This window comes from Tenrec ecaudatus, chromosome 14 (assembly GCF_050624435.1).
Source record: "Tenrec ecaudatus isolate mTenEca1 chromosome 14, mTenEca1.hap1, whole genome shotgun sequence".
Classification (NCBI taxonomy): Eukaryota; Metazoa; Chordata; class Mammalia; order Afrosoricida; family Tenrecidae; genus Tenrec; species Tenrec ecaudatus.
Genome location: NC_134543.1, coordinates 17,129,482 through 17,201,570, shown reverse-complemented (window position 1 = coordinate 17,201,570; position 72,089 = coordinate 17,129,482).

The window sequence follows — 72,089 nt, the reverse complement described above, 5'->3', positions numbered from 1 at the left end:
TGTTGAGCTGGTTTTGATCCAGAACGAGTCTATCTACAACAGAATTTAACACTGCCCAGTCCTGTGCGGCCCTCGCTCTCAGGTTTCAGTTCCTAGTGGTCCTACTCTCTCAATCCATCTCTTTGAGGGTCTCTCTCTTTTTCACTGAACTTCAACTTTCCCAAGCATGCCCTGCTCCAGGGATGGTCCCTCCTGAGCTTGTGCGAAGTAAGGGAGACAAAGTCTGGCCATCCTCACTGTTATGGGGAATTCTGGCAGTATTTCCTCAAGCACACTGTGGTTTGTTCTTCTTGAGGTCCAGCATACATCCAGTAGTCTTCCCCAACACCTTAACATGTAGATCAGAGAGATGGAAACTCCTCCTTTAGAAATGTATAGTCTTAGATGGCGGATATGTTTTTATACAATAGCTCCGTATTTTGATAGTTCATTTTATAAAGGTTTCCCTGGTTTCACAGCACTTTTAATTTATTTATAATTAACCTCACATAACACTACATAAGTCTGACCTTTCAAGAATTGTTGGAATTACATCTCTTCTGAAACATCATCCCAAATTATTGAATCGTGACTCCTTAATTCTGTAATGTTTGTGAAGCCAGAGACAGTAGCCATGGAGTCTTTTTAAACAGAAAGCATCATGAGCTGCTCCAGCCAAAAGGATGCTTAATTATACCATGCAGAGTACTTAAGACTGCCAAATCTTTTTCTCACAGAGAAATACAATAACACAGTGAAGTCAATAGACACAGCTGCCCATGGAAAAAATAAAATGCTGGGAAAGTTAAGAAAAATCTGGATAGATATCAGCCTTCAAACAATTCTTTCAATGTCTTTGGATCAGGGTTTTCACACCTTCCTGGTGAAGAGAATTTAAATGTTCTTTTCCAGCCCTTCTGAATACACTGCATCATTTTACTTCAGTTAAAGCACAATAGAAGCTGTTTTATATTCATTGTGTAGTTTGGATTAAGCTACCAGCAAATTACTGTATGATTTTATCTTCGTAAATATAAACTTTAAAATGTCTTTGATCAGTTGCTGAGAAAGCTCTGTTTTACTTTGAACCCCCGGGACACTGCAATGATCATGGTACCTGGTTAAGGAAGTCACTGGTTCCTGAATGTCACAGGCATGGATAATCACAGAACTTCCTGATGACACCATTGCATGACAATTACATGAGGACCTAGGAAATTCTCTAAGAGGAATAGTATGTATCTTTACATGCAAAGTACATGGAAATATCAGAGAATTTTAAAAGTGTGTAAGTATTCTACAAAATTGTGAATGCATTGATACATGACTACATGAAAGAATTAATTAAAATATGAAAGTAAGTTGTGAGGAAACAAGAATGCTCACATGAAATCAATGGATCACAAGAGAAGATTGAGTGTGAGCAAGGGTAAGAGTGGATTAAAAGGAAGGATCAGGTTTTGCAGAACATAAAAGAACAGGGTATGTTTTGGTATCACAGGATAAGAAGCACTGAAAACAGACTGTCATTTTCAGTGATGAAATTAGCATAAATAGCAGAGTCTTCTATGAAAGCATAGGACATCAGCTTAATAGCAAAGGCATAATGCAATATTTGTCATAGAGGTGTACTGAGATGTTATTTTTCGAAGGGAAAGAGCTAAAAGGTACAAACAATGGTGAAGATGATGGCATTTTGAAGAGCAGAATCAGAAATGGAAGATATGTCTTGAGCTATAACTTTGTTGCCTTCTGAGATAAATTAATGGCCTAATAGAGTGGTTAATTTAAAGTAGAGAAAAGCACTAGAAAGATGAAGTCACAACAATCGAATGTTTTCATTAATATCTGTCCCAGGATCTCTCCCTTATTATAAAGCATGCCTTAAACGTTGCTAATTATGAATAGTCTCCAAGTTTATGGGAAACTCTATGAGCTGGAATTGACTAGATGGCACTGAGTTTGGTTTTGGCTTTTATTTCTTGGACTCCGACCATGGAGTTCCTGGTTGAGGCAAATGGTTAATACAGTCAACTGCTCACTGTTGTTGGTTTGAATTTACCCAGAGGCACCTCAGAAGAAAGAACAGCTAATCTACTTTCCAAAACATAGCTACTGAAATCACTGTGACACAAAATTCTCCTCTGACACACACAAGGTCACGAGGAATCAGCATGGACTCAGTAGTAACTGCTATAATTTTTGGTATTACTTCTTAGTCTGGGAATAACTCATATTTTTTACCATAGGTTCCTCCTATATCTGTAACCATATATAGCAGATATTAATTTGACATGATGTTCAAATTCAGTTCTTTCAATGAATAGGAAAGGGCACCTGACTGTAAGGAAATGCAAAGTGGTAACCATACCTTATCACTGGTGAACTCCTGCAGGGGTTGATGTGTTAATTTGACAAACGAGCCCTGTAATCCTGAAGTGTAGTCAATAGAGAAAATAAAGAAATTACAAGTATTTCCTGTTTCACTTAAAAATTCTAAATTCTAATCTGACAGTTGATGTTAACTTTGTTTTGTTTTTGGAAGTCTCTCTGCCTTGAGCAGGAATAATTAAATAATTAAGCAGAGGTGTAGAAAGAAGCCAAGTGAAAGGATAGGACAAAAACTTAGTGGAGCTCTTCCTAAGGGACATAGCCCTTCTTTGCATTTCATGAGAATACCCCTAATCCTTTTAAGCTCTTCAATGACTTGTAACCATATGATTCCTAAATCATACATCGAGAAACTGAGAGTTGTGTGCAACTAGACATGAACCAAATACAATACACTGACACTGAGTTGACTCTCCCTCAGGGCAACCCCAAGTTAGGCAGCCCTGTTCAGTGTGACAGAGCAGAATTGCTCCGCAGGGTTTTCTTGGATATAATTCTTGCTAAAGTGGACCTTTTGTTCACGGCACAATTATGTGGGTTTGAACCACCAACCTTTAAATGATCAGCCATTTTTACTACCCAGTGCGTTGGGTAACGGGTTGGGCTGCTAACCACACACCTGCTCTCCAAAGGAAACACATGAAAGTTCATGCTGCCTCCACGATACATGCACCCTTAAACACCCACACGGTCAGTTGGATTAGGGTCATGGTGAGTGGAAATCGATTCAACGGCAGTTCATTTGACTTTTTTGAGGGGAAGACGCAACCTTTGAAATGTGGTCTGTTGTCACTGACAGGTAACTATTGGGCAACTAACCTCATGTTTTGCATTTCAAATTTACCAGTGACACCAAAGGAAAAATATGCGGGTATCTGTTCCCATAAAATTTTATAAAGCTCCAAAAACTTATATATATGGTTGCTATGAGTTGCAAGAAACTTGATAGCAACAGTTAATACAATCTGAGAAGCCACATGGACCTCCCTGATGCAGCTCTGGGTGCTGGAGCAACCGTGTGGAGACCCCTGACATTGTATATGTTTTGTGAGATGCAGCAGGACATTGTGGATTGGTATCGGACATATGGGTTAATGTTGGACTTGTGGGCTTGGGCAGCACTAGGTTGGGGTATTTACTTGATGTGCACTTAACCGTTATATAAAGTTATCTCTTATACATGAGTTTCTTTGGATTTGTTTCTCTAAAGTTCCCAGACTGACACAGAGACATAGAGTAAATAGGAGGGTATGTAGAACCTCTTCTGTATAAATCAGGAGAAACTGTCCGTGATTCCATATTTAACATATATGCTCACCCCCCAAAAAAAGAAGTCCAAGCAGATCAGAGATTTGACCCTGTTAAAATACAATTCTAACAATTTCAGTAATCTTGCACTTACTTCAATTACTAGCCTGTTTGTTTTTTGTTTTGTGTTTTTATTTTTTACTGTGCAATATACCAAAACAGACTGGTTTGAGAGTACATTATAGGGACACAGTATAGAAATCTTCCTTTAGACTAAACAAGTTACTTGTGCTCATTAGTAATAAGACATTTTGAAGATGATTTCTAGTAAGGGAATGGTATGATGCTCAGAACAAGTTAACTCACTAAAATTTAACTTCAAATCTTTACTTTTTAATGGTGTTTCTGCTTAGTTTTGTGTATTGACCTGAGAACCTTTTAAAGACTAGCAGAGTGTAAGGATACACAGTCCTTGGCCCAGCTTTTGAACTGGTGGGATTTCAGACTATGAGTGAGTCTCAATTAAAATGTCGCTTTAGCCCAGCCAGACCATGAAGTTAAAGTGACACTGGACACAGTGAAGACTACAATGAGTCACTGACCCCAGGTGATATTTGATGGTGGGCTGCCAGTTACGAAACGACACACAACTGAGCAGTGTGTCCTATGCTGTTGTACGCAGCGTTGTTATGAATCAGAACCACATCAAAGGCAACTAACGGCAATAATCCGAGAGACAGCATAGCTGATTATTCTTTATGAAAATCTGGTACTGAGAAGGATGTAAACCTTTATTCCAACAGCAGGCCTGTCTAATTTTAACATGTTTATATCCTTCCTTGTCAGCATTAATTCTCAATGAAAACATAATTTACTTTTTTATGTCTAAAACCTGGACACAATGAAGGTGTTTAATTACCAGCCAGTTCATCCTCATTTGATTATCATGTTTTGCTTTGAAAGAGACAATTTAACTTAATCTAAGTTGTTTAGCCAAAATGTTGGCATCTTAAGTATATGGGGTTTAGATTTCCAATCACTTCACAACTTTATGGGAACCATGAAGGCCTGCCTAATGACTACTTTTTAGAGGGATATTTAATGCAAACAAAAGGAGTGATATGAAGACAATTAAAATATGAATGGTGAGAAGATCACTTCTATTTGAATATAAAAATATTTCCATCTGGTAGTCTTGCCTGTGACCACTTTAGAGGTTGTTAGAGAAAATAAAATGATAAAATAGGAATTTACACAAGTCAACCCTAGGGATACTGTAAACTTTTTAACTTAGATAAATGGAAGAATGGAACTAATGTGTGTCAGTATAGTTGTTGGTAGATGCCCTGTAATCATTTCTGATTTTTAAATCAGACTCACTGCACGCTAGTGGATTCTGACTTATTGTGAGCCTATTTGGTACAGTAGACTTGCTCTTGGAGGCTTCTGAGATTATACTTGATCGGAGTAGAAAGCCTCATCTTTATCTTGCAGAGCAGCTAGTGGTTTGGAAAGGAGTATCTATAGATTAGCAGCCCAACACACAACTTACTATCCTATACCACCGGGGTTCCCTTTTCAACTTATGTCAACGCTATATACAACATAATGAAACCCTGCCTTGTCCGGAGCCCTCTTCACAATCTTTGCTGTGATCGAGCTCATTTGTCTTTCTGTTGTCTCAATCTATCTCACTGAGGACCTTCCTCTAAAATGCCCAAACCACCCTTCCTTCTGAGGAACATTTTGGCTGAATTACCATGAGTTTTGGTTTGGGCTGCTCATCACAAGGTCAGTAGTTCAATTGTGAGATGATCCACTGGCGAATCAGGAGGCTTTCTGCCCCCATAGACGTTTACAGTCTGGGAGGCCACAGGTCATTAGTTCTATTCTGTCTTATGGAGCCATTATGAATCAGAATTGACTTGAGTCATTTCTGGGTTTTGCTTGCTTGTTTGTTTTTGTCTTCGAGTAAGTACAAATAAAATCAATTTGATAACAACTCCAATCTCTCCTGCATTTATCATGATGTTGCCCCATCAATCTCAATGCCGTGGTCTTCATACAGTCCCGTTTCTGAGATGACTACCTTAGCATACAGGTTAATAAATGTGGTAAAAGGATACGATCCTGACTCACACCTTTCCTGTATTTAGACCACGCCATTTTATCGTATTCTGTTTGAACAACTGCCTCTTGCTGTACTTATAGGATCTGCATGAAGGAGTGTATGTAATTGTATGGGACTCCCCAGATTTGCCACATTATTGTAATATGCTATTTTCTATAAGTGCATTCCATGCAAGACCATAGACGACTTGATGCACGTGAATTGTGGTGCTGGAGAAGAATATTGAAAGTACCATGGACTGCAAAAAGGACAAACTGACTTGTATTTGAAGAAGTAAGGCCAGACGTTCCTTAGAGGGAAGTCTAGTAAGATTTCATCTTACTTACTTTGGACATGTTGTCAGGAGAGACCAGTCCCCGAAGAATGACATCATGTTTGGTAAAATGATGGGGCGGTGAAAAAGAGGAAAGCCCTCTAAGATGTGATTGACACGCGGCTGCATCAATGGCCTCAGGCACAGCAACAATTGTGAGGAAGGGGCAGGACTGCAGTGTTTAGTTCTGTTGTGAATACGGTCACTCTGGGTTGGAGCTGACTCGATGACTCCTAAGAACAGCAACAATAATTGTCACAGTCTTAAGAGCCTTATGCTTTGAATAGTCACTAAGACTTATAGGAATGTCTCTGGTAGGCCTCGTTTTCAGTCAAAATTCATTTCATATCAGTGGTGGTATCCCTTATTCCAAATTCTCTTCTGAAACTAATTCAACTTTTTGCACTTCCCTGTCTATGTACTGCTGCAACAATTTTTTGTACTAGCTTCAGCAAAATTTACTTGTGTGTGACCTTAATGGTCTTGAGCCATGTTTTTCCCATTCTGCTGGATCCCCTTTCTTTGGAATGTGCATGGATATGTCCAAATTAAAGCACATTTCATGAGAAGTTCACTCCAGAACTAGCGGCTTGTGAATCTTTTATTTTTCAGGCGATTGTCCGTCTCAGTCCTCTGATATGTTAGTGCCGGAATAATTCAATTTTCAATGAACAAAATGTTTTTATTCCATTCTTACTATGTATATAAATAACAGCTATGCGGGGAGATTACTTAATATCCTGACTGTTTTATTAAATAGACAGAAGCAGTAGAGGAAAATTATACTGAGGAAATATGTTCTCAACATAAGCAAATAAGATAAATTAGGGGAAGGATTTGTAGAACTGTTTTTGATTAAAATTGTCATATATTCAAGTATGTAATGTTTCTGCCTGGGAATTATTTGTGGGGCAAATTACTTTTCTTTATAAAAGTATTATTTCATTTTTATTGATAATCCTCAACCTGCTAATATATCATCCACAACAATGGCCTTAAATGGATTACAGATCACAGAGATGGCATGAGACTAGACAGCATTATCGTCTAGTCTACATCAGCCGCATAAGTTGCCAGTTCTATGGCAGCTAATCACCACCACAGAATGGCACCACATTTCCTAAAGATGATAACAAGAAATGCATATAATTTAAAACACAATTGGAAAAAAGAGGACAAATGAGTATTTTTTTTAAATGAAGAAATTTGAAATAACAGAAAGATAAGAAAATGGTAGGGTGGGAAGCAAATGAGAAAACAGGAAAAAAAGGTAAATTTCCAATAACCATCCAAGAATAAAGGAAATAAACAAACAATAAATAATGCTTTAAAAATTATTGGGTATGTCCTTTAGCTGTGAAAATTCAAGTGCTCTTTATGTTATAACTTTTTTCTTTCTTTTAAATTCATACAACGAACAAACCATTAAGAATTGAAAATCCATAAAAGGATATGTAATTATTTTTGTAAATTATATAAATATATATTAATATATTTGTTTATTCCTAAATTTCATCCTATTTCAAAATGTCTCGAGCATCACAGAGGTCTATTTCTAACATGTGGCATTTCAATATAGTTATGAAACTCACTCTGGGCCCCTTCTGTGAGGCTTTTACTGATCTGTTTATTCTTGTCTCCAGAATCCTGACTACAATTGTCATTACCGTCTGTCTGGCACAGTGGAAGCACTGACAATTGAAACTATTGAGAAAACCATGAAAAAGACTGAATCAACACGATGGAATGAACCATATGCAAGTTATTAAGTTAGTAACCTAAACACATATTTCAGTTTCAACAAACCATAATCAACAGACCTGTCTACCTACAATATGAATAAAAATTTCTAAGCAGAAATAGATCTGTTGTTTGCTTAATTTCTCAAACGTATTAATTTTTATGTTCTTTTAATTTCTATCTTACCCCACCCCCAAATATATATTGGATTTGTTCAAAATTTGGAATTTCAAGTGTTTAAATTCAGAGTTTCCCAATTTGGTTTTATTGTGAATTTTCTATTTCTCAAATTCATGTTTAATAACAGTGTAAGCCTGCTAGATATTGCCAATGCTTACTCTTAAATATGCAAATGGAGCTCTGAAGAGTATTTGGAAGTTCCATTGTTCTGTTATCCACTTGAGTGGAAAATATGTCTGGGAATAAAATTTTAGAATTTGGAATACATAAAACTCTACTTTGAATGTTTATTTTCTCGCATAGATAATAATTTCAAGGTTATCTAAGTTCATTTTATTTGTCAGGATAGGAAATAATGTAGAGATTACTTTTGTTTCTGTTTTTCATTTATTATGGAATACCTATGCTCAAATGGCTTTGATCTTTTTGAGCAATACACACACACACACTATACAAGCATACATCTTTCTGCTAATTTCTGCTTTCAACCAAGACACATCTGACAGCAGCAATGGTAAACCTCATCCCAAGTCCTCCTTTGAATCTGGCTTGAATTTCCATTAGTTCCCTTTTGAGGTACTGGTTTAACCATTGTCATTTTTAAATAATGTGTAGCAAACTATATAAGAATGTGATATTAAAAATAATGTCTGATAATAACTGCATTTTGTTGGATCGCCTTTCTTTGAGAGGACACAAATTCTTTGAATGCTTACCAGTTGGTTGGGTAGGTAGCTGTATGCAAAATATCTTGGCATAGATAAGTGAGCATTTCCAGTATTGTGGCCATTTGTTGAAACAACTGAGTTGATATTCCCCCAGTTAGAGAACTCCTCCGGTGTTGGTAATTTCTCTTTACTCACTGCCGTCAAACCAATGGCGACTCATAGCAACCATGGAGGCCAGGGCAGAACTGCCCCTGTGGGTTTCTGAGACTGTAATCCTGACAGGAGTAGAAAGCCCCATCTTTCTCTGAGTGATTCATGCCTTGGTTCAAATCTACATGTACATTGTAATAATCAATTGCACACTTTTCTACATAGTAAATAGAAGCATGGCCAGAGATGAAGATGTGATCATTATGGTTCAGAACTCCTCAATCTCTTTTTCTAGAATCTTGTCTGTCTGCTATTGGTCCTCACAATTGATCTAAAGTATCGTGATCACAGTTCTAGGTATTTGAGTACGGTCAGAGTATAGATTTAAAGAATGCCTACTTTTGTGATCATATGTTCTCGCAACTCCACTAAACCTGCTAAATGTGATTATGTCCTGGTATAATTGATTGGGCATAGCTGCAATATATAATAACCCTGCCACTATGAACTCCTTATGATATTGGCAGCTTACCACTAACTTCCCTACACCTCTGATAGAAAATAAATAATCGTGTTTTCATTTCATGAAATGAAAACTAAGGGAAATAATTTCAGAGATTTCCTTGTAGTTGTTCCTAGGGTCAGTGGCAAAGTTGGGAGCTGAGACACTCAATCCATCTCTCCAAATGCCTGCTTATCCTGCCAGAGGTTTCCAGAGAGAAATTTTCCCAGCGAAGGACAACAGAATCCCCTAGTCATGAAGGTCCTTGTTACATTTCCTCCAAAGGGAATGAAAACTTAGCACAAGCTTTCGGCTGCCCTGTGAATATCGTGATGTTGGCTGCAATGGATTTACCCAGCAGCTGTTAGATCAAAAGTTCAGAGGAAGTTAGACAAAATGACTTAAAGTTTAATGGTTCCCACTTGAAGAGTTACATTTCAAAGTCTGTAGGGAGAAGCAACCCCCACAGATAATAACACTAATTCTACCACCACCTAAAAGCAGTGACCTGAACATAGTAGTTGGAGTGGTTATCTGAGGACAATCTGAGCAGCTCATGTCTCACCCTCGCTCCGCACATCATAAACATGCAGAGTCCATTTTCCCATGTAAATAGGCTGCAGATGCAGAGCTAAACAATGGGAATGATTTCTGGTGATGAAAGGTTAGAAAACCAGCCTGGATCCCCCGTTGAATGTCTGCTACATCCGCCATCTACTGCATTACAAGATTTTGACATCGGTCTAGAGGACTTACCCACTACTCAAGTGAGGAGACACTTAACTTCTGTGACACTCATAAAACTATATGGGGAATGCAGTGGCTTTCTTGGAGCCTTTCACAATATATTTTAAGTTGAGAAAAGTTACAGTTGGGAGCCTTGTTCCCACAGATTGATTTAAATGCTCTGTGTTGGTGTTTATATGTTCCTGCTGGGTTATAACCGCGAAGTACTCAACTAGAAGAGCTATAGAAATAGAGAAAAATACAACAAAGGCATCTCATCTCTCACACCTGTGGTTTCCTGAGGAAAGGAGGCAATTTACGGAAGACACAGGCTTGTGAAAGGATTCAGGGCAGGCGCTTAACCATGTCTAGGGCTTCCCAAGGCAAGCTCTGGGTAGGAATTGCATGATTAGCAGTATAAATGTGGATAAATAAAAGATTAACCCTTCTTGAGCTTTGGGACATAGAGCATTTACCTAAATTTACCTCTTTTAAGGTTTATTGTGTTAATTTGTCATATATTCGTGGTGGCTTGCCTGTTGCTGTGGTGATGGAAGCTATGTCACTGATATTTCAACTGCCAGTAGGGTCACCCATGGGGTGTGCATTGTTTTGGACGGCACGAGACCTCTGGAAACTGGGTGTAGGACACAGATGACCGTAGGGTAGATATATACCATTTTGTTCTATGTAGTCTGTGACCATTTTAGGCCAGGTGTAAGAATGTGATGTGTGTATTTCAAAGGTACACATTCACCTCTGCTCTTCAGAAACACCCTGAATGGCTGCACTGAGTTGCTAACCCTAAAGTCAGTAGTTTATGTCCACAAGTAGTTTGATAGGAGAAATAGGAAGCTATTGACTCCTGTAAACAGTTAAAATCTTATAAACCTAAAGTGATAGTTCTGCTTTGCCTTTTAAGGTCAGTAGGTTGCTTGGAGTCATAAATAACTCAAAATTGAGTTAGGTTTGAAGTTTGGACCTATAGAAATATATGCACAAATACATATGAACACAAAATAAATATACGGGATATGTTATATTACATAACATATGTGTGTATACATATGTATGTATTTACATAATAGAAATGTAGAGAAACTCTTCATTTTAGTTGAGGAGATAATGAAAAGCACAAGTGAATAAATAAAATAGGCGAATGATTCAGAGGAGTTGAAACTTGAAAGGAAGGAATCAGTGTAAGTTTCTCATTTTTAAACCACTTAGCTTTAAGTCAGGTCACATTTGGTTGCTGTGTGGGGCAGTTAAAACTAATAGAAAAACCTCTCTCTCTTAAGACTGTTTTTCAGGAAACCACACCTGCTGGAAAGTAAGAAAGTAATTACAGACAGAAACAAACAAAAAATCAACCAACCAACCATCAAAAAGCAAAGGAAAGGGAAGCATTCCATTGTTTGTATGGCCTTAACAAACATCTGACTTATGTGAACATTGTGTGTATGAGACAAATTCTAGTTGAAGTTAATAATAATAATCATTTTGAGAGGAATGTAAAAATGCACAACTTAATACTAAAATTGACCAAGATAGAATCCAAAATTACACAACAGTTGAAGAATGAAACTAAGATTAGTGATTCTTCAAGGGAAAGGGTCCTTGATAGATAATCAAGCTAAGTTAACCCAGATCTTGAAATTAGTAGACAGGTGCTTAAAAGAAACTATTATAATTACTTAAGGATAAAATGGACGATTTGTATAGTTAATAAGAGTGCTTAATGCATATTCTAGGGTAGAAAAATGATATTTTAAAAGATCATTATGTATACAATAGAAAGATTATAGCATAGAATAATTGAGTAAACTTAGATTATTTGAAATTATCTAAAAACAGAGAAAAATAAAAATGATAGTGCTTTCAATCTTTGTTGGACAATATTCAAAGACTTACCATATATCTAATTGAAAGTATAAAAGATGAGAAAAATAATCAGCCAGAAAATATTAAATAACTATTAAGCAATTATGTCAAATTTTTTGAAGAACAAAGAATACAAATTCAAGATGTTCAATGAACCGAATATATGAAATACATTTAACAGCCTTTGCATAGACACATTTGATTTAAACTCCTGAAAACCAACAAAAGAGAAAAAATTGAAAGCAAGTAGAGGGAATCCTGTTAGGTCCTAGATCAGTGGTTCTCAACCTGTGGGTTGTGACCCCTTTGGGGGTTGAATGACCCTTTCACAAGGGTTGTCTGATTCATAACAGTATCAAAATTATAGTTATGAAGTAGCAATGAAAATAATTGTATGGTTGGGGGGTCACCACAACACGGGGAACTGTATCAAAGGGTCGCAGCATTAAGAAGGTGGAGAATCACTGTCCTATAGAGAGTGAACGAACAATGTCCTGGGTCACCTGTGAGGTCTGGATGGTAACATAACCCACGGGTTCAAATACCAATGAAACACTTGTTATAAAAGGGGAATAATAACACTATTGTGATGTGTGACTCTTAAAATAATAAACCATTTGAGATCAAGCACATCAGTTGCTCAATGACAATGTGTAAAAGGTTAGGAAAAAGGAAAGAATAAAAATAGGAAATGTGAGGAGTCAATTGAATGGGTGATGTTATTTGAGGTCATTATAACAAATGAAACAAATGTATGAATCATTGGATGTAAGACTAATATTCTGCACTATCGTTCACCAACTTCACTTAAAAAGTTAAAAAACAGCAACAAGTAGAACTATTAAGAGAATGTGTTGCCAGCTGACTCTTACTATAAGAATACTGCAATAAATTGTTCTGGATAAAGGGAAATTACACCATGTCCAAACTCTACCGTGGTATAGATTCTGACGTATAGCAACCTGTGTCAGACTAGAACTGTTCCGTAGAGTTTTAAAGCCATGGAAGCAGATTAGGATATTCTTCTCCATAGCCACCGGCGGTTCTACCCCCCAGGATTGGATTAGTAGCTCAGTGCTTGGCCCTTTGCATCGCTGGAGTGCTGAACAGAAAATGTAAAAGGTGGGAATGTAGGTCCTCAGACAAAATGAAGAACTTTGGAGTTTATAATTTTCTGGGTGAATGCTCAAGACTGATTTTCTTCACTGTAATTTTTAAAGGATGTGATAGTTGGAGAAAATGAAGTAAAACAAAATAGGTTATTTTGGAATCTATAAAGTACATAGTTGTAATATATAATCAGGCATAGGATAAAATGATGGAGATAATCCATAGCCTTAACGACTCACTAAATATTCACATTTTACATTTAGTGGAGCCATATGAACATTACACGCACTAAACAATAAAAATTCAACATGTCACCATGAAAGATACAGGACTACAAGCAAATCAATCGGCAAGTCAAACTGTAATTTTAAATAGCATTGTGACTGCTCAGAATCGGAAAGAGAGAATGATAGAGCAGTTACCAGAGGGAACAAATGATGCGAGGCAAGAACAAGCAGTGACTGAAATGCCACTTAAATCCCTTCCTGTCGATTGTCACATTTCAGTGTCCCGAGTGCTCAACTGAAATGTACATATTTCAGAATGGATGACAATAAAAACCCCAACATATGCTGTCTAAAGAAGTGTCTTTGTATGCAATAAATTATGCACATCATGGAAACTAAGCTTGTAAATGCGGCTGAGCTCGCAGTGATAAAGAATCCAGTGCATTATAAAGCAGACTATTGGTAGAGATACAATAGTATATTTCATATTAAAGTATAATTTTCATTGGAAAACAAAATGATAAAAAGATGTAAATGCATCAAATAAAAGAACTTTAAATACATGACAAGAAGGAAAAATGAGAAATTCACAATTATTAATGAATACTTTAACACTGCACTCTCATTAATGAAAATAAGTTGTTAAAATGTCACTAACGACTTGAATGACCTGAATAGCATCCCATCCTGCACGCCAGATGGGGCAGAACACTACCTTGTTGTATGCGTCACTCTGATTTGCAATTGACGGCAATGGGTTTGAGGTTTGGGTGACGCAAGCTCACATTCAACATGTTGTTGTACATCTGACCTGTGGATAGCTTCCAAAAATGCCTGTATTGGCTTAATCGCAGAGCAAGAGTTTGACAGGGTAAGACTTTTCTGTTCTGAAAACGATATATTATTATATCTGCATTGTGTATGCTGCAATACATATATCTAAATATTCAAAGGTGAGGCTCAGCTAAAGATAAGTGACCTACTTTTGTACAATGGTTATGAGGCACTGTCTCACCTTTTGTTTTGTTTTTTTAATAACTATTTTTTTACTTAACACATTGAAGAGTTTTCTTGACAGATAATTCACTTATAACGCAAGGCAATAGTTTAAACACATTTTTAAATTGTTGTATAATCATCACTGTAATCGATTTAAGAACATATTATTTTTTGTACTCGTTATTCTTAGATCTCAATTTCCCACCAATAACCCCTGCCAGAAATAACCCCACGAAACGACTAATCCTCTGTCTTTGTAGACTTATTACCTTACATTGATTTCATCTAAAGAAAAGCGTACAAAATACACACACACAAAAACTCAACAACAATACCAAAATAAAATATTGAAAAATATTAGTTGAAAAGATTAAAAAATAAAAACTAGGACAAATCTAAAATGGGTCAAAGGAGAAAGCAAATGTTAAGTTGTTTAATTGTAACCTAACTGCATCGGTATTAGTTGCTTGGCCATGCACTCCGTCCGATAGAAAAGCTGTTCACATCTCTCAGCCAAGGTTTCCTGGGGGATCCACCGAAAATGTAAATGGATTTTGAACTTTCACTATCAACCCTAAGCCTTTTGCAAAAAAGTTCTCAGAATTTAAATTTGAATACCATTCCATCTTCCTGTTTTGGATTTTATTGTTTACAATGATTGGATCTCATAGGCTGGTGGGTGTCTTCCTTGTGAACGTAACGGTCACCTCACTTAGATGGCTGCTTTGGGTGAAGCTTTCCAGGGTAGATCAGTTTTCCTATTCAACATTTCATACACATTTTATCCTATGTGATTTGATTTCAGTCCCCACAATGTTACATCACTTATTTCACTTCTTCCTTATATTTCCAATGGTCATTCATTCTTTTTTCCCAACCCTTCTGAATGCTGTACTTAGGTAAATATTGGCATGCAGTTCCCAAATGGTTGATCATTCAATGGTCTATATATCTTCTTTGTGTTGTTGCTACACTTATAGACATGTCAATTCTTTGGACGGAATTGGAGCCAAGGGATGAATTAAGTTCTATATTTAAAGATAACTAAGGGTCATAGTTTCTGGGGTTCTACAGTCTACATCTGACTGGTAAGCCTCATATTTGCTCCATGAGTTTGAGTTTTATTCCAATATTTTAACACATTTTATCCAATATATTGTAATGTGATTTCTTTCTGAGCAGATGGTAGTGGTGGCCAGTCACCATGTTTTTCTTCTGGTCTCAGGGTTACAGAGGGTGATGTTTGCATGGCCCATTAGTCCATTGGACTAATTGTTTTCATGCATCTTTGATTTTATTTCTCATCTGTTTTGAGTATGCCTTTATTATAATTGAAGTTATGTCCTCATTAATAACTAGAATAGAAGAAAAAATCAAGAGGGATTGCTGTAACCAGCTCACATTTATGAAACTGCTTGATTTTTCCAGAGTAGACCATTACCATCACAGACCAGAATTTGAACCTGAGCGCTGAAAATTTTCTGGAAAGTATATGTGAAAATAATGCATATATATTATTTGATGAACAGAACAAACTAGATTATCAAGATTAAAATGCTAAAAATTAACACACTTCATATTCTAACAATTAACACGTTCAGACCTTGGGAACTAATCTTAACATTGTTGCCATTAGCTGATATGTGCATTTTATACACAACTGGTGGGTATATATGCATTTATTTAAAGCATTATTATTTTATACATAGAGGAAAATATTAGATTTGATTAATAAAATGGTGAATAGTTTAAAATTTATTGTTATCATTGTCACCAATGAACAAACTCTTTTTTCATTTATTTCCCCTTTTTCCTGCATAAGCATGAAATGGAATCCAGGGTGGATGATGCCTTCAGGACCAAGGGTGTGAGGGGCGATGCTGGGAGAGTGGAGGGCGAGTGGGTTGGAAAGGGGAACTGATTACAAGGATCCACATGTGACCTCCTCCCTGGGAGATGGACGGCAGAGAAGGGGGGAAGGGAGACTCTGGATAGGGCAAGATATGACAAAATAACGATGTATAAATTACCAAGGGCACATTAGGGAGGGGGGAGCGGGGAGGGAGGGGAAAAAAAAGAGGACCTGATGCAAAGGGCTTAAGTGGAGAGCAAATGCTTTGAGAATGATTGGGGCAGGGAATGTATGGTTGTGATTTATACAATTGATGTATGTATATTTATGGATTGTGATAAGAGTTGTATGAGTCCCTAATAAAATGTAAAAAAATGAAAAGAGGAGAAAAAAAAGAAAATGATTAGGGCAAAGAATGTACAGATGCGCTTTATACGATTGATGTATGTATATGTATGGACAGTGATAAGAGCTGTATGAGCCCCTAATAAATTGTTTTTAAAAAAAGACAATTCTGAGGTGAGATTCCAGTAATAGAAGTGTCCTCCTTAAAAAAAAAGAAATAATGATATATCGCAAAAACATCCCAGCCTAGTCCTACTAAAGTCCATAAGGTCCAATACTAGGGCACAAGTCCCTCCTCAGACTCATGCATCCACATGCAATGGCGCTGAATGCAAGAAGATCACAGCCCAGAGGAGGCAGAGTTGTGTGAATCCAAAGGCAGTGGCCTCATCATAGGGCTGTCACATCTCAGTGTGGCTCATCAACAGGTAGGTGAAGGCAGAGAGAGGGAGAGAGGAGCCAGGTACAAGATATTTATCTCAGTGGCACCTCCAAAGGAGGTCATCAAGTTGTGAATTGATTGACAGGCTAAACTCCACCCACATCTTCTTAAGGGTGCCATGTTGGCACAAAAATCTTAACTATCACAGTTGGGTATTTCATATAGCTAGTCTCATTAAATTGTTTATTTGAGACCCATGAAGTAAATGTTATATATTTAATTTAAATGTTAAATATATCTAAAAAGCTTAGGTTATAGTGGGTTAATGACTGATATACAACAGTTCAGAGCTACTGAGTGGGGGGATCAATGTTAAATTTGCATCTGTGTGGAATTAATTTTCTTAATATGGATCTTCTTTTCATAATTCCTTATAGAATGTATTGCTAATTAGAGCCTCTTTGACTGTGGTTAAAGCTCATTTTGGAGGTAGTTCTGTGTGGTGCTAATGGATAGGATTAAAGAAGGACATGTACTGAACCTCCATGATTTTTGTCACTTCTCTTTGTTCTCTTGTTTGTTGAAAGAAAGAAAAAATCACCTTCCTCAAAGCAATTTCTCTGTGTATTAGAGAACCACCACAGGAGATGAGAAAGAAGAATATTCCCAAGACTATCAAGGAGGAGGAGCCACTAAAAGAGCCTATTCAAGATCCCTCCCTGTCTTTGGTGGCAATAAAGGCCATGGCACACCTAGGCCAGTCCAAGGCAAGGAGACTGCGAGACAGGGCAGAGGATCAGCACTGAGTCTGTCCATGGGGCAGCTCAGTCAGCAAGCTTCCTGCCTTAAGGAAGCAGAGGGACCACAGAAGACAAGCGGGAGACCCGACTACTGGCTGAAGGAACGTGATTGCTAGCAACAAACACTGTACTTTTCCTGTTGTCTTATTCTGCCTTGTGGGAACCTGTCATTTCTCTGTAAACCCCATGTTTGTGAAAAGTATTTGTGTGTTCTGTATGGCCACTCCAACCGATTACTGAAGCTTCAGAGAGGTAGAGGGGAGAGAGGGTTGGTGTCAGAATCAAGCAGAGCATCATGAAGGGTGGAAGCGTAGCTGACCTCTGTCTCCAGACGATAGACCTTGGGCTGGTAAGCACGTGGATTCACCCTCTCCCCGGGGTCACCAGAAGTCAGGTAGGGCCTCCTAGACATGTACTCACATCCGACTTCCACAGCCACACTCCTCAAAAGAGAGCCATGCTTCCTGGCGGCCCCATAACATAGCATAGGGCACAAAAAAGTAATATGGGACCCATTCTGGGAGTAAGGAGTCTCCAATAAAAGCCCGGTCTCGCTTATGCAGTGCTACGGTAGTAGAAGGATGGCACGAACTGTCAGAAATGATTTTCTCTTATTTTAGGAGTATGATTTGAGGACAGTAAAGGAATTTCTCTCTGTGTTTATCCTGCACCCGGGGGGGGGGTGGGGGCCGAGGGCGGGCTTCTCTTTAACATTTCCTTCTTGGTGTCCTGGTGGTCCCCACAGGCCCTGCCATCCACCTTCTTCCACATCTGTTTGCCTCCTTACATGTTCTGCTTTTTGTACTTATCACAAATATTGATTCAACACCCACATTACACTAATACAAGGATCCTTGGTAGCTCAGTGCTTATCCATTGGGTGCTAGCCACAAAGACAGCAGTTCAAAACCACCAGCTGCTCCTCTGGAGAAATATGAGACTTACTCCTCCCATAAAGAGTTACGTTTTGAAAACCCATAGGGGCAATTCTACTCTGACCTATAGGGTGTCTTTGAGTCAGCATGTACTCACTGACAGTGAGTTATACACTAATACTGCATTATTCACATAAGTGAGTGCCCATTTGAAAAAAGGATTATTGCCACCACTATAGGGGACAGGATTTCCAATTGCTGATGCAGATCAAGGATGATAGACCAGTATGGATTACAACTCAATGTAAATAAAACTCACCACTTGAACATTAGTTAAAAGAAGAAATGATTGGAGTCGTAAAGCAATTTGTCTTGTTTGGATCCACAATCAATGTTCAGACAAGCAACAGTAAGGAGATGAAAAGACTGGTTACATTAGGTAAATGTGCTTCACAAGAACTCTTAAGAGAATTGAAAAGCAAACATGTTGGTTTGATGGCTAAGGTGGGCCTGACTTAAGCTATGGGATTTTCAGTGGCCTCGTGTGCATGTGAAATGTGCACATGAAATAAGGGAGTCAGAGAACCAATTTATTTTCATTGTGGTGCTGGAAAAGAATATGGAAAGTACCATGGATTGATAAAGTAACAAACCAATTTGTCTGGAAAGAGGCTTACTGTGCCCTTTTGAGGCAAGCGAGGTGGGGCTTCATCTTATATACTTTGAAAATGTTGCCAGAGGAGATCAGTTCTGAAGAAACACTTCATGCTTGGTTACGTGAAGGGATGATGGCCCTCAAGTAGACAGACTGACACAGTGGCTGCAACCTTGACTTCAAGCACGGGAACAACTGTGAAGACAGCACAGCACTGGGCAGAATGCCCTTCTGTTCTGTCGTCCACTGGGCCGTCATGAGCCCAACGTAGCGCAACAGCCCTGACCGACATCAACATGGGTCTAACTCCACTCCACAGAAAGGAGTTGGGGCAGACACTTCGTAAATACTTGAGGTTATGACAGATAATGTTAGAGTAGAATATGAAGCCAATTTTCATTTGTTTCAGGTCAAAGAAATGAGATGGGATTTGCTCTTGAGTATTGTGTAGCAAATTCATCTCTGTTCTACTGGTATATGAACAATTTTGTATTTTTCTTCCAAGCATGTTTTTGAATTTTCCTTGCTGCTTCTTACTTTCAGTTCTACAACTTCTCACTTGAACCACAGGAATGGAAAGGTATAGATTTGTGTATGAGAAAGAACATATGGATTTTATGTGGGGTGGGCAATATTTCTGTGATTTCCCAGTCTCTAAAAGAAAAAAATCTAGTTTTACTCAAATATGTGTCCTCTATGTCAAATATTTTTAAAATGTGAGAGACTATTTAAACAACACAAAAATGATTTATTCTATGACCATTTGAAAGAATGTGCAGTAAAATCACCTCAGCCCCTCCTCCTCCTCCTATTTTGACAAGATGTCTCTCTCTCTCTCATGTGTGTTACCATGGTTACTTGTTCAAATGATATTTGCTAGTAAGTTGTTGTTGTTGTTTTCCTGAACTCACACAATAACTTTTCTAAACTTGCGTCTATTGTGTTATTATTTCTTAACTTGTGAGTAGGCAGTGTTGAAAGGGTTCAATATAAGGACTCAGTTTAAATCTCACCTAGGTAATTTACTAGCTACTAGGCTCAGGGAATTTGGCCTCAGTTTCCTAATCTGTGGAAATCTCTAACAATGAGAATTGCAGTAGCATGTGAGGTATGAATGTTTCCCTGTGGCTAAATGAATGAAGACATAAAGCCTTTGGAATCAGTGTCATCACGGTTCGTCATGAATAAACATTAGGTAAAATATGTCTACCTTCCCGCCGCACAGTCTGAGCATAGTGCTCCAAGGAGAGTCCGATTCCCTATTCTCTTTACACTTTAATTTAACTCACCGAAGTCCTTCACAAACAAGCTTGGTATATGTATGTGTTAACTAAATTAGAAAACCAGAAACAATGTTTCCCTTTTTTGTCATTATGAAAAATTAACTCAGTAATTATCTCACTAAATCACACTAATGATGAAACGAAATGAGATAGATTTTTCAAGGTTACATAAGAATAAGTACCCTTTAACAGAAACTTAAAATACCTAAATGTAGGATTTTAATTGTTGATACTGTTTAATTTTTTATTCCTAGAGTTTCACAATATCTGAATATTAAATATGCAGAGTACTTTTCAGAAATACTCTCTAAACATGGAAGATTAATGCATGCAAGGTACATATTATATATATATTCTATGATTTCTATATATGTTTCATCATATATGTATATATAACCTATGATTCATTTAACTCTCTCTAGAAATCCTTACAAGTCATATAGATGGTCTTCACTTCATGCATTAGGTCTTAATTGTAAATGGTCAAGTTATAGGGTATATTCAGGTATAGCTAAACCTGAACTCTTTCAAATTGAGCTTTTACAAATAATGTACATTAGCCAAATATTATATGAGCCAGGGTTTTGGGGATGGAATACCTGCTAGAGGAGAAAATGTAAGAAAGAGGTGTGATATTAATATGTTTTATATAACATGTACAAAAACTGACTTTCCCGAGAAAAATCAAATATTAGAGGGAAGCCCATTCTTGATCCAAGGACAGAAGAGATAGCTAAGTTAGCACACGTGCCTGGCGGGGGAGAGTGAGTGGGTGCGAGACACAATGGGGTTACGGAGAAGAGAAATAGCATGAGTGGCAGCATCAAGATGGAAAGCCTATCACAGGGCCAAGGGGTAATGTTATTAGAAGCTCGAGCAATCCTCTTGCAATTCCTTTTAATGAATAGTTTGGAGGACAGAACTAGATTGCTTCACGTTTACAGCATACCTAACCTCTTTCTGCTTCATCAGAAGGAGAGCTGAGCCCCTGGTTTGCTGCTGTCTTCGTATTGCACACACACGGGAAAACCAGTCACAGGAAAGCGCTCTCTCATCACAGCGATGGGCATGAGCGCTACTAGCCTATAAATGAATCCCAATAGTAACAGGAAGAGGAATCAGCAAATACACCTATAAAATCAGTCTCAACTCTCAGTTATGTATGCCTGTTTTCAGCTAAGGATAAAGAACACATTCAAAATGATGGCAAGAGAAGCAACTTGCATCTGCGTAAGGATTGAGCATCTTCAGGAGTCTCCGTACAAGCTTGTTTGCTAACTGAAAGATTGATCGTGTAAGTTTGCCCAGAGACTCCACAGATGGAAGTCTGGGAGAATCTCCTTCCAGAAAACAGTCAATGAAACCACGGGGAGCACTTGCTATTGGGACATTAGAGATCACTGGGAGTCAGCATTGACTGGAAGGGTACTTATGTTTACAGTTTATTTTTAATATTCTTCTAATATTCTGTGTTTTAATATTATTCTATTGAGGTCAAGCAGTACTTTGGATACGTCAAAAATGTCCTTGGAAAACAGATTTTTACACTGGGGGCACCAATTAATTGCAATTAGAAATTCCTCTGCTGAACATATTAAAGATTTAAATTCAAAGGTCAATTTCATGAATTGAGGGTGTGTTAATTACATTGAGCAACATAAAATTATCCCAGAAAATGACACAATAAGATCATCCAACCTGAGCATACACGTTCAATCAATTTAAACAACAAATCAAAAACCATAGTGTGGTTAATCTAAAGCTAAACTATATCCTTTTGCTTGTAAGTGTCTAAGACATTCAGATACTTCATCCTGTCTCATTCTCAATTTTATAAATCGCTTTTATCTTAACATAACTAATATCTGAACATTTCTCCTCCTCTTTCCACTGCCTCTGAAAAGACAGCTCAAGCAGACTCATTTCATTGACTTTTAATGTATTAATATACACCTCTATCTATTGCCAGGCATGGGGACCACACACACAAAAAAAAGGTGTAAGCAATAGACCTTGCCACCAATAAAGACAATTCCGCGGGGGAAGGCATAAATATTTTATTAACAAGATTCAATTAACAGCCATGTATTAATATTCTACTCAGTAAGATGACCTACACGAGAGATGTAAGCAAATATTTGAAATGGTTTGACTTCTGTATCAGACCTCTCTCTTTAAATGTTACAATTTTGATGGTTGTTTTGTGAGTTTGTCGCTTCTCTCAGGAGCTGTGCAGTTAAATGATGATTTTAAGATATGTGTCCCTCCTACGAGACTCTACAAATACCCAGTTGTCTCTGATGAGTCTCTTAGGTCAAGAGTTTCTTTTCCTTTCTATATGTCTTTTGCTTTGAGTCCTCTGAGACAAAATTAACATCTCAGTGTAGAGGATCCCTCTTTTCAAAGTCTGTTGACACTCCACTTGATGGTCTACTTACTGGAGTGAGGATTTGTGGTTGGCATAGCTCTGCATTTGAAACCTACGTAATTGAGAAGCTGATTGTGACTCTGTAGATAACCAGGAGGAGCATGAGCTTCATGTCTTCTGAATCTGAAGTAACTTGGTGAAATTTCTCTACCGAAATATGCTATGAGTCACAATGGACTCAACGACAGTGAGCGTGGAACTTGGAAATATGCTATCCACTGCTCTAAGCAAGCTATTAAACATAATATTGTTATCCTGAGCCATGCCAGGGAGGCACGGTACTCCCCCAACAGAGGGCAAAGAAGATGAAAGGCTTTTCTACTGCAAACGCAAGCTGGGCACTTCAGGCAGTCCGTGGAAAATGACAATATCAAGAGAATACCATGCCAAAGGAAATACAGGATTCTCTAGTCAATTTTAAAATGTAGGCGTTTGAACCTATTGCTGCTTATCTATATCCTGGCAAATCCACTGTAATTCTCTTAATGGCCTCTGGAAATGTTTTATAATAAAAGGCAGACTCTGGTAATCCACATGGTGATCAAATTACTTTTGTCAGGGTCTTTCATTTAGTAATCATTAAATAAAAAATGTCAAATTCCAGGGGTTAAAAAAAAATGTTCTAAGCCACACAGATTGTCAACTGTCAGCCACTGATATAGAATAACTCATTGTGGAGGTACTAGCAGAATTTTAAAAGACTAATGGAATGATGCATACATGAAATGCACGGGGATTTCAGATCCATTAAATCAGTAAAACTCACTTTTAATGTGACTAAACTCAATACTTTTTCCATATAATAACAGAAATAGTGGATACTGGAAAACTCTGACCAGTGGCCCCAAAGTATTATTTCCTACACTTAGAAATGTTCTCTTTCCCTCACTCACTGCCTTTCAAAAGACTGATGCAAATTAATCTCTTTCCAATCATTTCATAGCTCTTTGCACAGAGGAAATGAAATATGTTAGCAAGACACCCAAATAATAACATTTAGTCGGTTAACAGTGAGAAACAATGAGATGAAATCCACAACATATGGACCATTTTACCTTCATCACCCTTGGGGCGAAGGGTCTTAGGCCTTGAATCTTTGTTGAAAACCACAAAGATGGGGAAAAAATGGGGATTAGTAGCCTTCACATTCTGATGAGAAGTGATAAATGCTTCCTGGCTGATTTAATAAAAGATAACAGAACTGGTGCAGCGACTCTCAATCTTCATCAACTGCCTCTAGTTCCAAAAAATAGGAAAGTAGAAATTTCAAAGCAATCCAGAAAGTTTAGTTAACAAGGTAATGAGATGTCAGCTAGAAGGCAGTGTTGTGGTCCCTTTTCTCTTCTCTGTGGGCCAGTGAAAAGGTGTGACCCTTTCCTTGCTCAAGGCAAGTGAGAGGGTGTCTGGGAACATAGGGTTGCTTGCATCTCATTTCTTGGCTGATGACCACCTTCTTGGAGAAACATCTAAGCAAATTCTAATAGGACCTAAGCTGGAACACACTGAGGAAATTCCTTCTGGAAACGTGTGTATTTTTAGGAGACTGAGACATACACAAATATAGTCATTGAAGTTGAGTTTTGTGGAGAATCTTAAGGTCGGAATATGTTCAGAAATTACCCAAATGTCAAGGTAGGGAGAAACAACACACAGCTTCAAAGTTTGAAAGAGTTGGAATATGAAAGTTCTCATTAGTCACGTGAAACTCCTATAAAACAATGGGCACAAAAAGTTTGTATGGACTATTCAGTGTGCGTTATTATAACAGCCTTTATATTAGACTGATGTTTCAGTATTTACTATCAGAAAACTTAGACCATGGTACACCCTAAATCTTTTAGGTAGTCGAACCCGAGATTATTTTGCTCTAATTTTTAAGGGAAGGTGCATACAATAGGACTGGAATGTATTAAAAGATGAAATTTAAGTTCCTTCCAACCACGGTGAGAATCTAGTCTTTATGGAGCTAGTGTATGAATCCGGAAAGGTTAGCCAATTTAAACCTCACTCGGGGATATGTTGGTTTTTAGGGACTAATTTCCTCCCTCTAGAGTATGAGGACTTTTAGAACACAAATTATATTTCTATCCTCAAAGATCTTAATTGCTAGTAGAACTTTATTTACCGATGCTGAAAACATACACTCAACAGAACAGTAGGCGTTGTGAGGAAACCACATTGTCCTAGAACCAACTCAAATGGCTTAGTAACTCTCCTGATACTGTTGAATGAGAAAGGGGAAGACAGATGGTCACTGTCCGTACTGCCGTTTTTGTACAGCTCAGTCCAGTGGTCTGCCATGAAGTCATGGCCTGATAGCTGGTCCTCAGCCTCCCACCACAATTACGCATGCACCAAATCTGTCCAAGGATTGAGACAGAGCATCATCATCGCAAGTATTATATTTTAGCTTTACTGTCTTTAAGAACAAGCAGGTGAGCACGCGGGCTGAATGCTCACCTAAACAGAAATAAAACAAAGAGCTATGCTGGGTTCCTGCTTTTGGGGGCAGGGGGCTGGTGAAGAGGAATCGGAATACACTTTTAGATGGAGGACCTTTTTTGTTTTCTGTTATTTTATTCCATTGTCCAACTTTAGTATACTTGATAGACTAGAAAATGTTTATGCCAAAACAAAGGAAATTTATTTCAAATGTAAAGGAATTGCTGTTGTATTCATTTTCGGACGTAATCAGTGTGTGCATTTGTACATGTTTGAATAAGCTTGCCACCTTTAGCCAAGCAATGGATCCATGTGTCCTTGATAAACAGATTAGAACTGATTGCGTAGTAAGTTGTTTATAATAAAAGTTTCAAAATCTTAAAATTTACCCTCCATAACGAACCATATTTACAAGAAGAGGATCTTTTAAAGAGGAGATGTGGAGGCACACTGGTTCAAGCACTCAGGTGCTAGCTAAAAGTTCAGCTGTTGGCACCCATCGACTGCTTCGCATGATAAAACATGTGACTGTCTGCTCCAGTATAGATGGCAGCCTCGGAATCCTCTGGGCAGCTCTGCATGGACGTATAGGGTCGCTCTGGGGTGAAATTATCTCACAGGTAACTGAACTAACTATTTCAAAGTACCAACATTATCACCATGACGGTACCTTCTATCATCAACTCATCCAAGAGAGCCACAGGGTAGGGTTCACTTTGTTAGCACATTTTCAGTGTTGAACTTCCTTTAGATTCTCCTGCCAAAGCTGCAACTTCTTGAAGCTATCTAAAGGTATCCCCTCGAAAGCCTGCTGCCTAGATTACCATGCTAGCCGTCAGCACCAAAAGTTCTACTTTGGAATAGAAGTTTAGGGAACACAATTTAGTAGTGTCCCATCCCATGCATGGGGAGCAAAGGCAACCACTAATTTGATTTTCTGGTTTTTGTTTGGTTGTTAATACTTGTAACCTGACCAACACTTTTTCAATTTTATCACCAGGATATAATTTTCAATATCGTCCCCTTTGCATATTCTTTCCCCTTTCAAAACAAAAAGGTTGAACTCAATTACATAATACTCAGGTAGATGCCAGGACTGCCATGAGTTTAACCTGATAAGCAGGTGCTAAACAGGCGGATCTGTCTGCCTTTACCACATGGAACGGGTGAAAATATTACTGTCTTCTATTGAATGGTCATCAAAGGAAACAATAAAAACTTACTATTCTCCATTTCTATGCAATTTTTTTTGCCTTGAGGGTATCATGAAAATGGAATCTGTGCAATATAAAAGGAAGCCACCAACAGTGGTAGATATGTAAATGCCTAAATGCCAAATAATTATCTTTGAAGTATTTTCCTTAAATTTTGTTAGTAAAATATTCATTTTGGATTATGAACTTTTAAAACAATGCTATTTAGGTGAAAATTTACAGAGACCATTAGTTTTCCAGCTAGCAATTTTGATACATTCTATATTATGATACCAATTACAACACCCTCCCTGGAAAGGCATTCATTCCACTTCCTCTCTGACCCTCCTGTTTCCATTTCTCCTTCTTTCTTACTCCTTTATGCTTCCTGAGCTTTATTTTGGGGCAAACGAAGACTTTTGACCTCATGTGATTTATTTTACTGAGAGTTCTTCCTCCCTGTTACTATTCACTAGGTAGGTTGGTCTATTGCTTGGCTGAAAGTTGATACCCAGGGTGGGTTTAGTTGCAGGCTTGAAGGCTATCTGGCGGAACCTAATCTGAATCAAAACAGTGAGTCTGGTATTTTTTATGATTTTGAATTTTGTGGAACATGAGTTTTTATCAACCACAAAAAAATTAAGAATTTGGAAGTCAAAGTAAAGCAGTATATGCAGGGTCCTCTCTAAAAAGGTAGTGAGGGATGGTGGGAAGTGTACCATGTTTTGGATGCATTATTGCTGGGTCTACACTTCACTGGCTCTGTATGTGATTGCTAGCTTCCTCATCCATTAACCGTGCACATCTACCTTGATAAATTTGCTAATAAATGCATGTATATCTTAGAATCAGAGTTTTCATAAAGGGAATATACATAACGGTGTGGTTGCTGGTAGTAGTAATAGCAGTAATAATAGTTGTAGAAAAATAAGTAAAGGAAGTAGGATAAAGATATGAAACATCTGGGACCTCTTTATAATAAAAGATTACATCTCTCACGAGGCTTGCGAGAACCCCTTTCTCCTTACCCTTACACTTATAGAGCAATCTGTGATCTCTGCATTCACTCTCACACCTAGTATTGGGCCTGCAGGAGAACACAGTTCAGAATCATAGGCCCCACAATGTGGAGAAGCAGAACATGATCTGTGACTCAAGCAACTTTCTGTAATCTACTGTGGGACAAATAAAGTGAAACTTGATGTTTTCTTTCCTTGGTAATGAATGTGACCCACTGGGCTCTCTGAGCGCAGTTCTGGAAATATCTCCAGCCACATGGTAACTACTGCCTTTGAAAAACAGTCTCAGGTAATAACAACCATCTGGCTAGAACACAGATCCAGAGAAAGGCCTAGCTGAAGCTCAGGGAGGGAATTTCTTATAGACCAAAGGATAAAGCAGAGAACTTAACCTTGAGATGCGTGGTTTGGTCTGCTACTCATCGGGGTGGGGTGCGGGCCAGGGATGGTGGGGCCGGAAGCAGAAATAAAAATGAAAATGGAGAAGAAAAAGAATTTGCCTTTCAAAAAAAAAAAAAAGAATTTGCCTTTGGAAAACATTAACAAATGGTGAGGAAACATTTAAAAAAAACATGTCATAAATATCAGGAGATGTCATATTCATTGTTGTAATCTCATTTCTGAATAATTTTGAATATACACTGTCACTATTGTGTCTGTGCTGCTTTTCATAAGCCATCCATGATGCATTTCCTCTGGCTGATCTGAAATTCCTTCTTAAACTAACCTTCTAATGATTGTTAATCTACCAATAATTGTGTGGTCAGGAAAAAGAAGATGAGGTCTTAATTAATATTAAGTTCTTATTCTTCCCTCAATTCTGAGAATGAGCTTATGGAAAAATGGCTGACATACAAAACTATGTACCATTATCTTTATCTTTGTGTAAACAGGCTTCTCTACAGAAAAGCAAAGCTAAAATGTTAGATTTTAAAACTGGGTTAATGTGTACTTTACAAGAAATCTGGTCAGCTGATGCTGCAGAAAGATGTCCAAACACTATAGAATGTTCGGTCAAGTAAGACTGGAAACAACTAGGTTGAATGCTAGGTCTCGCTACCCTATTACAAAGAGCAGCAGCAGTGGGCACGTGGTTTCCGTAGGTACGTGGCTCTTAGTCAGTCTGTAGTGAAGGGCACAAAGCTACCATCTTACCTTGCTTTCCCTCAATGGTACTCTTTCATTCGATTATTCATTCATTCATTTTTCCAACAATGATTTTAGACGCTTAATATAACAAGCACCCTCAAAGTTTCTGTGAACTCAGAAATATAAAAGTAATATCGCGAGGCTTCCTTCCTAGTGCAGATAATTCAGTGTGAGATGACAAACAATAAACTGAAAGTAAAAAATTGCTGCAGCGACGGGATACAGGTACCGCAAAGTGAAGCAAGAAGGTGGGGCTGAAGAAAGAGGGTCAACTACGCAGACAAACTCACTCCCATGGAGTTGATTCCAAGGAGAGAGACATGTATATGACACCTAAGTGGGTCAGAAAAAATCTTCTATCAGAAGATGATATTGGATCTGAAGTCTCATGTGCTCCTGAACCAAGCTAGGGTATTTCCAGTGGCCTCATGTACAGAGAAAACTTTATAATAAATAAGGACGAAATGGAAGAACTGATGCCTTTGGTCATGGGACCCTTGGGGGAAGAGTGAGTCCACAGAGAATTGCCAGAAGAATAAGGGTGTCATCCATGCACAACCAAGAAGCAAGCATGATCATTAGATGTGAAGCTGGTCAGGCTTTGTCTATGCACCACATAGACTCATGTGTAAGCCGAGTTTTTCAGTACATTTTTAATGCATTTTTTGTGGTAAAATTAGGTGCCTCGGCTGATATTCAGGTTGGCTTATACTCGAGTATATATGGTATTTTGGACATGCTATCAAAAAATAACGGTCCATGGTGGTTGGTAGAGGAAGAGCAAAAAGAAAAAGGTCCTCAAAATGTGTTGACTTACTGACTACAGCGAGAAGCTCAAACAGAGCAATGGCTGCAGGAATGGTGTAGACCTGGGCAGGGAGAAATTCACTTGTACTTCATGTTCTTATGAGTTGCACCCTACCTAACAACAACACACTGTGAGGTCCAAAAGCTTGTACTTTGCAAGCATATATAGATTTTCAAGTCGGAGAGCCTATTCTTTTAGCTAGCATAAAATGCTGTTTCTTGGAAATTGCTTTTGCTGTTATAAAATATGCTGTCTGACAATCACATCTGTGTTTTCCAATATATACATCACAGAATTTATTAACTTGTACTCCTGTAGCAACCTAGAGAGCCTACTTTAATAATGTTTGTTCCTCACATGAAAGATGAATGCTTTTCTTTCACAAGTTGTTTTTTTAAAAACCTAAGTGATCAAAGGATGATACTTCCTATGTCTGCATTTAGAAGCGCATGCTTATGTAAATAGCATAGATAAAATAAATATTAGAATAATTATAATTTTATACTGTGTACCCCAGGTCTTCTTTTATCTTTATCTAAAATAAATAAAATTACTGTGCACCTGAGAACAGGTGCCCGGTCATCAATCAGTGAAGACATGGGAAATCAGATTTGGGGGATAATCCTTAGTACTGACTTAGTCAACTCCCTTGGTTCTCTCCCTCCTTCAATCTCAATGTGCTCTTTAAGCGCAGCTCAGCAAACCTAGGTGATCAAAAGGAAAGAAAATGTAAAGCCTTTCCCTTACTCTCTGATGCTGCACAAGCTAATGAACTTTTCTTAGGCTCCATTTCCTATTCTATGCAATGGGAATGTTAATTGCTGCCTGCAGGGTTACTTTGAACAGTTGATGAGCTTAATACCTGCATATGGCAGTGGCAGTGACTCAGCTAATGGAATCTTCTCTTTCCATCTTTCCACTTCATTCACATGCCATGCGGTATGCTATTGATGTCAATGCTCTTTGCCGGTCCATGTCCTTCCCCGGCACTGAAGGAATCCAGATAATTCCTTCCTTTTGCTCTCTTCTGAAAATATTGGAAGATGGATTGGAGGGACATACATTTTCTTTGAAGGACTATTTAAATGGACTTGTCAGGTGTTTCATTGATTTATGGAGCATATTTATAATATATTTCAATTATACATTTAAAGCTATAATATGTGTATATTTGTAATGACATTTATATTTAGAAGTTAAATCTAAACGTTATCTATTGATGTACATCAATTTGTACAGTTTTGTCAGACAAGATAATAGAGGATAGTTTGTTTTCATGGTGAATAAAGTGCCAGGTGATCGTTCTTCTCTGTCTTATATGATTGCTATGAGCTTGGAACAATTTGTTTCTGGCTCATAGCAACCTTATAAGACAGAGTAGAATGGCCACTGTGAGTTTCTGAGACTTTAAATCATTATGGAAGTAGAAAATCATGACTTTCTCCTGCAGATCATTTGAACTGTTGACCTTGGGGTTAGTAGCCCAATGCAAAGGCCATAATACCACTAGGACTCCATTTAGGAAAACTGCTGGGAATGAAAGTGAAGAAGAGAATCTGTGAGTGCTCTTAGCCATTCTAGAGCTTTTCCTGAAATTACACACTAACTTTGATGATATATAAGCACATTGCTTATATATCCCTGGCTAAAGGTTGCTCTTTTGCAACATTCTTCTGCTTAAGCAGATAGGTCCTTGATAGACGAATTGTCCCTTCTCAAAGTGCTATTGTAGCAGACAACTGAAAGTTGAAAGTTAATGTTATTTCTTATTGCTACTTCAACTTCAGTTAAGTAAGCTGGGTATGGCACTGAAAATGCAGTGAGGTATATCTGTAATTGGGCTGTTATTGGTGTTGGCATGGTTACACTTAACCCACAGATTGGTCTGATCACAAACACAACAGCATTGAACAGCAGGCTCGAACTCCGGAAAGTCAGGTACTTTGAGTTTTCAGAGAATTTTGTCAAGAAGCTTTTCTTAGAGAAACATTAATTGAATGCACAGAATCCTCCTTGGAACTTATTAGAAATCTGTCTAGACTCAGAGGAATGAAATGGGTAGAAATATCGATTAAAGGTTGTGTGCTGAGCTTGTAAATATGTTGTGACAACAGAGAAGCAATCACTCCCTGGTGACTAAGAACCAATGTCACTTGAGCAGAGGAAGGGAAAAGCAGCATTCCCTGCATGAAGTTTCATTTTGTTTTGAACTTAAACGCAACTCATTTTAAATGAGGCCGTACATATTTATATGAAATGAGGGATATCACATGAAGACATGCGTAGTCCTAGAAAGACTTGTTTAATATCTGAAACGATGAAAGATGGCGATTGATGTTTCTGCATTTCCTATTGCCCAAGACATGGCTAGGGGAGTGGAGTATAATAATAGGACAACATGCTAATATAAAAGATGGGAATGTAAGTTCTGCCTGGATGAGGTTTAAGTGAAAGTATTCGAGAGAAAATTGTAATTACGCCAATCAAGGGAACAGGTAGACTGGCAAAGAAGAAGGAGGGCATCTGTCTTACTGATCTAGTGTTGTGGCAACAGAACATCACAAATCAGTGGTTCTAAAAAGCAACAAATGGTATTGGGGGTCTTAAAGGACTGCCTCAAACCCAGCAACCGTTTAAACGAGGCATCAATTGAATCAACACAGAGGAAGCACAGCATCCTGTGTAATCCAAGGACAATACATAATAAACCAGAAGTCACAAGGTGGAAATACCATCAGAGCTTAAATTCTGAACGCCTGGTACGCAGAAGGCTCTGGATGACAGTAGGAGCCCCAGATTCATTTAGATTCAATTAGCCTCTGATCATAGTCCAAAGTTGGGAATATGCTTGCTCTCAGATCTAAAGTCACTTAGGGCCGATGCTCTTAGGTTAAATGTAACACCTTATCATTTGATTTCCCTTTTGACCCATTTACAGTTGTTCTAGTTTTAAATATTTTATGCTTTCTGGACACTGAAGTTTTTCTCTTTTCATTTTGTCATTGTTGTCTGGTTTGGTTGGGGGTTGTCCCTTGATTTTCTTTATCTTTTTTTTCTGTATATTAAATACACAATAAATACACAGATTGAGTCAGTAACTGGATTAATAATTACCTAGTGATATGGCAGGGGACATTGGGGGAAATTAGGGGCTAACAATGGAAAACGAATATTGAAACTACCATGGACTGCTAAAGGACAAGCAAGTCTGTCTTGGAAGGAGCGAAGCCAGAGTATTCCAGATGGTAACTTCGTCTCATGTACTTTGGACCTGGTGTCAGGGGAGACGAGTCTCTGGAAAGGGACCTCCTGTTTGTTACAGTAGAAGGGCAACAAAAGAGAAAGAGGCCGTAAACGAGATGAAGTGACGCGATGGCTGCCACCATGGGCTCTAGCACAGAGAGGATTGGGAGCATGGTGCAAGGCCGGTCACTGCCTTGTCTGTTAGACATGGGGTGGTATGTCTAGGAAGTGGCAGCACTTAACAACAACAGTGATCCAAAGAAATGAAAATATTCAAAAATGTGCTGTGTGATGATTGCATCACTCTTCTTAATATAATTGATCTACCGACTTATCTGATATGTGTATTATACGCAAATTTAAAAACAACCTTGTTGTGTCATGGATTAGGAGGCTCCATATCCAAATTGAGAGCTTGGACTGTAGAGAAATTTTTCTCTCCCTGTTGTCTCTGGAGGAAGGTCCTTGTTTCCGTTCAGCGTCCATGGGTCTAGTCTACCAGGTCTGAAGGATCTCCCTGTGTGTGCCTCCCAATCTCAAATGTCCTTAGCACAGGGACCCGAATGATGGTCTCAGCTTCTGGCTCTTCCTTCTTGGAGCTTCTGGTCCCTATTCTCTGGTTTAGAGTCTTGTATATCTCAACAGAGATTGACTCTAGGTACAAACTAATCCATTGATGATATTCTAGTCAGGTCTCATTTGCACCACACAAGTTCAGATTTACAACATGAAATCATCCAATCAGGTCACAAAACTGCACAGTGAATACTGAGATTCCTGGACTAATTAAGTTGGCACATATTTGGGGAATAGTGGTACAATTCAACTCATACGAGGGTGTTTTGGAGTGAGCATATTGGAACGTTTTCAGAAAGGGTTGAAAGGGCTGAATGCTGGTCTTGAAATGTGGCTGTGGGATGCTAGATAAGGTCAAAGAAAGCAACCTGTGGAGGGAACTAGACCCAGCACAGGTGTTCACAGGAAAATGGCACATGCTTTATTGATTACGTGACAATGTTTGATTATAGGCAAAATACACAGGAACGCTATATATTATTGCTTTAATTTTCTTTGGTACTAGCTTTGCTAATCTTTATCAGATATATAGAACTGATTTGATTAATTATCAAATGATTGTGCATTTACAAAAACAAACTATGAGATAGCATATTGAAAAACAAAATTTTAGATAATAGTATGGTAGTTATTTTTGTTTCAAGACAATTTCTTAGAAATCACCTTATCCAATGCTTGTTATGTTCAACTTTTCTACTTAATTTTCTTTACAGGAAATGCTTACTCTTATCATGAAATGATCCCACCTCTTTGGAGGTCTCAATGCCAAGGGACTGCTATCAATCTTTATGAGGAAGTGAATGACAGAGGGCATATATTTAGAGACCAGGATAGAGCAATGTGGTGAAACTGAACGGTAAATCTCTCATATGGTAGATGGAAATACGGAGGCCAAGTTAGACAGAGAAGCTCTTGATGGATGTGTGCTTTGCTTTGGAAGGTGAGATTTCATGATTTGTAGATGATTCTACTAACATACTGATGGTTTTTCACATGGGTTTTTTTCACCCTTAATTTCTAGGGAAATTGATGTTGGATTCTTTAACAAGTCCCTTCATTGTTTCCCACTTTCAACAAAACAAAACAAAACAAAATGTTTACCTTAATTTTAAGATAGTGATTGTTGTCTGGAAAATAGGCACCCTATAAAGGCTTAAGTGTGTGTGTGTGTGTGTGTGTGTGTGTGTATGTGTGTGTAATTAAGTTAGTCTACAGTGGCTCTGATTTGGAATGTGTTTTGTCCCCTCCTGTCCCAGTATGTTTGGCAATATACATAGACATTTATTTTTTGTCATAATGATGAAATAGTGAGAGGTCCCTAGTTCACAGAAGCCAAGCATGTCCCTAAACATCCAACAGTGCACAAGACAGCCGTGCCCACAAATGTTTACGTAAACCTACGAGGATAAGAAATCATGAGTTAGAGTGGGAAAATCCCTAAAAACCAGTACACCTGACCGATCGAAGCACCCAGCATGCCTCACAGTCTTGGTGGGATGATTGTGCTTCACAAGCGAGGGTTATTTCAGAAGCAACATGTTGCAAATTCTCAGGGGACACAGAAGTTTGAGGCAGTTACAAGATGTAAGAATTGGCTTTGGCCCACCTCAGTGCTGTGAGAGATTTTATTTACCACACTACCATTGGTTTCCAAATTCCGATTAACATTAGACTTTGGATGATGGGTCACTCGAAGGAATTTTGACTGAATTTTAGTAATTTGGATTCCTAATGCCATCAGTGTTCCTTTAGATATGTTGCCCTATTAGAAATGGACTGTGAGGAGAAAGCCCCTCCCCCTGAAAAAAACAACTAGTGCTATTCCTTTGTGTGACCAGAAAAATCCCAACTTTGCTGAAGACTTTCTCCTTGTCTTTAAAAATTAAAACTATGACAGGCTTCCCCTTCTCCCACCCTCATGTACCATTCATATCATATTTTAATATTTTTGTGCTGGATGTGGTATACCATTATTGAATTTACTTCATGATGAGACTTAGCAACAGCCAAAACTGAAACCTCTATAGACACTCATAATAAATAAAACACTTTACATAATAACCAGGAGAAAAGATCTTTTCCTAGTAAAGTTGGCTGGCTCCCTGGAAATGTCCACCTTCCGTTCCTATAGGGATTAATTGAAGATAATGATACATTACTTCAACTCAGTCCTTTCTGACAGCAGATTACTTAGAACAATGTGAAAGTGATGAGAAGTAGAAAATCAAACTCCATTATTTATTAAAAACATCTGCCTTTTAAGACAAAATGAAAATTCAAGTCATTATAAAAAAGAAGGTGTTGTTGTTTCTTTCAGAAGAGTGAACTTGAAATCATTTGGTGATAAAGTTTAATGTCTGTACTAGTAGCAATGTTTTTGTTATTCATATACACAGAGACACACAAATGAGTTAAGCTGAGTGCACTCAGTTGCTAAGTTAAGGTTAGCAGATTGATCACACCCTTGTCTCCCAGGAGAAAGACCTGGCGATTTTCTTACCACAGTCTAGAAAGGTCTGAGTTCAATTTTGTCACATGGTGCTGTTATGACAGTTTTGTTTCTTTAACTACTTCCCATATTTTCTCCATTAATCTTTATAGCAAGAATATAACACAGAGTGGTATCCACATTCACAACTCTGGAAGTGTGGGTAGGGAGGTAAAGAATTTGCCCAAGGTAGAGAGCCCTTACTAAGCTGTGGAATAAGATTTAAGCCTTATTCTATTTGGTACCAAAGTTTTGTCCATAATAATTAAGTAATATTATCCGAGAGTCTTTGAATGTCAATGAAATGAAAGAAAATGTCTAGATTGGCTCTTCATTTCTCTTTTCCTGTGTGTCCACTGTTTTGGAAATGAGTGGACAAAGGAAAAATTCATACAGTGTATAACATAGTGCTACCTCAAGCTCAAGTATAAAAATTTCAAGCTCTTCTCCTTATTGATCCTGCAGATTCATATTTTATTACTAACCCAAATATCATTTTTGGAAAACTTGAGGTTATTTTATGATGCCATGGTTTTAAATTGAAGTAGTAATATATTTAGCCTAAAATATATGTCTAGCTATATACTAAGACATGGACACTGTCCCAGGGGTTCTCAACCTGGCAACCTGGTCTTATAGACACTCGAGTTCTGGTTATTCTTGGGGGTTTTTTGAGGGGCAAGTGGTCCTATGTGCAAATGGATTTTAAGTACAATCTATGGCTCAAAACAGAGATTACCAGAAAGATTTTTAGTTGTGTTTAATAGACTATGCCAAGGCATTCTCTGTGTGAATCATAATAAACAATGGATAACCTCGAGAACAATGGAAATTCTGGAACAATTCTGGAACACTTCATCATGCTTTTGCAGAAATTGCACATGGATCAGATGCAGTAGTTCCAAAAATCTAAGGAAATACCGCGTTGTTTCATATCAAGAAATGTGTGCAACAGGGCTGCATCCTCTCACTTTACATGTATAATCTGTATGCTGAGCTAAAAATCAGAGAAGCTGGATTATATGAAGAAGAATATGGCACCATATAGGAGGAAGGCTTACTAGCAACCTGTGATATGCATATCATGGAAGCTAACTTGCTGAAAACATGGAGGACTTGAAGCACTTGCTGATGACGATCAAGGATTGCTCCCTTCAGTAAGGATTACAACTCTATGTAAAGAAGACCAAAATATTCACAACTGCACCAATATAACATCATGACAAATAAAGAAAAGATTGAAGTTGTTAAGGAATTTATATTTCTGGGATCCACAATCAATGCTAAAGGAAGCAGAGGTCAAGCGATCAAAAGATGAGTTGTCTTGGGCTCATTTGCTGCACAAGACTGTTTTTAGAGTAAAGGAAAGCATGGATGTTATTTTGAGGATGAGGGTATACCTGATCCATGCCAAAGTGTTTTCAATTGGTTCATATGCATATGAAAGTTGTATATTGAATAAGAAGACATAGAAGAATTGATGTATTTGAATTGTGGTTCTGGTGGAAATATTGAAAATATCATGGACTGCTAAAAGGGAAAACCAATCTGTCTTGAAAGAGGTGTGTCCAGAGTACCTTAGAGGCAAGAATGGCAAGATTTTGTCTTACATACTTTTTATCAGGAGAAACCGGTCCCTAGAGGAAGGCATCATGCTTGGTAAAGCTAGGGCCAGTGAAAAAGAGGAAAGCCCTCCACCAGACGGATGAACAGAGTGCCTACAATGCACTCAGGCAAAGGAACACTGTGTGTTTGGCACAGGACCAGACAGTATTTCGATCAGTTGTGCAGAGGTTTGCCATGGGTGTGAACAGAATAGATGACACTGAAAAAAAACATGGCATCTTCCCTATTTATTATCAGTTGATTATAAGAAGACTGGGAACAATTCATTCCTTTGAATTACAGATTGATGGAGAACACTGATAAATGAAGGGCTGTTAGGAGAATAAACAAATAAGTCTTGGAAGAAGTCCAGCTAGAATCTTCCTTAAAAGGAAGCATGGCGAGGCTTTCTCTCGTGTACATTGGACATAATATTAGTAGGGAAAAACCCCTGCAGAAGGCATCATGCGTGGAAATGTAGAGTCACAAAAAAAAAAGGTAGACCTTCAACAAAATAGATTTACACGGTGACTGCAATAATGGATTTAAAGAACAATTACTATGAGATTGATGGCAAGACTAGGTCATGTTTTATCATGTTGGAAACAGGGTCAACAAGACTTCTAGGTACAAGATGCACGTAGCACTTATCAAAATTTGACAAAATGTCTGTATATTTCCAAATGTTTCTTAGCATATAAAATTTGGGGGTATGAATTATTAGGTTATATAAAACTAGAAGAAGTTTATTAAAACATATACCTATTGAAGAAATATTTTTATCAATTATTATAAAAAAGCTGATTATGTTCATTTACAAAGAATACAAATTATGTTCAGTATACGACAATCATATATATCACCTGATATATACCTAGATGATAGAACATATTCACTGCCATTTAGTCTCTTCCAACCCACAATGACCAACTTTGAGGACAGAATAAACTCCCCTATGGGTTCACTAGGTTGTGAATCTTTATAGGAGTAGAACACCTCATCTCTAGTGACTTTAACCTGCTAACCTTGTAATCACCAACTCATAGCATAATCTCCTATATCTCAGAGATCCTCTAAACATATTGACACAATGAGAAGTAGATCAAGTTTGGATGAGCATGCCTTAGCCCTAAGACAACGAGTTTCAAACTTAATGTATGTGTAAAAAGCACTTTGAGAAGTTGTTAAAACAAAAATTAGTCTTCGTTACATTGGGACCCAAGAGTTGGACCTTGAACAAACTGCCAGGTGTTGCCAATAATGTTAATGAAGGATGCATTTTGGGAACCACTGCCCTAAGGTACAAAAGGCTTAAAAGTTTTGGGTAAAAAGGAATAATGCTTCCATATCAGGAGAAGAAAGAATGAACAAATTAACAAGAACAATTTGTCTTAGAGGAACCAGAGCCACCATAGAAGCAATGGTGATGAGACTTCATCTCACATAACTTGAACATGTTTTGAGACAGCATAAAATCCTTCTTCAGGGACTAGTCTCTCCTGATGGCGTACTACTCATTGCCACTGAGTCAATTCCAACGCCGCAGAACTGGCCATGTGGGATTCTAGGACGACAACTCTCTGGGAGGGGAAAGTCTCATCTGTCTCTCTCAGAGTGCCTGGTGGTTTCAAACTGCTGACCTTACAGTGAGTAGCCCAAAGCATAACCAGTATGCCACCAGGGCTGCTCTGTGATGGCCCAGGACCAGGAGCTATTTCCTTCTGTGACAGGTAAGGTTGCTATGAGCCAGCCCAGGCCCTGGGAAGGACATCAAGCTTGGTAAAGTAGAGGGGCAGCAACAAAGAGGAAGGTCCTCAGGGAGACGGAGTGGCACAGCGGCTACAACAATGGGCTTACGCAGAGAAACAACTGTGAGGCTGGTGCATGACCACTTAGTGTTTTGTTCTGTTGTGCAAATAGGGTGGCTGTAGATCAGATCTGACTGCGTGGCATCTAACAATTCTGTATGTGCCCGTGTGTGTGTGTGTGTGTGTGTGTGTGTGTCGATGATTTCTAATTATGTGTGTGTTTCATTCATAGAGTCTATTGGAATACATAAAATCCCTTACTCGTTCAGCTTGTTGTTAGATGTATGTCCCGACCTATAGTCGCCCAATGCGCAAGCGGCAGGGTCCTGCGACATCTTCATAATTGTTCCTCTGCTAACGCCCATTGATGAAACCACTGTGTCCATCCAGCTTGTCAAAGGCCTTCTTCTTTCCTTGTTCCCTCCACTTTAGCTGACATGATGTATTTCTCCATGGCCTGGGCTCACCTGGCGTATGTCCAAAATATGTAAAGTTTTGCCCTCCTCGCCTCTAAGGAGCTCTCTGACCTTACATCTTCCACTATGGATTGGTTTGTCCTTTCAACAGTACATGGTACTTCCATGCCCCATCAGCAAACGAAGCCTCCCTTCCCGCAGGCTTTACGGGGTTCGTGTCACCACGGTCAACTCCCCTCCTAGAAACAATCTCTTCTTCAGTCACATTTCCAGTGGCCTCAGACCTGAAGGGCCCATGCCACAGTAATTCAGAAAATGCACTGTTAATTTGGCTAGACTTTCAGTGTATAAGCATGCTTTGAAGCTCTGCATGGGATTTTCAGTGGCTTCTTCCTCTGAAGTGGGGGACTGGGCCCTTCTTTGTTATCTGTTCTTAGTCTGGAAACTCTGCTGAGACCTGCTTACTTTGGGTGAACCGGCTGACACTTGAAACACCAGTGACACCGCTTCCCATATCAGAACAACACACCAGCCACCACAGTGCAGCAACTTCAGGACAAATGGCGGAGTTCTGCCTCCTTTGTCGCCAATCTTGTTGCTGCACTGCCGCATGTATAACACTGTTCATGTTGATAGCCACTGAATCGCAAGTGCAAAATGTGCTTATTGATGAAAGGATTATTAGCATGAGCATTGCATACGGGCACATCCAATTTGGGTTGCGAACAAGCTAGCAGACCCCAGAACTTTATAGGAATTCAATAATGCTTGACCCATAAAATTAATTATCTACAGTTTCAAAGGTGTGTTCTTTCCACAGAGATTTAAAATGCAATTTGGGTTTTACATTGTTTCTGTGGAAGTGTTTTCGTGAATTAAACCCTTGAATTGTTGGCAATCCTTTTTATACAGTGGGCAGGCACGTATGTATGTCTGCTTTGAATTGTGCCTAATTTTTCTAATAAAAATCTCTCACATCCGAAATGGGTCATGCGATACTGCAGAAATGTGTTTGTTTCTCTAGCAGGTGACCTTGTTTCTTTCTTGTCATTCCCATTCCTTTTAGTTATACCCCTTGATGGACTATGGATGTCTGTATTATTACCCTACATCTACCAGAAAACCAATTAATAGAATTATGTTTATGTATGTGTGTCTGGGCATATATCGCTTCAGATTTCGGAGAGATGAAAACTGAAAAGTAAGTGAAAGGGGAGTGAAGCCACGGTGGGAGGACTCCGGAATGTCTAGACTATAAAGCAGAGCATGCTAGCATTTATCTCGTGGAGACTAAGACTAAGAATTCTGCAATAATATCCCCCCTGGGATTTACTGGCTTTCAGAAGCTTGGGAAACTTTATTTTTGAACCGTGAATTATGTGACCAAGGATGATTATCAGATTTATTACACAAAGTGTTCTATACAAACATTAGGCATTTAAGTGGAAAATCATCTACTGTTGGATTTTTGCTACTATAGAATGAAAATCATAATAAGGAGAATGTTTAATATGTTTTATAGTATTATTTTCGCCATTTTCAGTTTTATTTGCATATAATTCACATACCATAAATGCATTGGCTTGACTCTATTGAAAGAGTTGTATAATTATCAACACAATCAACTACAAAATATTTTCATCATGTTTGTACTTGTTATTAACTTCCCATTTTCCTAACTTCCTGTGTCATAACCCAAAGAAATTATTGTCCTACTGAATGTTTCTATACATTTATCAATCCTGGATTTCACATAAGAAAATCATACAAACTTCTCAACAAAAATAACATTAAAACACATAAAAGTCTTGCTCAAAAAGAAAGCAGAAAACAACCAAAAATAAAACAAATTTAGAATAGGACTTTGGGATAAAGAGTCTGGGAGTGCAGCGGTTACAAGTTAGGCTGTAAGGTCAACAGTTCATAACCAGTAACAGCCCTGGTGGAGAAAGATGAGGCTTTTTACTTCTGAAATGATTTACAGTTTCATACCCCCTGGGAACTCAGGTAATTTGCCATAGAATACTGGGACACTGAATCCTAGATATTCAAGACAAACAACGTACTCCAAATTTGGGCCATGGCAGATGAATCCCATGTAAAAACTACACTGTGAACTAGATTTTACATCAAACACACCTGTAACCTAAGAAGTTAAGACTGAAATTATATGGTTTGTAAAGAAGTAGAAGATAGCTATACCAAGAGTACTGAACTGTTTGTAGGTGGAGTAACATTTATTTATTATTGTATACCCTATTCACTCGTATTAAGATATGTATTATTCTAGCAGACCTGTGACTGGCAATGCCACTAAATATTATTGTAAGTTTTGCCTGACCATCATCTCCCATTGTTTGTGCAACTAGCAACCAGTCATGTAAGGATTTATTTTGTACAGGGAGGGTACTCAAAAACAAAGCAAACAGAATTTCCCTGGCCAGAGCAGAGCTTTCACAAAAACACCTTTCCTTCTAGGTGAGCATCAAGCGACTTGCTCTGAGTTACTGCACCCAGTGGCATCACCTGGGATTGTTCTCTCTGGCCACAATGAATTTTTTTGTAAAACCAGTTTCACTCGAACTTCATTACTTGTGATGAAAAATTGAACAGAGTGTATCTGTAAAATTGTGTTTCCTGCTTGGGGAAAATGCCACAGAAACTGTTGTGAGGTTGGACACAGTTTACAAGGACAGAACGATGGGAAAAACTCAAATATGTGAGTGGTTTTCTCATTTAAAAAAGGTGAATGTTCATTGATGACAAGCCTCATTCTGAATGTCTGTCAACTTCCCAAAAGAATGAAAATATTGACTTGTAGTGCATTTGAACTTCTTCATTCCACCAGGTCAGACTGTTAAACAAGCTTTCTATTTAAAGGTTCTGAAAAGATTGCATAACAGCATGTGACAAAAAAGGCCTGATACATGGCAGATAGGGGACTTATTATGTCACCATGGCAATACACCTGCTCATGCAGCTATCTCGGTGTGCCAGGTCCTGGCAAAAACAGCATGCCTTTCTTGCCCCACACAGCTGACTTACCTGACTTCACTCCATGCAAATGTTTGTTTCCACAAATGAAGGACATGAAAGGACTGATGAGACATACAACTTTCCTCTAGTTATTTAATGCTTCCTCCCCACCCCCCACTATCATAATCCCAAATCTACTTGACAAATCCGGCTAGACCAGAGGATGCACACTGATACAGATCAGAGCTGGAAACACTGGGAATCCAGGACAGATAAACCCTTCAGGACCAATCATGAGAGGAAAGATACAAAGAGAGTAAAGAGAAGCTGGGGAAGAAAGAGAGAACCAATCACAATGATCTACATATAACTCCCTCCCTATGAGACAGACAATAGAGAAGTGGGTGAAGGGAGACATTGGACAGTGTAAGGCATGAAAAAAGAATAATAATTTAATAATTATCAAGGATTCCCAAGGGAAGGAAAAATGAGGAGTGATACCAAGGGCTCAAGTAGAAAGCAATTGTTTTGAGAATGATGATGGCAAAAATGTACAAATGTACTCGATACAATGGATGGATGTATGGATTGTGATGAGTAGTATGAGCCCCCAATAAAATGATTTTTCAAAAGGACGGAAGTATTTCACAATATGTAATTTTTTAAAAAATGACAAGTGGAAGGTGAATTTTGAGAGTGATGAGGACAATGAATGTATAGGGTGCTTTACTCAATTGATGTATCTATGGATTGTGATAAGAGTTGTATGAGCCCCAGTGAAATCATTTATTTTTAAAAAAAAGAAAGGACAGCAGTTTGAAGATATAGAAGAGGTGAAGAAAAAAATGATGGAGGTGTTGTCAGCCATCCAAATGGATGAATTTTAAAGATGTTTCCAAGAGTGGAATCATAGATTTGACAAATATATTAAGTATAGTGGAGATAACTTCAAAGATGATAAGGTTGGTTTGCAAAATTTTCAGTACACAGCTTTGAAAATAATCCGAGTGTTTTTGGTACTCCATATAAGTGAATAACCCAGGTCTTGCAATATGCAGTAAGCCTACAATTATTCAATCTCCCTCGCTCAATCGCATTTCAAAATTAATACCCTGGGCTCGTCAATGACACTATACCCAGACTGTCCTCATGCTCCAGAGGAACGATTGGTGAGATTCTCTAGCATAGTTTAACAAGTATATCTCTAAGATGAACCAGAGGCAGATGAAAAACACAGATCCAGGTATGGATTTGGGGTTCACACTTAATCCTTTAAAACAAGGACTTCTTACCACAGCCCCTGCTCAATGCTCACCCTTGTGAAGAAAACACAGCACATATGGGTGAGGAGATTACATGGTACCCAACTAATCAGATATAATAGTTTCTGGTGTTTTAAAGACTCGCTCATCAACAGTAATCATGTAAAGGAGACATAAACTAAGTCCTCATAGAGGAAGCACACTAACATCCGTGATCCAAGAATGTTAAATTGTGTAATCCAAATCCAATGGAAGAAATAGGGTCAGAGTTTGAATTGTGAGCTTTTGGTATGCAGAAGGCTACGGAAAACAGTAGAAGCCTAAAGCATATTTCCAGGATCTACACAGGGATTTCCCGCTAAGCATAACTCAGAGAGGGGAATAACCTGGTTAGCAGGCGGTGAATATTGGAGAGACCAATGTAGTAGATTAAAAGGGTAAACCTGACTTGAATGGTTTAAAATCTTGTCACTTGATCTCCCCTCTGATATACTTTGGGCTTGATGTGGTTTTTAATTTTTCTCTGTTTTGTTTTTTCATACTGGGGTTTATCTCTATTGTAATTTGTCATTGTTGGTAGCCTTCTTGAATCTTTTTTAATGTGGTATTCTATGCTTTTGGGTATATGAAATCCAAGATAGGTGAACCTATAGAGACAACTAGAATAAGGGTTCATGGGAGTAGGGGGGATAGTGGGGGGTCAGTAAGGGTAAACTGATATTAAGGAGTTCAAGAAGGCAGGAAAAGTCTTGAAACTGATTTTGGCACTTGCACAATACTGCTTGTTGTGACTGAACTGTGGAATGATATGATGTCTGGATTAGCTCCTACAAAATGACATTGGGGGAAAAATTCGAAACCCACAGAGGCAATTCTAGCCTGTTCTTATTATGAGTAAGCAGTCAGCAACAACCGCATAGCAGTGAGTTTGGAAAGCCAAAACAAATGTTAAAGTGTTAATTTTATTAAGTACATTTATTGTCATATACTTCATACATCATACAGTTTAATCATTCAATCATATTGGGAAGAGGCAATCATCTCCATAATCAATTTTAGATCACATTTATCTTTTTCATACTCATTGTTTGCACCCACTCTTCCCCCAGCCCCCACTGCTCTTCCCAAGATAGATAATAAATCACTGTCTCTACAGATTTGCCTATTCTTGATTTCATATACAGAAAGTCATTTTTTTAAAAAACCACAAACAGAAAGCAAGCAATGATTAGACAAAACAGGAAAAAAAAACTTCAATTGAAAAGAGCAAAGAATATTAAAAATGGAAGCAACTTTAAAATGGGTCAAAAGCGAAATCAAATGATAAGGTATTACGTTTCAACCTAGCCCATCTGCCATACTTGACTTTATAATATTCTCTGATGGATAGCAAGGCTGTTTACATCCAGGATTATGGCCAAAGAAGATTCACCAGAGGCTTAAGGAATATGGAGACCAAGAAAATTGCTTCAGGTTTCCACTGTGATCCACAGCCTTCTGCAAACTGGGTGTTGATCATTTACTCTGATACCACCACCCTCTCCATTGTATTTAGAACCTATTAACAGCAGAACCCCAGTACTCAACCACATCAGTACTGGCATAATCAGATTTTGACACAAAATGTCAAGAAAATTTTGCATCAGAGCTTGAACAAAACATTGAAATCCAACCCAAGCCATGTGATTTTTGTAAACAAAAGCAGTTTGTGATTCGGTATCTCGATGCCAGTTGACTTTGTTAGGATACGTCCTTTAAACTGTTTGCAGCTGTATTCCAAATATTTTGCTGTAATTTTCTTAGTTTGTGTGGCTTTTTGTATTGTGTTTAGATATAAAAACATGGGTCCAATGAGTTTTTTTGAACAGAATCATCATGATAAGGACTGGTTAACCGTGTTACCAATATTGTCGATGACAATTTGGTAACCCCTTTTAGAAAACAGTTAAGGAAATGCCAACAGCTGACCACATTCAACAGATTTGTTTTTAGAGAAAGCCAGCCACGTCCTAGGGAAAAAAGGCAAAGAAGGGAAAACACTCCTGAAAAGCAGCTACCAGTTGACTTTATGGAAGGGGATTCCCCTTCCAAGCAATGACTCTCTCTGTCTCTGTCTCTCTCGCTCTCTGTCTCTCTGTTTCTCTTTCTCTCTCTCTCTCTCTCTCTCTCTCTCTCTCATCTCCATAACTCCTCTCCATATCCATGTCCACAGATCCAGATCTTCATTAATCTGAAGGTATGGCTCATACTGTAGTTGTTAAAAAAACTTTATTAATGTTGAGTTGCTTATTTAAATGATATTATTTAACTCTGAACTTATTTACTTTAAAATTTCTGTGTAATGTTTTGTATAAAAACGCAGGGTTAGGGTATAAAAAGGTGGTTGTCGAGAACAGAATAATCCATTTTCAGTTACTGCTCATGGGAAACATTGATTTGGAACTCGACTGCATCACATCTCAACACTCCTTCTACAACAGATTAGTATTCAGGGCCAGGGATCTACTGCATTTTCAGTCCTGTATCACACAGGCTAATGTGCTTCTTTCATGTGGATCTCCCATTAGTTAAATCCTCTCTTATAGTTTTAAGAGAAGCCTCTAAAACCCAACATACTATTCTTACTGATAGCGTGGCATCATCTGGTTTGGTCAACCTACTTTTCTATGTCACCCATATCTTCAGTGATCTCTTCATGAGAGCAAGCATTGAGCAGAATCACGTCATGAGAAATACTTGAAAGCCCTAAATCCATTCATCCATGTCTCTGGTTCACTTGACAGATATTATTATCATTTTATTCTAGAGAACATTATAAATCATCCCCCTGAGACATAAAATACTTTTGTTAATAGTGTTATTAATTTAGCCAATTGTATAAACTTTAAAACATTGTGGAGAAAGATAAATTATACAATCCCAATTATTCTTCAATTATAAAATTTAATTCATTCCAAATTTGTGTTCAAACTGAAAAGTTTGAGAGTTGAACATATTTTTGCCATAAGAAATAATGGAAAATCAAATATTTGGTACTGAGGCCCCCAAATAGCACTTATAAATTCATTGTTCCAGATTTTTAAATCAATTTGGAGATTTTCAGCCTACTAGAAAACACTGTATCACTCTCTTTGATATTCCCTCACCATTGAGTTGATTCTGATTTCTCCAAATTAATATGGATTTTTTAACCTCTTCAATGGTCTGGTTTCTTTGTTTCAGGTTAACAATTCCACACCTTTCACTACATTAACATATATATATATATAATTGTATTGGGTAGCTCTTAAAAATCTTATGACAATCCATCATTCAGTTGTATTAACTTGTATGTAAGTTGCCATAAGCATTTCCAAAACATTTTCTTTCTACTTGTGTCCTTGGTATCAGCTCCTCCTTTTGCCCTTCCCTTCCCCACCCTACCATCCTTGTGAATACTTGATCAATTATATATTATTGTTGTTAACATATATACAATTTTAATGTTGATGATATCAACTTAGTCGCTTTTTATTTAGCTCCAAATCACATATGCAGCCCCCTGATACATCTTTCACAATATCTTCCTTTGACTCCATTGGGTTCTCACCATTTTCCTCTGGGATTTACTGCTGGTATCACGGACTTTCTTTGGAGCCATGGTTATGATATTTTAGGCAAATAAAGTACAAAAGAGAGCATAATGACGTTTTACTACATTAAGACAGCAAAAATGTTGTCTGAAACAGAGCAGAACTTAGACAGAAGCATCACCAATTTGTGGCTGAGGCAAGACTTGACTTGTGACTCACTCTAAGCCTGTGCAGGTTTTGTCCAGTCGGATTTTTGGTTCAACAATTGAACAATTACAAAGTCAAAGCAGGTTTTGCAAATGTTTCCTTTCAAGGAGTGGAAAGTTTGAGCTTAGTTCAACAACTGAGATATCACAGTATAGGCTTCAGAATGCAATACATGAATTGTTGGACAGATTAAAGTCTTATGAGGCTATAAACTGTACTTAAATAATGGGGGGAGGGTTATAGAGCAGAACTCTCAATAACACTCATTCACAATGGCAGATCATGCCAACAGAATAATACATGTTATAATAAAGCAAGGGTATAATTGAAATAATACATATATAGTAGTCTCAGGAAAGCATTTATAGAGCACCCTCAAAGAAAGAGATTAGAAAAACTCGAAGGACTGCCAATTCTGTTTCTTCTCCCACTACCGTGGGTCATTTCTAAATCTACTAGAGAATGTCTGTTTTGTTCTCTCTTTTTAAAATCATTTTATTGAGAGCTCTTACAATTCTTATTACAATCCACACATCAATTATATTAGGCATATTTGTACAGATGTTGTCATAATTCTTTTCGAGACTGTTACTTTCTATTGAGCCCTTGGTATCAGCTCCTCTTTCCCCCCATTCTCCCTCCCTCCACCCACTTGACCCCTTGATAGAATATAAATTATTATTATCTTCATGTCTCATACCGACCCCTATCTTATTTCCCTCATGATTTCATTGTTCTTTCCCCTGGAAGATTGTGTGTGGTTGTGGGTCAGTCATTGTGATCGGTTCCCCCTTCTTCCCCTCCTCCCACCCGTTCACCCTTGTCATCTGGTATCTCTCTTCCCATTCCTGCTCCTGGGTTGCATGGGTCATGAGCATTTATCTCTTATCTATGGCTGTGTACATGCTCTGGTCTAGTCCGAAGTGAGGTGGTAGGGGTAAGGAAGCCTCAAAGCACCAGAGGAATATTGTGTGCTTCATCTGTGCTTTACAGACATGGTTGACTCATCCCTTCTCTGTGAGCCCTCTGTGGGGGATGTTCTATTGACTATAGATGAGCTTTGGATCTCTGCTCGAATGCCCCTCATTCAAAACCATATTGTTTTGTTTATTTGATTTTTAAGGGTCTTCTGATGCCTGTGACCTGCTCCAGATGACACCTCATGCTCTCACAGACTGGTGTGCTTCTTCCAGGTGGGCTTGTTGTTTCTTTGTTAATGGCCACTTGTTTACCTTCCAGCCTTTAAGACCCCAAATGCTATATCTTTTAATGGTTGGACACCATCTTCTTTCTACACCACATTTGCTTATGCACAGATTTTGTCTTCAGCAATTGTGTTGGGAGGGTGAGCATCTCAGACTGCCAATTTGTTAGAACGAGGTGGTCTTGTATTGAGGGAGGGTATGAGCAGAGACCAAAGTCCCTCCACTCTCTCAGTGTATTGCCATATTAATATAAGTACATATACCAATAACTCTATATTTAAGGATTAATATACTGTATATACTCAAATATAAGCTGGCCTGTGTATAAGCCGAGGTACCTAATTATTACCTGGGAAACCAGAAAAGCTGATTGACTCGAGTATAAGCTTAGGGTGAAAAATGCAGAAGCTATTGGTGCATTTCAATAAGCAAAGCAAATAAAAATAAAATTACTAAAAATTGAGACATCAATGCAGTAATGTATTTAAATATTTATTTTAAATAAAAAACATAAATGAAAAGACAACAAGTCATTTAACATTAGTAAACTAGCACAGTAAGTGAAAAATAGGTTCAACAAAAACAATAAGGTATCAAAAATGATACCTTAAGAGTACTACTCCCTGAGCTAAATCAGCAACCAAGCTAAAATGTAAAGAGTTAAAATCCTTCAAAACTGGATTCCTCATCATCATCCGTATCCCAATGCAGAGCTTCAGTTGGTGTGAGGTCATCATAGACACTGTCCTCACTGAGATCGCAGTCATCACCATCACTGCTGTCATTTTCATACAAAGTGCAGTCTTCACTGCCATACATAACTTACTAATACTACATTTCTGGAAGGCACATCACACCATGTCTTCTGGAATGTCTTCCCATGCATCTCGAACCCACTTTGCTATTAACTCTATGTCAGGCTTCATGAGATCTCCTCCTTTTGTAAGCCAGGCTTCACCAGAAGACATCCATTCATGCCACATCCATTGCACATGGTCTTTAAAAGGCTTATTCAAAGATACACATCATAGGACGGCTCTGATTGGTTAGATGTGAGTAAACAAACATTCAAAGTCCTGCAGTGTCAGCAGGGCTTTGAATGAACAGCAGAGAAGCAGCAATCACCAGCGAGATAACTGGCGTTCCTCCCATTACCTGGGGGTGGGGGGAGCGGGGAGGGTGGCAGCGAGATGCTACACCTTGCTGGGTTACCACTGACCCATGTATAAACTGAACTCCAGTTTCTCAGCACAAAAAATGTGCTGAAAAACTCAGCTCATTCACGAGTATATATGGTAATCACATACACCTATGCTTATACCTCTATCCATCTAACCATAGCTTTGCTTCCTATATCATTCCTCTATTTCCTTTTACCCTCCTTTTGCCCCACCATCATGCTCACCCTATTTCTGCCTCATAGTACTTCCTCTCAGGTAGATTGCTGTTGTGTCAGTGCTCCAACGATCTCTATATCCGCCTCGTTATTGTTTATTATCCCCTAGTTGTTCTCCTGTCTATGGCACTGTTTGCCCACCAAGCCTTTCCCCTGCCCCCTTTTCCACCAAGTCTCCCTGGGACCATTGGTCCTGTTGCTTTTTCCTGGAGCTTGCTTCCCATGCCTGTCTTGTGTAAGTAGGCATACCATCAATGGCATAGACCAAACAAATAGAAAAGAAAGATTAGCCAAAAGAAGTAAGAAGGAAAAGAAAAGAAAAAAAAACAACACAATAAAAACCCAAACAGAACATAACAAACACAACAACAGCAAAATAACATGCATGCTCCAGTTCTGTCTGCTGACCTTTATGACTGTCTTTCCACTGGTCCTGGGGGAATACGGGAACTGCCCCTCCTAGACTGGTCTATTTTGGAGGACTCTAGGGGCTTTGTGGCTTGGTTTTGCTCCTGTTACTAATCTGTTGTGGTCCTGTCTTGGTTTGCTCCACTGCAGGGGTTCAGATGGCATTTCCTCTCTGCTGTGTGTCCCTGTATTGCCCTCTGTCGCAGTATGCTCCAGTAAGGGGACAACATCTGTGCCTTAGCAGTTCCATGCAGGGACGTCATCCTCTAGGCTTGGTGTGCCAATATGGGATCTAGACCAACTGTTCCTTTCTCTTTTTCCTATTGGTTTGCTTCTGTGTGGGCATGGGATGCTGCCCCCTCACCCCAACCTCTAGGTTTAGTGTGTTCTCTTTCACACATACTTCCAGGGAGGGGATCCATTTGGCTCTGGTTGGGGCCAGTCCTGTAGCCCAAGCTTTTCATGTATTCCTTCTCATAGTTACATGTCCCTCATGCTTTGGGACATCGTGTTGGGGTCTGTATACACACTCTTGATTCTCTGGAGATACAACCAAAACCCTCCTCCTGGGTGGGTCATTGCCCTACACCTCCCATGCCATCTTCTCATTCTCATCCACCCCCCTTTCTCTTGCTCCCTTCCCCACTTTCACCTAATTTATGTTGGATTATCATATACCTCCTTGGGTTTGTTCTGACCTCCACCCAACTGGCTGTACCTCAATCCATGTCTGATTCTTCTTTGAGAATCATTAACTCTGCTATTATGTTTTGTCTCTCTGGGTTTTTATTGTTGAGAGTGATGCGGTTTGCTGATGTTTCCACATCAAATCCTTCTGGTGTGGTCTATGAAGAATATTGTATACCTTGAAAGGACAGTGACAAGGGTCACAGAAGGCTAAAGCACATGACCTGGCTCAGCAAGAACTATATAGATTCTAGGTCAAAGTGTCTTGTTAATATCAAAGTACCATGCGTATTTGCCCTGTGGCTCTATATAAGTATTGTTAAGCAGTCCCAGCTCCCAATAGGTGGTTGCTCCACCTGTTTTAATCACCAACAGAAGTGTAATTGCCTTCTCCAAGACATACATGCCTCCTTCCTTGGGCTTGACCTCAATTTCCAATAATGTTTTGATCACTCTGTTAGGAATGCCTGTTGATTTGGATGGTATTAGCACAAGATTTTATGTCTCCTCTCTGTCGCATCCTGAGAAACTGATCCCAGCTAAGGTGCTAGCTCCTCTTTTGAAGTGGTTTTTAAGATAAATAGTTAAAGGATATGATATATGGATTATGATAACTAGATAGGCTCTCTAGCTTGTTATTTAGGAGACTGATTTAGAAGACATGATCTGAGAGCAGAAACCTGCTTCATATTGGTGTTTATCCTTATAATTATATACGCAATATTTGTCCTTTTGAAATTGATGTATTTCACTCAGAATCATATTTATCAGATCTATTCATGTCATTAAATGTCCCATGGTTTCATTACTACTTTTAGGGATGCATAGTGTTCCATTGTGTGGATGTGCCAGAGCTTTGTTATACACTCATCTACTGAGGGCATTTAGGCTGGGTCTAGCATCTTGCTATTGTGAACTGTGCTACAGTGAACATGGGAGAGCATACATCTATCTGTGTTCAGTCTATTAATCCTTCAGAGTAGATTCCCAGAAAGTAATCCTGAGTATTATGTTACTTAAATTCCCAGATCTTTTACATAGCACCATATTACTTTTCACAGTGACTATAAATGCTTGCAAACCTATCAGCAGTGTGTACGACTTCCAAGCTCTCTGCACCCACTCCAGTGTTTTTCACTCTGTTTTTTTTTAATTGGCTATTGTGGCTAAAAGGTGATAGGTCATTTTGTTGTTTTGCATCTCCTAGATTGGTAGTGATTCTGAGCATTTCCTCAAGTGTTTATTAGCAATTGGAATGTTATCCCTTGAGAATACGCATACATTTGGCCTGCTTTATATTATTATACATATTTTTTATCTTATTGAAATGTTGCAGAATGCTGTAGATTTTAATAATTAAGTCCATTCTCTGTTATGGTACTGTTAAAGGTTATTTTTCATTCTCTTAAATTCTTATTGTAGTTTTTGATATAGTATTTTGATTATTTTTATAATTGTTTTATTTTCAATAAGTTCCAGTCATCTATTTTGCCCTCCAATCCATCTTGAGTTTGTTTTTGTATATAGAGCTAAGTGTTGGTCCTGTAGATAGGGATCCAATTTCTTAGCACCATTTGTTGAAGTGGGTACATTTTTCCCATTTAATATTTCTGGTGCTTGTCAAAATCAGTTGATTGTAATTGGATGCATTTTTTCTGGGGTTTCAATACTGTTACATTGATCTACATATCAATAATTGTACCAGTTACAGGCTATTTTAAGCAGTGTGGCCATATAGCAAGTTATGAGGTCAGATAGTGTGAGGCCACTGAGTTTGTTCTTTTTGAGAAGTTTTTGTTTGTTTTGTTTTTTTCTTGTCCTAGACGTCTTCCATCTTCATATGAATTTAGTAATTAGTTTTTCCATTTCTTTAAATAATGAAATTGAGATTTCAATTGGAATTGTGCTGCATTAATTGATTGCTTTAGGCAGTGTTGACATTTTCACAGTATCATTTGTCTATTTTTGTAGGTCTCTTTTGTTTTCTTGTTATAATGTTACGTAGTTGTCTTTGTATAGGACTTTTGTTTCTTTAGTTAGGTTTATTCCCAGATATTTCATCATTTTTGTAGATATTGTAAATAGTATAATTTCCTTGATGCCTTTGTTACGATTGTTCTTCACTGATTTATAGTGATTAAATTGATTTCTGTTTGTTAACAGTTACTTTACCAAAACCTTCAATAGTTTCCAAAAAAAAATGTGGCATCCTTGTGGTTCTCTCTATATAGAATTATGTGTGAGAGTTTCACTTCTTGCTTGCCCAATTGTATTCCCTTGATTTCTATCTATTGTCTCATGGTCTGGCTAAGATGTCCAGCACAATGTGGAATTACAGTGGTGATATGGTGCACCATTGTCTACTTCTCATTTTCATGGGAAATGCTTTTAATTTTCCCCTTTAAGTTTGGTACTGAATTTTCATATATGGCCTTCACTAGATTGAGAGGTTTTTATTCCTATTTTATTGAGTATTTGTATTAGTAATGGGTTTTAGATATTTTATGCTTTTTCTCTATCTATTGATATGACCGCATGATTCTTTTTCTTTGTTTTATTTTTTTAATCATTTTATTAGGGGCGCATACAACTCTTATCACAATCCATACATATACATACATCAATTGTGTAAAGTACATGTGTACATTCATTGCCCACATCATTATCAAAATATTTGCTCTCCACTTAAGTTCCTGCCATCAGATCATTTCCCCTCCCTCAACACTCCCCCCTCCCTCATGAACCCTTTATAATTTATAAATTATTATTTTGTCATATCTTGCTCTGCCTGGAAACTCCCTTCACCCACTTGTCTGTTTTCTGTCCCCCAGGGAGGAGGTCACATGTAGATCCTTGAAATGTGTTCCCCCTGTCCAGCCCATCCTCCCTATTCCCTCCCAGTATCACCACTCACACCACTGGTCCTGAGGGGATCATCTGCCCTGTATTCCTATGTTTCCAGTTCCTATCTGTACCAGTGTACATCCTCTGGTCTAGCAAGACTTTCAAGGTAGGATTCAGATCATGAGAGGTGGGGGGAAAGGAGGAATCATTTAGGAACTAGAGGAAAGTTGCATTTTTCATCGTTGCTACATCACACCCTGACTGGCTTGTCTCCTTCCCAAGACCTTTCTGTAAGGGTATGTCCAGTGGCCTACAAATGGGCTTTGGGTTTCCACTGCGCACTCCCCACCTCATTCGCTATGGTAAGATTTTTTGTTCGAATGATGCCTGATGCCTGATACCTGATCCCTTTGACACCTTGTGATCGCACAGGCTGGTGTGCTTCTTCCATGTGGGCTTTATTGCTTCTGAGCCAGATTGGCACTTGTTTTCCTTCAAGTCTTTAAGCCCCCAGATGCTGTATCTTTTGATAGCTGGGCACTATCAGCTTTCTTCGCCACATTTAATTGTTCATCCCCTTTGTCTTCAGCAATTGTGTCGACAAGGTGAACATCATAGAGTGCCAATTTAATAGAAGAAAGTATTCTTGCATTGTGGCAATACTTGAGTGGAGGCCCAATGTCCTTCTGCTACCTTAATACTAAATCTATAAATATATGCATCTCGATCAATTTCCCCATCATCATGTATAAATATATTTGCATATGTACATGTCTTTCTCTAGACCTCTATAAATACCCTTTGCCTTCTAGCTCTTTCCTCTATTTCCTTTGACTTTCCTCCTGTCCAATTACCATTCTCAGTCCCCACCTAGGTTTCAGCAATTACTCTTGATTACATTACCCTTGATCATGCCCAACCAGGACTCCCACACCCTCCTCAACACCGATTGGGATCACTTGTTGCTAGGGATCACTTGTTGCTACCTTTTCCCTGAGTTTATTAACACCACTACCTTCTCCCCACTCCCCACCTCCCCTTCTCCCATGTCCCTGCGGAACTGTTGATCTCTTTTTCTCCTCCAATTGTTCATCCAGCCTATCTTATTTAGACAAACCTGAACAAAAACAAGACAGAGCAAAAACAAGCAACAATATACAACAAAACAACAACAAACCAATGACAAAAGTCTTTGTTTTATTTTAATAAATTACTTTATTGGGGGCTCTTATAGCAACCCATGCATCAATTGTATCAAAGGTATTCTTTGTTTTATTTATGTGGTTGATTGCATTGATTGTTTTTCAAATGTTGAACCATCCTTGCATCCCTGTATAAATCCCACTTGGTCCTTGTGAGAGTAGCTTTATTGTGCCAACCTGGCCAATAAACACATGTAGGATTAATAAGGTTGCAGTTTAATTGAAGGGCAAAGAGATGCATGGCTTGGCGAGCCTCACCTTGCTGTCTCTTGTTCTCTGATGATTGGACTAGTGTGTGGCTGCTGTTGCTAGTTCTCTGCCTCAACCTGCGAGCTACACTACCTGTGAGACACACACCCATGGACCATGTCACTATAGTTTGAGGTTCCTTTGAGACCTGCTTTGGCACACTGCTAGTGTTTACATCACATGAGCTGGTGACTTTTAGACTCTGTCCTCTGGCTGGCGGTTGGTGACCTGACCTGCTGTCTGCTGCCTGTGGCCAGACTGCCTTTATTGCTCTACAGAAGACTCAGCTGTCTTCTTCCTTGACATGTACCCAGCAGCCCTCATGCACACAGAAGGACTGACAGTGTATTAAATGTCTTAGAGAAGTGACTTGAACTGAGCCATTTATACTCCTTTGTGTATTAATTAGCTGTTTATTTCTTTGTGTTGATATATCTTACTATCTATCTGTCTATCTATCATCTATCATCTATAGATCTATAAATTCATAAGTGGCCTGGTTTTGTTTCTCTAGACAACCCTCTTTAACACAGTCATGATGAATTATTATTATTATTAATTATTATTGGGTTCTACTGCCAAGAATTGTATTGATAATTTTTGTATCCATGTTCATGTGGTTTATTTCTGTGCAGCTTTTCTGTTTCTGTAGGGTCTTTGGCTGTTTGGGAGTTTACTAATTCTTTATATATTAAGACTCTGAATTATTAGTGCTAGTCCTTCTTATCAATGATAGCTCTTCTTATCAGTGCTAGCTCTTCCATGAATACTTGGTTAAACTCCCCTGTAAAGCCATCTGATCAGGGTCTTTAACTGGCTGGTAATTTGTTGATGATTTTCTCTTTTGTTTGGGTCTGTTCAGGGTTTCTACCTCTGTTTGCATTAATTTGCATAGATGGTGTATGTCCATTCTAGGTATTTTTCTATTTTTTCAGATTATCAAACTTGGAGTACACAGTTTTATAGATATGTGTTATTAATATTTTCATTTCATTTGGGCCTGTTAGGATGTTTTAGTTTTAATTTATAATTCTAGATCCTTTCATATTTTCTTTGTTTTCCTTCATTAAGTTTGACAGCAGTTTGTTAATTCTTGGAAAAATCAACTTACTCTTTGTTTTATGCCTCTATTGTCTACTGGGTTCCAGTTCATTTATTTCTAAACTGAACTTTATGGTTTCCTTTTTTCTGTTGTTGTTGATTTTATGTTGTTCCCTGGTTCTAGTTGTTGGTGGTTCTATATGAAAGTATTGATTTTATATTTCTCCTCTTTTTTTTCATGTGCATTGATTGCTATAAATTGCCCTCAGATAACTGCTTTTACTATTCCAAAGGTTTTATAATGTATTATCAATCTGGTTGTTTGAAGGATTTTCTTAATTTCATCCCTTATTTGATCTATTTACTAGACATTTTTAAGTAGCATAGTGTTCAGTGTTCATATGTTTGTCTTTATGTGTCTAGCTTTCTATTGTTGAATTCCAGTTTTGTAGAAGTGTTTTCTGAGAAAATGGATTGTAGGATCTCAATATTTTTGAGTTTGTGGAGGCTTGCTTGTGACATAAAAAGTAATATATTATGGAGTGTGTACTGTGTGCACTGGAAAAGAATATATACTGTCATTTTTGGAAGGAGTGTTCTCCATACGCATAGCAGGTTCAGCTGATAGGTTGCGTTGCTTAGTTGTTCTATTTCCTCTTTGAGTTTCTTTCATGATGATTTGTCTTTCATTGAGAGTGGTGTACTGACGTCTCCTACTATGACTGTAGAACTGTTTAGTTTTGTTTGCAATTTTGTGAGAATGAGATTGATGTGTTTTGAGAGTCTTTCATCGATGGTATATATTTATTAGGGTTACATATACATGGTGTATTGTTCTATTAATCATTATGCAGGGTCCATTATTGGTTCTCATAATATAATTTTCCTAGAAGTCTATTTTATCAGAGATTAATATTACCACTCCTTGTGTTTGGGTAGAGTAGAAAAACAAATTTATGAACACTCATATGTATATAGGAAAGAGCTTTATACACAAGAACAATTGAATATTGAGAAAACAGCTCATACCAGCCCAGATCAAGTCCAACAGTCTGATTTTAACCTGTATGTCCAATGCCAATCTATAAAATGCTTTTCAGACTCACGAAAAACATTCAATGATGCTGAATGCAGGAAGATCACAGGCTATTGGGTGGGAAGCCTTGTAGATCCATTGTCATTGTAAGCATCTCAGCACTGGCAGGGGTCTCCATGTGGCTTCTCCAGCTGCAAGGCTCTAGAATAGTTCCATTTGTCTTGTCAGTACAGTGTCTCCCAGGGAATCAGCAAAGAGAGAGCATATCTCACGCTTCAAGGAGGAAATGCTGGATTTACCAGAAATCTCAGGAAAAGGCCAGGCCCACACAGCTCCCTCATTGGCAATGACTTGATAGATAGACTAGATCCCACTCCTTCACTCTTGATCCTCTCGGGTCCCAAAATGACACCAGGTTATGTTACTTCCACACTCCTTTTCTATACTTTCCCTTGGCTTGGTAGAATTCTTTAGTTTGTAGTCAATTTTGTCATTGAATTTAAGATATGTCGTTGTTGGCAGCATATATTTGAGTATTATTTTGTAATCTAGTCTGCAACTCTCTGCCTTTTAATTTGAGCATTTAATCCATTATCATTCAATGCCGTTATTGACATGTGTGAATTTATGGCTTTTCTTATGTTGTGTTTGGTTTTGGTTGCTTTTTCCGTGTGTGTGTGTGTGTTTTAATTGGTTTCTTTGCTCCTCACATATTCTTGTGGTGTTTTGAGGGTTACTTTCATTGGTATTGTACTCTGTGATGTTCTGTGGTTTGGTTTCTGTGATTGTTGTTTCTCTGTCCATAGCAATTGGTTAACATTTCTTTGTAATTCTGCTCTCATTTTTATGACTTTCTAATTTTCAGTTTGTTTGGAAATACTTTTAGTTTTATCTTGTATTTGAGAGATTAATTTCATGGACATAGGATTCTTACGGGGTTTTTTAATCGTGTAGAATTTTATATAGGTCACCCCACTGTTGTCTCACCTGCCTCGTTTCTGTTGAGAAACCCAAACTTATCCTTACCAGTTTTCCTTCACAGGTGACTCTTCTTTTCTTCAGGTGCCTGGGGGTGGGGGTGGGTTCTCTTCTTTTCCTTGGAATTGAGAGTGTGACAATGATATGTTGCGATGTTTTTCTTTTATGATTTATCCTATCTGATTTTGCTGAATAGTTATCTTCTCCTTTGTGAAAAATTGGGAAAATCTCTTCCATGATTTATCAAACTATTTCCTCTGTAGGCTTAATGTGCTTGTCTGCTTGCTCCCGCTGTGGGATCTCTATGAGCCATTGGCTGCTTCTCTTGATAGTGTCCCACAGCTTCTGATCCTGTCACTGTTTCTGTTGTTTCTTCCATCACCCATATGCAAAGTGTCTTTGTGCTCACTGATTCAAATTTCATTTTATTCTATTCCTTTCGTTGGGTCTTTTACTCTTTCCTGATTCTTTTGTTTTCCCACTCCTTTCAATGTTCGCATGAGTGTATACCACATCTCTTTAATTAACCTAAACATCTTCTTATGAGTTTTGTTGCATGGCTTCATTTTCAGAGTACTTCATTGGGTAGAAATAATTTTTCCGCTTGATATTTTTAGTTAACTATGGTTAACTGTTTCCTCCTCTGCATGGTGCTATACTTATTAGCGATTTTTGCAAGCAAGTTAATCAGGCAGGTGTAGTTGGTTTGACTTGGAACACAAGAAAGATCTAATAGGAATAGGAAAACAAATGGAGACAAGGAGAAAGTGGAAAAGAAAGGGGAATAAAGAGAGAAAATAAAATAAAAGTAATCATAGTAAGCCTCTTGGCATATGGGGTTATGAATTGGGCTGTGATTTACAAATACGCACGTTGAAGCCACCAGTCATTCTATAGCAGAAAAACAGGGCTTTCTACTCCCATAAAGAGTTACAGTCTCTGAAACAGACAGAGGCACTTCCACCGAATCTTATTGGATAGCTGTAAGTTGGCATCAGTTTTATGGCAGTGAGTTTGCTGTTTAATGATAGTAAGCAGCTGTATTCATAGGAAAACAAATATTTAAATAAAGGGAAAAATTCCAGTTAAGACTGGTAATTACCATGCGACAACATAGGTACAGATGTTCTTGACAAAATGGATATATGTATAGATTGTCATAAGAAATGTAAGAGCACCAAATTGAATGATTTTTTAAAAGGTGGTAATTAGAATTTATAGATTCAATGGATATATAATTCATGAGGAAAAAGAGATAGCAGATGGAGATAATAGGTGGATTTGAGAGAAGGAAAGTCACAAAAGACTTGTGTGTGGCTTAAGTGTGCATGATGAAGCTCTGTTGCAATGGTACTTTGATTGTGGGTGGGTCTGCGCATCTAACCAAAGAGAGAAATCTGAAAAATAGCCCTCACTTGGGTCAGTGTGCCAGAATTTACAGGTCTGCCTGTTTTAGCCTAGTTGGGAATCTATCTTCTCAGGATGGTGAGGTTATACTAAAAAAAGTTGGAGAGAACTAGAAACAAATAAACAGACATCATAATAAAATTTAATTAGAAAAGCCAAACTAATATTAAAACTGCCTTCACAGAGAGGGTTTATGAGCCTTTGGTAATATTACTGGGTCTAGATCGGTGCCACATGCGTGAAGAGGGCCACATGGGAGGGTGAGTGCACCAGAGCATAAAGAAGGACGGAAGAAGAAAGAGAGAAAAATAAGGGGGTACATTTTTATCTGACTTACTGTGAATGTTTGAGTCATGCTGCCCATGTGATCAGCTGTCCACCCAGTGCTCCCACACCCAGGAAGTAAGACATTTGGCTGGCTGAGTTGACTCGAGGGGCCAGGAAAATCAGCTGTGCTGGAGAGTAGCACAGAAGTGGAACTAACAGAAGCAGCACATACTTCTGGTAAAGAGGAGTTTGTCAGAAGGGACTGCTGTCCTGTGTTAAGACATGTTTGTCTACTTAGCTATTTTTAAAAAATCATGTTATTGGGGGCTGTAAGAGTTACAGCTCTTATCACAATCCATGCATCCATCTATTGTGTCAAGCATATTTGTACATATGTTGCTACCATCATTTTCCAAGCACTTTCTTTCAACTTGAGCCCTTGGTATCAGCTCATATTTCCCACTTCTCCAATCTCCCTCCCTCATGAACCTTTAAGAATTTATAATTTTTCTCATGTCTTACACCTACCACTGTCTCCCTTCACCCACTTTTGTGTTGTCTGGCCCCCTTTATGTCAATCATTGTGATGGTTTTCCCCTTTCTCCCCAGTCTTCCCCTTACCCTCCTGGTATTGCTTTTCTCAATATGGGTCCTGAGCGGGTTATCTGTCCTGGATTCCCTGTGTTGTGAGCTCTTATCTGTTCCAGTTTAGTTGCTCTGAACTAGCCAGAATTGTAAGATAGATATGCGGTCATGATAGTTGGAGGTGAGGGAAGCATTAAAGAACTAAAGGGAAGTTGTATGCTATGTTGGTATTATACTTCACCCCAACTGGTTCTTCTCTTCCTTGTAACCCTTCTGTAAGGGGATATGAGCCTCTACTCCACCCTCCCCCTTATTCACACCAATATGATTTATTGTTCTGGGTCTTTGATGCTTGATACCTGATCACATTGACACCTCATCATCACACAGGCTGATGTGCTTCTTCAATGTGGCTGGTGTGCTTCTTCCATGTGGGCTTTGTTGTTTCTCAACTAGATGTCTATGTGTTTATCTTCAAGCCTTTAAGACCCAAGACGCTATATCTTTTGATAGCTGGACACCATCAACTTTCTTCAGCACATTTGCTTATGCACCCACTTTGTCTTCAGCGATCATTTCAGGAAAGGTGAGTATTAGAAAATGCTTGGTTATTAGAACAAAGTTTTCTTGACTTGAGGGAAGTGTTGAGTACAGGCCCAACGTTTGTCTGCTGTCTTAATACTTAACATATAGATAGATGTACATAGATCTGTTTCCCTATCATTATATATATAAATATATTTACATATGCACTTGCCTGTATTTAGACCTTATTAATGTCGTTAGTTCCTTCATCTATTTCCTTTTATTTTCCTCTTGTCACACCATTATGTTTGACCTTCATTTGGATATTGGTAATTCCTTTAGGCTAGGTTGCCCTTGATGGAACTCCATCAGGGATCTTATGGCCTCCTTGCCATCAATTTTAGGTCACTTGTTGTTCCTTTGTCCCTGAGTTTGTTGGCACTCCCCATCCTTTCCCTCCCTACCCCCTCTCCGGTGTCAGCCCATTGTTTTCTTCCCCAGATTGTTTATCTCATGTTGTTTTATTTGTTGGTTTTTGTTTGCTTTGTCTTGTTTTTGTGCTTATTATTGTCTCTGCATGTCTATCGAGATAAGATAGGCAGGATAAACAATCTGAGGGAGTCTACTTAGCTTTTAAGTCAAATTTCTCACTGCTACGAAGTCCAGGAGATCCCTGTTTGTGAACTCTCTTCTCTGGTTGCTGAGGAGATCTTTCTGGGCTTATGATCTCACAGCTATATCCCTACACCTCTCTTATAATATTCTTAATCATCAAAATTTATGGAATGAATCTATTTTTATCTTACAGATACTCCTGTAGGAAATGTATCTAAGTCATGCATCTGAATTCTTGTATTTTATCAATAGAAAACATCAAATAATAATATGATCCAATTTATGATGGTGCTGGACATGTAGATATGGCAATTTGTGCATGGGTTTACCTAGTTAGGAGAAAACTTGACGGCAGCTAATAACAAGAAGCATGATATGTGATCCTTAAATGAAAGTATGACTTCACCATAGCAAGCATTGCTCTGAATTACAACATGATCAACCTAGAGCATGAAGTTTAGATGCACTAATAGCCTAATTCCTATTAATACAAGTTTTTCTAAAATAATCAATGAAAACTTTATAAATGTACAAGCTAAAATATAGTTACCATTGGTGAATTTTCATTGATGGGCTCTTTTTTCTCAAAAAGTAACCTCTGTTGGCAAAATACTTTATCAAGTTATGCAGCTCTCAATTTGCAGTAGACAAGTAAGTAAAGCAAAGAAATGAGCACTCTCTGAAATTCGGCTGCTGTGTCTTGATAAATATCCCCTGCCCCCACTAAGCATGGAGTACCAGGTAGCAGCTCTTCTGACACTATCCTGCATGGATTTGACAGCCAATTTGAAAGTGACTGTCATTTGAGCATTCACGCCCCCAAATTTAATACCTACTGCATCTGTTGTGATGCAGATTGTGATGACAAGGCTGCCACTATTTTGTTATTGTGGAGGTTGTTACTTCCCTTCATTTATCTTCCTGCAGTGGCTTCACATGAAGCTTGGCTGGCCACCGTGTTAGACCCCTACGATGCTTCTAGCCCTAAATAAACCCAAGCCATTCGATGAAACAGAAGCTGAGAAAACAATTGCTATTCCCATTAACTCTTCATCCTCAGCAGCAGCAGGGAAAGAAGAGGGGACAAGTTGATTCAGAATTGTGTCTGAACTAGTAACTCACTGAATCTATGCACGCATTAATAGAGCCACTTGCTCTGACTGGATGGTTTTGCTAATTGCTAATTGAGAGAGCTTATACCGTTCTCTTCTTCTCTCCTCTCTTCCCCTCTTCTCTTTTCTCCTCTTGTCCCCTTGCCTCCCCTTCTTCCCTTCTTTCTTGCATTCCTTTCTTCCTAGATACTTTATTTTAAAAATCATTTTATTTGGGGCTCGTACAACTATTTTCCCAATCCATACATCCATCCAGTGTGTCAAGCACACTTGTATATATGTTGCCACCTTCATTCTCAAAACATTTGCTTTCTACTTGAGCCCTTGGTATCAGCTCCTTATTTTTTCCCTTCCCTCCCTGCTCCCACCTCCCCATAAACTCCTCATAATTTACAAGTTACATTTTTATTAATAAAATGAACTACAAAATGCTGGTTTTGAATGGACATTTTAGATTTTTTAATCTGCTTTATGTATACTGTATTGTTTTGTATTATTTTGTCAGAAAACATGATCACTGTGCCATCTGAACCAATAGCATAGATACAAGAGTAATTTAACAACAGAACTGAACTACCACAATTGTTTTATGGCCCTTCCACAGATAATTTAAATAAGTAAATGGTATCTAAGTGGAATTCACTAAATGTTACCAGAAAGACTACATATTATCAAACTGTCCCCATGAAGTCAGTTCTGATATATGGTGACTCTGTGTGTGTCAGAGCAGAAAGGGCTTCCAGAGGGTTTGCAGTGTCTGGCTTTTTGGAAGTAGATCTTTGGCCTTTCCTCAGAGGTTCCAGTGGGTAGACCCAACCTCCAACATTTTGGTTCACACCTGAGCAGTTCCATTTGCACACTCTGCACCATAAGTCATGCAAATCATTTATTTTTGTGCCTCTATGGATGTTAGGCAAAAAGCCAAGGCCAAGCTAGTTAATGTTTGCTGCTTAAAAGTAACTTGAAGTTGTTCTCACTCTGAAATATATTCCATGTTGTAAACTGCTTAGATGAGGGAAAACATTCATGGTTTGGAGAACTTCTTACCTCTAACACCAGTTGCAATTCTATGTTTCCACACAAGCAGACAGCTGAAAAATCCTCTTAGATATCTCCTACATTATTGAATTCTCTCTTCCAACATGTCATACAGTTTTTAAGAAGCCACACATTACACTGTTTTTTCTATTCATAAAACTTGAAGTGAAAGCCATTCATGTTGGTATCCATTTAAACTCTATCTCTGAAATAAATTCCCACTAACAGGTTATTTTTGTTTGCTACAGTGAAAGTGATCAATATTTTATTCCTGCAGTTGCATTGTAAATGTTTCTATGTCTCGGTTTATTCTTATAATCAATGTTTCTCCCGACTGAGGCCATTTTGTACATGCTAGAAGAATCACTACTATTTGACATTATAAAAACTATCAAATTGCCAGGTCCCAGAATTTCCTAAAATATGATGGAAAGGTGAAATTCTGGCATGTTTTTCTAAGCCTTTGAGGCCTTTCATGTTATACCTCTTATGGTTGTGGATAGAAAATACAAAATACGTATAGAATCAGCAGCGCTGTCTTTTAACAGCAGCCCCAGCACATCAGAACATGTGCCCTCAGGGAATTTGCTTTGCTTCACTAGACACACTCCTGCATGTGTCCAGGTGGATTATGCTCATGTTTCCTATTCTAACTATAGAGATTTAAACAGATCATATATACGTGTCCTCAGAAAAATAAACTAAGCAATCAATGAATGTGTACTATGATAGCAGCATAATTTGTTTTCTCAATCTAGGTGACATTTGAGGTTTCATTAAGAGACGTTTTTATTTGTTGACTTTATATACCACCATTGGTTCAAGTGTCTTGAGGGTTAGCATGGTAGAACGAAGCCCTCTCATTGTATTATGTCTAATTGTCTTATTCAAATGTCACAAGACAGACTTTATTGCTTATTTCACTGTGACTTTTATATGTGATTGTCTATATATGACACAGTCAGTAAGAATTCATGACTTAATTTCTAAATCCTTCATTATGTTGTTTAAACTCTATTGTACTAAAGGAGCTGAAGGAAATGCAGCCCACCTGAGATGCCATCCTCATCACAGAACCACGTTTTAAGTTTAAAAAGACAGTCTTGTAGATTTAATAGTTGAAATTTTTCAAAGTAATCCTATTTCCAAATATTTTGCTTGCATTGTATCTTTCAACAGGTATATAGATAGTTATATTAAAGAATAGAAACTGAAGTGTAGTTTTAGAGTACCAAAGAAGAGGGGAGGACAACAAGTTTCCAACCATCTGTAAGAGATTTAGATGCCCCATTCATAAGAATATAATAAGGCACAAAGCACTTATTTAAACCTGAGGCACTGCTGTTAATTAAGGGTGTTGAGTCAGTTCCCATTCATAGTACAGCAGAAGGAAACATACCCCAGGTCTGCAGAGTCCTCACAGTTGTAAACTCAAGGCACTAGAAAGGCAATATTATCTAGTAAGCCTTTGAATTTAAATGAAAATGCTTTCATATTAAATTGAGTGCACATTGATGAGTATTTAAGAGTGTTTGAAAAGGGTCATTGCAGTACACTTGCAAAGGACCATGAATAGAAAATGGAGAGAGTGCTTTTGTGGCACAGGAAGATTGAGAAAACCCAAATGGTTTATCAGAAAGGTTATCACAAAAGGGGACTGAAGAAACTATATCCAATGAGGCTATATGATCCTACCAAAAACTTTGGCCTATTGTTTTGGTTAGGTGAATTTAATTGGGTTCCAACCCAAAGACCCTACGCACAACAAAATAAACACTGCTGGATCCCGTGCCATTCTCCTGTGTTTTGTTAGGTCTGAGTTCACTGTTGCAGCCACTGTGTCAGTCAAGTTCATTCAGAGCCTCCTCTTCCTTGCCATTTCACTTTACCAACATGAAGTCCTGTTCTGGTTTCGACTGGTAGTTTATCCAAAGTACAGGAGACAGAGTCTTGCCACATTCACTTCTAAAGGGCCATTTGCTTGCATCTTCCATGAAAATTTGATTGTATTTCTAGCCATTCATAGTACTTTCAATATTCTCCACCAGCATCATAATTCAAAGGCATCAATTCTTCTTCAGTCTTCCTTATCCATATTCCAACTTTCTCATGCCTGTGAAGTGATTGAAAATATCACAACTTTGGCAAGCATACATTCTTCTACAACAAGATTTGTTCAGTGTAATAAAGCCTTTGATTTCTTGACTGTTGCTACAATGATTATTGATTATGAATCCAAGCAAGAAGAACTATTTATAACTCCAATATTTTCTCCAATAACCATGATATTTTCTGTCGGTCCAGTTATAAGGATTTTGGTTTTCTTTATATAGAAATTTAATGTATACTTGCCCTTCATCAGCAAGTGATTCAAGCACTCCTCACTTTCAGCAAGCAAGATTGTGCCATTCCATATTTACAGATTGTTAACAAGCCTTCCACCAATCCTGATGCTGTGGAGCCTAATTTCTCAGATTGTTTTCTCAGAATAAAGATTTAATAGGTATGGTGAAAAGATACAACCCAAATATGCACAGTTCCTGATCTGAAACCATATACTATTTACTTATGAAACAATTACCTCTTGGTGGTATGCAAAGTTTTTAAATGAACAAAATCAAGTGTTCAGGGATTTCCATTCTACTAAATGTAATCCATAATTTGTTATGATCTGCACAGTCAATAAAATGCTTGTAAATATCTGATATTCATTCTTTTCAGTCATCTGACGTTAGCAATGATAGTCCTTTTGCCATATCTTCTTCTCAATATAGTTTGAAAATCTGGTAGTTCTCTATCAGCATACTGCTACAACTATTTTTAAATGATTTTCTTCAGCAAAGTTTTATATGCATGCAATATTAATAATATTGTGTATAATTGGCTCATTCTTTTGAATCACTTCTCTTTGGAATAGGCACAATATGGATTTCCAATTGATTAGCTAGGTAGTTCTCTTCTAAGAATTCATAAATAGATAATGCCTTTAAAGGCATTAATGGAATTAAATTAATGGAATTAAATGGAATTAATGGAATTAAATCAATGAAAGGTCAAATTAGTGAATTTGAAGATAAATCTCTCAGTAGTCATATATGAAGAATAATAGAAATGGAACAACAAAGATAAAGTCAAAAGTAAGCCTAAAAATTTTGTAGTACCCCATAAGGTAGAGTAAAATATAGGTATAAAGAATTCTAGAATAGGAAGAAACAACACAAAGCACAGAGAAAACTACTAAAGAATTCTGGGAGAAAAAAAACCCTAACTTTATGAAAGATGAGAAGATATTCAATCAGTAGAATGAACCCCATATAAGACAGAACCCCAAGGAAAATCACTATGAAATATTGTAATCAAACTCTTTAAATCAAAGAGAATAAAAGAATCCTGAGATGAGTTTAGCAAGTTCTGTGGGGAATTACCTTTAAAGGAGAACCACTAAGACTAAACTGTGCCTTAGCAGAAACCATGCAGGTGAAAAATTGAAAAAAGATTGAAGGCAATTCCAAACTAAGTAAAGGAAATAATGTAGTTGAAGAACTTTCCAAAAGTGCGGAAGTGAGATCGTTAAGGTTTATTGTGCCAACCTGGCCGATAAATAGACATGGAATTAATTGAAGGGCAGAGAGAGAAATGACTCAGTGAGCCTCGCCTTCCTGGTTCTCTTGTCTCTTGCTCTCTGATGGTTGGACCAATGTGTGGCTGCTTTAGCTAGTTCTCTGCTTCAGCTGGCAAGGCTCACTTTCTGTGAGACATCTCTAAGAAGCTGGATGGGTGCTGGAGAAGCCGCGTGGAGACCCCTGCCAATGTTTAGATGCTTACACTGCCACTGGATTCAAAGACTTTCTACCCACTGGCCTGTGATCCTCCTGCATTCACCATTATTGTTTGTGTTTTGTGAGTTTGAAGAGGATTTTGTAGATCAGTGTCGGACAAATGGGCTAAGTTGGATTTAAGGGGTTGGACTGGGTGAGGTTGGGATGCTTTCGGAATGTACATTTACTCTTTATGTAAAACTCTCTCTTATATGAGTTTATGCGGATTTGTTTCTCTAGTCAACCCAGACTAACACAGGAAATCAAACAGATTTCAGGATAGAACAGACAGTTAACACTTGAGAAAATAATAATGAATGACAGGATAACTTACAAGAAATTGGAAATAAAAAGGAGGTAAAACATAACCATAAGGTAATGCTAAAATAAAAATGGAAAAATTGACAGGGGAACCAACTAACAAAATTAACTAAGACATACCTTAGACATGATGCAAAACTGACTAAACTCAAAGGATGAAAAGATGTTGAATTAGTGGTGACCAAATAAATGTAAAAAGAAAGATAGACTTAAGGGAAATGTGAGAATAAAAGACAAAGAGGAGACTTATATAAATTGACTAAATAGTGAACTGAACAAGATAAAATAACCATAATAAATATCTGTGCAAACAAAAGAGTCTTAATATTTATAAAACAAACACTTCTAGATTTAAAGACAGACAACATTGTGATAATAATACAGAATATTAATACATCACTTTCAAAGGATAGAATTATTAGAAATAAATCCACAAAAAAGATAGAATAACTAGAAACAAATACACATAACTTAGAAGCACAATCAAACAACTTGACCTCATGGATATATACAGAGCATATGGAACATTTTGGAGAATATACTCTACATCAGGCAAAAGCAAGACTCAATAAGTTTAATAACACCCAGCTATTGCAAAATATCTAGTCAGATTACAATTCTATAAAATTCAAAATAAATAACAGGAAACTCAAGGGAAAAACTAAAACATATGAACATTGAATGACAACTTACTTAAAAATTATCGGTAACAGAAAAATAACAAATGAAAATGAAAAGTTCCTTGATTTAAACACAATTACCAAAACCTTTGGGACACAACAACATCATTGTCATTTGTTGTAATAAATGCATATACCAAAGAAGAAGAAAGAACCAAAATCAATACCTTAACCCAACAGGTCAAAAATTAGAAAAGGAACAAATAAATAAGCTTAGGGACATCAGAAGGAAATAGACAATAAAGAATAGAGAAGAAATAAAGAGAAAACAGAAAAACAGTAGAAAGGATAAACAAGATGAGAATCTATTTCTTTGAAAGGATTAACGAAACTGGCAAATTTAACAAAGGAAAAGAAAGGGAAGATGCATATAAAATGAGCAAGTAAATGAATGATGTCACAACTGAATCAAAAGACATAAAAAGGAAAACAACAGAACAGTATGAAGAATTGTATTCTAAGGTATTTGAGAATTTGGAAGAAATGGACACGTTTCTGGAGATACCCTAACTACCTAAACTAACATGGACCCAAGTAGAAAATCTGAACAGACCCATACAAATATATTTGACAATGTGTCACTCATGAAATTGTGTTTCTCATGCCTATTTCTTTGGATATGCTTTTTAAACCAAGGACCCGTCTTTCCAGGAGACCCTGTTAGTCATGCTGATCTTAATGGGAGGAACATATGGTATTCCTAAAGCTGCATATTTTATACAAATGAGATAATATGTAAAATACTAGGTAATTTTGAGTCTTAACAAAAACTAGGGATCATTCTAAGGATTTTAATCCACTCATTAATTTTCTGGTATAAGAATTCTTATACAGATAATAACTATTTGCGAAAACACTGGCTTACGTTTGCTTTTGGTGCTCTTAACCTTATTGCATTATAATTCACACACTATATAATTTTCCACTTAGTGTATACAAGCAAATACATTTGAGTGCATTCAGAAATATGGCAGTTGCCATTGTAGCAAACTTTAGAATGCTGTTGTTGCCTCAAAAATAAAGCCTCTGATATTCCACTGTCATTATTCTGTTTCCCATTCTTCAGGGCAGTAAGCAATGAACGGTGAACTTTCCTATTCTAGATTTTTGCATTCTTAATATTTTACTAAATGAAGTAATTTATTCATCTATTGAGAGTGACTTCTTTCAGTTACCATAATGATTTCAAAGTTCATTCATCCTGCAATATTCATGAGTAGATCATTATTTTATAGCCAAATAATATTTATTTGGCATGCAGGAAGGGATATAACTTATTATATGTTGGCTGATGGGGGGGGATGGAGGTTGGCTACACTTCCTGTCACCTGCAGGTCACAAGAACAGCCACATCTTTTTATCATCAGCAACCCATCTACCAAGTCAGTATCTAGTTGGCATTCTGCTTGCTAATGTTTAAGATAGCTTTCATCTCTTATATTTCATTCAACTTTTCCTTGGTAATATTCAACTCACTTTTGGATTCTTTCCTCTGAAGCTTGAGCTTCTAGGATTACCATCCACATCTGTTTCCTTTTGATTCTTCTGTCTTTGTTGTGGATCTTCTGTCTTTGTTGTGGATCTTCTGTCTTTGTTGTGGAGGGTCTCTGTGGCATTTTTGCCCAGTTCCCCATTCACAACTGCTGAATTTCAATGTAACACTCTGCAATTAAGATAATCAGAGGAGCTATTTCACATGTATACTAATTAAACAAACATTATGGTCACATATATGAATTTAGCTAATTTTCATTCCAGCCATTTTGGTGGGAAAATTATTAGTATTAATTATTTGATAGCTACAACTGCAAAACTAAAAATAAGCCAAAAATGTAACCAAGGTAACAAAATGCCATGTTTCAAAACTATTTCAACAAATTCAAATCTATTGACCCGAATTCAACTTTTGTACTTTGATTTTGCTGACCTTCTGGATCCTAAAGAATGCAATAATTCTGAGAAGAGAAGAGTTTCCCAAAGAATAGTAATGCTGAGGATTAAGTCAAACTTGACTATAAATAACATTAACATTTTTTACTTAAGCACAACATATACAAAGACGAGTGAATAAATCAAATGCACAAAATGAACATGCTATGTCGTCATAATGCAAAAAAGGGAATATTGCCAACTTTCTGTCCTCAGTAATGTCTCCTATTTATACCCAAGTTTGCTTCTTGACCAATGTGGTAGATTTTGTCACTTTCTAAGACAGGAGATTTGAAGAGGGACAAAGAGGTTTGTTTGAATAAAGACATATTGTTTTTATATCTATTATTTTATTATAGAGAAAGCTAGTTAGTATTGAATGAATTCCTACTCATGCTAGCCTCAAGTATGTCAGAGTAGAAAGAGGCCCTTTGGATTTTTCATTGGCTCATTTTAGTGCAACTAGAGAATTCAGCTTTTATAAGTTTTTTTATCATTTGTTCCCCAATTTTCTATGGTGAAATCAAACAACCTTATGGTTCAGTTGATGAGCATGTTATAATTTGCACCACTCAAGAGCTCTTTTACAATGTTTACACATCTTCTATTACTTATTTAAATATATCCCTTTTACTCTTGAGAACAAAACCCCCATATTTTTCTATGTCAATAACTGAGATATGCCCATAACAAAAGACAATCAATTAAGAATTATTTATGGAACAGTTTATCACTTGATGCATATATTGACAGAAACAGAAAAAATAAACAAATTTCCTGGCTTAAGAAGATAGCAATCATTTTGAAATGATTAGGTCAAATAAAAATATGGAAATACACTAATGAAGACCATACATCTTAAGCTCGTCATTCATAAACTGGGTGCTCTTGAAGTTGTAACTTAGTTATTATTATATTTCTCCTCAATCATGGCCTATTATTTCATGTAAAAAGTATATGAATCTAGTGCTCTAGTCCCATAAAGTGAAAATGGCACTTGTACTAGATGGAGGGTTTGAGATTATACATTCCAGGATGGAGTTCAGGAAGGAAAAAATATGAAACTGATAATTCATCAATTCTTTCATCTGTCTATTGAGCAACTGCAATGTGCTAG